This window comes from Lactuca virosa, chromosome 2 (genome assembly GCF_052849685.1).
Source record: "Lactuca virosa cultivar CGN04683 chromosome 2, Lactuca_virosa_CGN04683_v6, whole genome shotgun sequence".
Lineage (NCBI taxonomy): Eukaryota > Viridiplantae > Streptophyta > Magnoliopsida > Asterales > Asteraceae > Lactuca > Lactuca virosa.
The window spans coordinates 177,580,436-177,652,524 of NC_136427.1; the positions used below are offsets into that span (position 1 = coordinate 177,580,436).

Below are 72,089 nucleotides of genomic sequence, written 5' to 3' on the forward strand. Positions count from 1 at the left end.
ATGGTAACTATTGACATATAAGGATTTCGTTCGAAAGTCGTGTGGGGGCGACTGTGTGGGAGTCTTTTAAGCTCAGCGATCGGGCTGGAACCCAGTATTTCAGATGACTGACGAACAAATTGAGACCAGGGAGGTTTCTGTGGAATTTAGAGAGCAGCCAAGAGGCAGTATACTATTTCGAACAGTTTCCGTGTTTAGGGCAGTATTAGCGATTTGGGTTTTCGTGTGTATGAGAAGTATCTGAATTGCTTGGGTAATGCTAAGTCACTTATAATGAGATTGAAGAATCTCAGAGTAATTGATTTGAACCTGTTGCGCAACTCTCGTCTGAGTCTAACCGTTGCAGGGACGAGTTGTCACAACTGGCATTTTTGCCAGGAAATTCTGTGATCATGTAAACGTCATCTATGATAATACTTGTAACTTTAACTTGATATCATACACTATGTTCATTATGTGGCCACAAACTTAATAAAGATTTACAAGTGAAGTTCAAAACTCTACACAGAGTATCCAAAAGGTCAATTGGGGAATTGAAAACCCTAGAGACCCTGGTTCAAGTTCATTATGGACTAGGATTTCCTTATTGGGCCTAATGGACCAATAAGCATTCAATTCAACTACATTGGGCTTAGAAACCCTATTTGGATTCTAAATGGACCCAATTCATAAATCTATAACATTTTGGACCATGTGGGTCTAGAATGATTCATTCTAACCCTAATGGGCCTTATTGGGCCATAAGTGTCACACCCCCAAACCAGAACGGCGGAAACGTTCGGGGGCGGATGACGTCATGCTCAGTATCATAACCATAGTGAAGAAAGTAAAACACAACCATCATAGATATAATTTAAAAGGTTACATTGTTTCAAAATAATACATGTTTTCCAAATAAATTACATATGATGATAAAATGTAGCAAAAGAATCCACGCCTTAGCGTCTTGACTTCAGAAATCTTGTAGTTACCTGTATTACTGATTACCTGAGAATACAAGTTGTTTTGAAAGAGTATCAGCATAAAGCTGGTGAGTTCATAAGTATTTTATGAAAAATGAATATTGTTTCCTTAACGTTTGTTACAAGTTTGTTTCCAGAAAATCCAATATTTTCTAAAAGATTTGTTGTAGACTAAATTGAAACAAGGCTTAGTATGTGTAAGTAAATCGTCATACTTAGGTGTGTGTTTTATATTTAAATAAAACTCCTTTGTACAAAGCCTTAGAATTTTCCGTGAATTGTATGTTTTGTTAATATTCCATGCGAGATGTTATAATCATACTAAAGACTAGATGGCCTTGAATGCGACGTTCTTCAGGCGTCAGAAAGTTATGACACTTGTCACCCCAGACCTGCCGGTCTAGCTGTTGCAAGCAGCTTAGGTGCGGGTTTGTCAGACCCAATATAGATCTATACACAACTATCACGTTCTCCCTCCCGGAGATTTTGATTATAACTACAGGACTTTTCTGTGGTACTTAGGAGTACCCCGAAGGAGAATGTCTCGCGAGTTTAATTAATACAAGATCACGTAGTGTGCAAGGAAATATTTGTTTTGTAAGTCGATTGAGTTACTGTTTCTTTGTCAAACGAAGTGCTCAAACTATACCTGTTATAGTTTATCAAAAAGTGTTGTGTGTGTTTGGATGAAATCTTTTATGCAAGTCATTGTATTTCCATAAATCGACATTTGAAATGATAAGTGTAAACCGTATACACACCTTGCTCAGCATGTTACAAGGTGTAGGAAAACTCTTAAACATGTATTAGATAGTTTTGGTATTTTGAACTTGTATCCCCCCCTAAAAACTAAAGAAAACGTAAAAATGTAGGGGTATGAACTCACCGGGAAAGTGCGTGATTTGAAGAAAACAAGATTTTCTCGGGCGGCACCTCGACCGGAAAGTGGTGAATTTTTCGGAATTCTCGGAGCTTCATACCTTTTTCGGGACTTGGGTATGAAACCAGGAAGTCGGGATCATTTCGGGAGGGTAGAAATATGAGGTTTGGGAGAGAGTATGGTAAATGAGCAATCAAAATCCGTAACTCTCGCACCCTTTATATAGGGGCTGGTCTTGGTGCGAACGCGGGGCGTTGCTGCTGGGTACGCAGGTCGTTCCCCCTACGCAGGGCGTTCCACTGAACGCAGCGTGCTCCGAAGCTAGATTACATCATTGCTTACGAACCTCGGATGGGATGGCAGTCTGCGAGCACGAACGCGGCGCGTTCCCTCGGAACGCAGGGCGTTCCCTTCGGATAAGCCTCGATGTGTGTGCCAAAGACTTCAAAAATGCGTAACTTTCGCATACAAGCTCCGTTTTTGACGTTCTTTATATCCACGCGTAGGTGAGAATATACCCTACAACTTTCATTTGGACTCCGTCGGCTAATTTTGATTTATTTTTAATTATATTTTATTTAATAGGTCGGGACAGGATAATTCCGATAAAAATCCATAACTTCTTCATCTGGCGTCTGTTTTGGTCTGTCTTTTCACCGTTGCACTACTATTGTCGAGACCTTCAATTTCCGTTTAGGTTGCGTCGGCTAAAAATCGCTCGATCTTTATTTCGAGTTTTTAGCTGTCTACTGCTGTTCCGAAACTTAGAAAAATCATAACTTCCTCATACGAAGTCAGATTTGGGAGTTCTTTTTATGTATGCTCACGGTTTATCATAATCTACGACTTTCGTTTAGATACCTAAGGTTAAAAAGTATTTTATTGAAGTTTCACTTTTCACGCTTAACAGCGTTTTACCGGTTTTGTCACGAATCTTTGATTGGTCATAACTTCTTCGTTATAACTCGGATTTGAGTGTTCTCTATATTTTGAAAACCTTGATACAATATCTATCACTTTTTGTACTCCAATTGAGACTTTAGAACACTTCGTTTTTGACGCTAATTTTCATTGATTCAGAATAGTTTATAATATTTGACTTTTCGAACATTACATTGACTCGAAATATCGGGTTGTCACAATAAGATAATTAATTAGCTCTAATGGACCATAGACTCATTCCTTTGTATCATATTGGGTCGTGAACCATCTAAAGAGCCCAATGCGCAGAAAAATTATATTGGGCCTATAAAAGTCGATCAAGCCAAGAGTTTGGGCTCAACACCATTTTCTTCATCCCACAAGCCCATTCTCGGCACAAGGAGTAAAACAAAAAAAGGGAAATTAGAGGATTAATGAGAGTTAGCCACCTCCTTATTGCATGGTGGATCTCCATGCACATCACCTCACTCCCTCTCTCCTTTCTCTTATTCTTCTCGGCCGAAACACCTCACACCACCCTCACTCTCTCAAAAATCTTTCAAGCTAATTCTCTCAAACACTCAGGAACATCCTCCTTCATTCCATCCAAATTTTCGAGATTTCTAAGTGTTTCAAGAAGATCTTCACCAAAAATCATCTTTCCTTGGTAAGTCCTTACATATCCAAGTTGTATAACTTCATTCTTATGTTAAGATCACTCTTTCTAAGCATTTTTTTGAACATACTCTTAGAAAACCCCCATAAGCTCGAGATCTATCCAATGGGACTAAAACACTCTGAATAAAGTGCATACATTAAAACAATAACATTAAAAGTCTCTAGAGGAAATGGAACGTTGTGATTAAACCCGGGCAGTTATGTGGTTATATTGGAGGTAAATATAGCTTGATCAACTATATTTATTCAAAATATGACCGACATGTGTTTGGGGGTAATTATGGCAGGAAATTGACCTAGAAACTTACCTCATATCCAAAACTTTGCGGGAATTCAAAATAATTAAAATACTATAGGAGTATTTCGGAAATACTATATGCATACGTGATTAGAAATTTTTACAACGTCTTACACCCCTTTTCACCTTTCTCACTCCCAACTTCTCGCATAGCTGCCATGGATGGAGTGCATCAGGGCATTCAATTCTACCAGAACCTGGTGGCTCAGGGAGAAATTGAAGAAGACCCCGTGGTAGGACCCGAGGCAGCCTCTGACCATGAGGAAGAGGAGTATACAGACATGGAGTACGAATTTGATGAGACCAAGGATGACGACGAGAACGATAAGGACACCGATGAAGTGCTCGACGAGCCCCCTACCACAGAAGTGCATCAGGACCACCCTATGCCGCCAAGGGCCCCCATTAATGAAGCCCGCTCTTCGGAAGAAGAAATCGCCGTACTTCGACAACAGCTACTGGCAATGGAGACGCGAGGTGTGCAAGCGGAACAGGAAAGAGATGAGGTCATTAGAGAAATGACTGAGATGGCTACCTTAGTAGCACAACATTTTGGAATATGATATCGCTATTGTTGTTAGACGCATCTCGTCATCATTAGGATTCACTCCCTCACTCACTAGTATCGTTTCATTTTATATGTATGCCACTTTATGTACTATCGACCTTATGTTTAAGTGATCACACTACTCATAGGGTCGTTATGTTGCCAGATTTTATATTCTCCATGTACTGTATGCCATCTGGCAAATTTTCGTGTATTAAAACAGTTAGTATTAATGAAAATGCTTTATGTTTTTATCATGATGTTGTTATCTGCTATGTGTTTTATTTCCTTGTTTTATGTTAATGCATGGAATTACTTAAATACACACTCGATACACTGGGTCTATGAATTTTAAACTCGGAATACAATTATGCACTCAACATCTTTCCGTTCTTTGACAGAAAGATGCCACAAAGACCCAACCGTGGAAACAACGCAACACCAACCCCGCCGGGGATAAACTCGGTTGCATTCCAAGCAGCAGTGTCCGCTGCGGTCACTGTAGCACTTGTGCAGATTCGCAATGGAAACAACGGAGAAAGCAACGGGCAGGGAGCCGGGAGCACGAATCAATGGACAAACCACGGAACCACACGAACCTGCACCTACAAGGATTTCACCAACGCCAAACCTCGAACCTTTAATGGAACAGGAGGCATAATATCCCTGAAGCGATGGATTGAGAAAGTGGAATCCGTATTTGAAATCTGCGGGTGCCCAGATGGATGCAAGGTCAAGTTTGCGGCCTGCACATTCACTGATCAAGCTCTCTCCTGATGGAATGGCCACATAGAGGCCATGACACTCCCGGTGGCGAACGCGTTGCCATGGGAAGAGCTCAAAGAAACGATGATGGCTGAATACTGTCCAAGAGGCGAAATTCAGAAGATGGAACAAGAATTGTGGAACCTCACGGTTCAAAACTCCGATATCGATGCATACATAACCAAGTTTAGTGAACTATCTCTCTTGTGTCCCGGAATGATCACCTCAGAAGGGAAAAAGATTGAGAGATTTATCTGGGGATTGACTGCACCTATCCAAGGAAATGTCATTGCGGCAAACCCTGAGACGTTCGACAGTGCCAAGAGGTTGGCTAAGAAATTGTATGATCATGGCAACAAAAAGGGTGCCAAAACAGTAGAAGCGGAGGTTAAGAAGGAAGGTGAGAACAAGAAAGGGAAAAACAACAAGCGAAAGGGGAAGCAAAACTCGGAATCATCTAAGAAACAACAAACGGTGACTGTTCATGCTGCAACTCAAGCTACCACCACACCACATGCTCCAACCTCATCCACGCCTAATGCTCCAAAGCAGTACTCAAGAAATCTCCCCAAATGTAACAAATGCAACTTCCACCATCAAGGGGAATGCAGAGAGATGATTTGCACAAGGTGCAACCGGAAAGGCCATACAACAAAGTATTGTAGGGCTCAGCTTCAACAAAACCAGATGCCAAACAACCACAACCACAACAAAAATAACAACAACACCAATGCTGGGGCCAGTCATACCTGTTACAGATGTGGGAGAACCGGGCATTTTAGGTGAAATTGCCCCAACGCAAACAATCAAGGGGCAGGAGTAGCAGGGAGAGTGCTAACAATGGGTTAGGGTGAAGCAGTGCAGGACCCAGCCGTTGTCACTGGTACGTTCCTACTTAACAACACATATGCATGCATCTTATTTGATAGTGGGACGGAGTGAAGTTTCGTTAGTAATAAATTCAAATACTTGCTAAATCAACAACACCAGAAGCTCAACGAAGCCTTCACGGTGGAAATGGCTAATGGGAAAACTGAAACAACTAAAGATATCTATATAGGATGTACATTAACACTAAACAACCACTCCTTCCAAATAAATTTGATGCCTGTAAATATTTGGAGTTTTTATGTGATAATTGGCATGGATTGGTTAAGCCCCCATCATGCCGATATTATGTGTCACGAGAAGTCCGTTCGCCTTCATCTTCCTAAACACGAAACCCTAATAATCTACGGAGATAAACCCGACACAAACCTTCGCCTTGTCTCGTGTATCAAGGCACAAAAGTGTCTACATAAAAAGAACTACACATTCCTTGCTCATGTGGTGGATAAGACCAAAGAGGAAGTGAACATTCAAAACATTCCAGTGACATGTGACTTCCCGGATGTGTTTCCAGAAGATCTTCCGGGAATACCCCCAGAAAGACAAGTCGAATTCTGAATCGACCTAGTGCCTGGAACCACTCCGATCGCCAAATCATCCTATAGGTTGGCTCCTGCCGAAATGCAAGAATTATCAAGCCAACTAAGTGAACTCCTGGATAAAGGATTCATAAGACCAAGCTTCTCTCCATGGGGAGTTCTGGTTCTTTTCGTTAAAAAGAAAGACGGATCCTTCCGGATGTGCATTGACTATAGGGAATTAAATAAGCTCACCATCAAAAACCGGTATCCACTTCCACGAATCGATGATCTATTTGACCAGCTTCAAGGGGCTAGTTACTTTTCAAAGATAGATCTGAGATCCGATTATCATCAACTCAAAGTCCGAGGTGAGGACATTCCTAAGACTGCTTTCCGAACTCGCTACGGACATTACGCATTCGTCGTGATGCCCTTCGATCTAACAAATGCCCCCGCTGCATTTATGGACCTCATGAATCGAGTCTGCCGCCCACTCCTTGACAATTTCGTGATCGTTTTCATCGATGATATTCTCGTATACTCTCGAAGCAAGGAAGAGCATAGCCAACAACTCCGACAGATCTTAGAGACCCTTCGGGCTGAAAAGTTGTATGCGAAACTCTCCAAGTGTGAGTTTTGGCTTCGCAGTGTAAATTTCTTGGGACATGTTGTCAGCAAGGAAGAAATCCATGTAGATCCCTCCAAGGTCAAGGCCATCGAAGGCTGGGCAATTCCGACAACACCAACATAAATTCGCCAATTCTAGGGTCTTGCAGGCTACTACCGAAGTTTCATTCAAAACTTCTCCAAGATAGCCAAACCCCTCACATTATTGACACAAAAGGGCATACCTTTCAACTAGACCGAGAAGCAAAAAAATTGCCTTCCAAACCTTGAAGCAAGCCCTCTGTAGTGCTCTAGTGCTATCCTTACCCGAGGGAACCGAATACTTCGTAGTCTATTGTGATGCTTCGAATCAAGGTTTAGGTTGTGTCCTTATGCAACGCGGGAAGGTAATTGCATATGCATCCAGACAACTGAAAACACATGAAGTAAATTATACCACGCATGATCTCTAACTGGGGGCGGTGGTCTTCGCCTTGAAAATTTGGAGGCACTACCTATATGGTACCAAGTGCACCATCTTTACAGACCACAAAAGCCTCCAGCACATTCTAAATCAAAAGGAACTGAACATGAGGCAACGGAGATGGGTTGAACTGTTAAATGATTATGAGTGTGAGATCAAATACCATCCAGGAAAGGCTAACGTGGTAGCTGATGCACTGAGCCTAAAGGAGTATTCAAATCGCCGCGTGAAGACTCTATCAATCACCATCTAATCTCATCTAGCCTCACAGATCAAGGAAGCCCAATTGGACGCATTGAAGCCGGAGAATGTTGTTAGTGAATCACTGCGTGGAATGGATAAGGAACTTGAAGTTAAAGAAGACGAAACTCACTACTTCATGAATAGAATCTGGGTTCCCAAGATTGGGGGATTCAGAGAAGTAGTCATGCATGAAGCCCACAAGACGCGATATTCTATTCATCCGGGGTCAGACAAAATGTTTTTGGATATCAAGCAACATTATTGGTGGCCTAATATGAAGGCAGAGATAGCCACTTTCGTGGGCAAGTGTCTTACTTACGCCAAAGTGAAAGTGGAATACCAAAAGCCCTCGGGATTATTGCAACAACAAGTGATACCCGAGTGGAAATGGGAAAAGATTACTATGGATTTCGTGACCAAATTGCCAAAGACAGCAGACGGATTGGATGCTATCTGGGTAATCGTCGATAGATTAACAAAATCCGCTCATTTCCTGCCAATAAAAGAATCCTACAAGATGGAAAAGCTGACCCGAATCTACATCAAGGAGATCGTGAGACTCCATGGAGTGCCAATGTCTATTACCTCGGATCGAGATAGTAGGTTCACTTCAAGATTCTGCCGATCTCTTCAGAAGGCAATGGGAACACAGCTAGATATGAGCACTGCCTATCACCCACAGACGGATGGTCAGAGCGAGCGTACCATCCAGACACTCGAGGATATGCTACGAGCTTGCGTGATTGACTTTGGCAAATCATGGGATGCCCACTTGCCTCTGATCGAATTCTCCTATAACAACAGTTATCACACGAGCATCAAGGTTTCTCCTTTCGAGGCTCTCTATGGTCGTAAATGCAGATCGCCTCTATGCTGGGCCGAGGTGGGTAACACCCAGCTAGCAAAAGGGAAATCGCCATCCAGTGCTCTTATAGGACCCGAAATCATCCGTGAAACGACCGAAAAGATAATCCAAATCAAAGCTCGACTTCAAGCATCGCGAGACCGACAGAAGAGCTATGCTGACAAGCGGCGAAAGCCATTAGAATTTCAAGTCGGGGTCACGTGTTATTAAAGGTCTCTCCTTTGAAAGGAATGATTCGCTTTGCGAAACGGGGAAAACTGAACCCGCGATACATTGGACCGTTTTAGATTCTTGCCCGGATTGGTCCAGTGGCTTACAAGCTGCAGCTACCTGCCGAGCTCAGCAGCGTACACCCCGTGTTTCACATCTCAAATCTGAAAAAGTGCCTATCAGATGAAACTCTTGTCATTCCTATAGAAGAGATCGAGATCAACGAGAATCTCCTGTTCGTCGAAGAACCAGTTGAGATATTGGATAGGGAAGTAAAGCGTACAAAGCAAAGTCGCATTCCGATTGTAAAGGTTCAATGGAACGCCAAACGTGGACCAGAATTCACATGGGAACGCGAAGATCAAATGAAGCAGAAGTACCCTCACTTATTTTCTCTTTCATAATTCTAGTTTTCGAAAGAATTTCGGGACGAAATTCCCTCTAACGGGGGGATGATGTCACAACTGACATTTTTGCCAGGAAATTCTATGATCATGTAAACGTAATCTATGATAATACTTGTAACTTTAACTTGATATCATACACTATGTTCATTCTATGGCCACAAACTTAATCAAGATTTACAAGTGAAGTTTAAAACTCTACACAAAGTATCCAAAAGGTCAATTGGGGAATTGAAAACCCTAGAGACCCTGGTTCAAGTTCATTATGGACTAGGATTTCCTTATTGGGCCTAATGGACCAATAAGCATTCAATTCAACTACATTGGGCTTAGAAACCCTATTTAGATTCTAAATGGACCCATTTCATAAATCTATAACATTTTGGACCATTTGGGTCTAGAATGATTCATTCTAACCCTAATGGGCCTTATTGGGCCATAAGAGAATTAATTAGCCCTAATGGACCATAGACTCATTTCTTTGTATCATATTGGGCCGTGAACCATCTAATGAGCCCAATGGGCCGAAAAATTATATTGGGCCTATAAAAGTCGATCAAGCCAAGAGTTTGGGCTCAACACCATTTTCTTCATCCCACAAGCCCATTCTCGGCCCAAGGAGTAAAACAAAAAAAGGGAAATTAGAGGATTAATTAGAGTTAGCCACCTCCTTATTGCATGGTGGATCTCCATGCACATCACCTCACTCCCTCTCTCCTCTCTCTTCTTCTTCTCGGCCGAAACACCTCACACCACCCTCACTCTCTTAAAAATCTTTCAAGCAAATTCTCTCAAACACTCAGGAACATTCTCCTTCCTTCCATCCAAATTTTCGAGATTTCTAAGTGTTTCAAGAAGATCTTCACCAAATAACATCTTTCCTTGGTAAGTCCTTACATATCCAAGCTGTATAACTTCATTCTTATGTTAAGATCACTCTTTCTAAGCATTTTTGTGATCATACTCTTAGAAAACCCCCATAAGCTCGAGATCTATCCAAGGAAGGCTTGCTAGAGACGAAGCCTCTTCCATTTCTTCTTCAAAACCGAGAACAACAAGCAAAGGTGAGTTCATACCCCCTTGTTTTCGGTTTTCACTTGTTTTTGGGGGAGAATACAAGTATTTATGTGTAGATATATGTGTTTATGCATGTTATGTGTGATTTTCTTGGCTTTTGTTTGTGTTTGGGTGAAAAACTCGATGGATCTATAAAATTATAACAAAAATAAGTGTGAATCACAAACAAAAACACTCTAGACACTATACTACAAAGTTAAAAGTGTTAGAAATGCCTAAGTTGTGAAAAACCAAACAAAATCTTGTGTAGGGATCATTTTTGGCAAATAAACAAAAGTTTGGGGTAAAGAGTGACACCTACGGTTTCATAGGGACTAAAAGGGTATTATTAGCTTAAAAATGAGTTTTTATAACAACCATATCTTTCTAAGGGTCAAAAGTGTAAAATTTGGCATTTGGGCCTTAATGTGGGCCTTACGGCCTATTGGGCCCAAATTGCGAAAAACATCAATCTTTGGGGATTAAAATGTTATTTAATCAAAACTTGAGCCAAAAATGAGAATAAACGATATTAGGGGCTGAAAATGACACTATCTTAAGATTTGGACCAAAAATATTAATTTTATAAAAATTGGGCCGAAATTGTCATTTTATGCAAATAAGGGCTGAAATTGTAATTTTCTGCAAAAATGGACTAAAAATGTCATTATATGCATTTTTGGGCCAAACCCGTCAATCACTAAACATTTGGGGCGAAAATATAGATTTTTATAAATTTATGGACTAAAATGTTATTTTTAATTTAAAATAGACCAAAATGACATTTTATGTAAAATAAGCCCTTAAATGTTCAAATTAGTTCTCAAGGGACCTAAAGTGTAATTTTTAATAAATACGGGTTCAAATTATAGAAGTTTGATGTATCAAACTAAAAATATCATTATAACAAAACATTGGACTTTTTATAACGTTACAGATAAATAATTCGATCAAACGGAATACAACAATGGTGCGATTATTGGGCCTAGTATTTGCTATACATGTTTATTGGGCCTTCGTGATCCAATTACATGTTTATTGGGCCCAATGTATTCATCACATGTCTGTTGGGCCTCAGTGACCCAATTACATGCTAAATGGGCCTAATTTAGCATTTACATGTTATTGGGCCTTAGAGGCCCATTTACATGCTAATTTAGCCTGGAAATAACTTACATGTCTAATGGGCCATGGTTGCCTTTTCTTCATGTTTGTTGGGCCTTATCTTGTCATTTCATACATTCTCTAGCGTTCAAACTTCTAAATACATATAACATTATACAAATTCATGTGGAGACAAATGGGATCTAGTGAGACGTGTCGGTTGACACCACTGAGTGTATGGTCGTAGCTTGTAGTTATAATCAGAGTCTCCTGGAGGGAGAGCGAGAGTTTGTGTATAGATTTATACGGGGGTGACTCCCCCACACCTGAGCTGTTCGCTACAGTTAGACTAGGCCAGTCTAGGGTGACAAAACCTTGAACGAAAATCCGGCATTTGGAAAAATGCCAAGACAGGCAAACCAGTCACTATCATGTATGGTTATAACGACTCATATAGAGATCCATTCCCATTAAGACATTACGGAAAAATTAAAAACTCGTAAGTCATAATGATACAAAACATTTCTACAGTGCAAAGATCGTGACATTTTTATAAATCGGAAAATATCGGATTTTCTGGGGAAATACTATTATTCAATTACCACTTACAACAGAAAGAATACAAATAAATTTAAACTGCATTCCTATATATGTTACTACTATGAAATTCACACATGCATTTATACTCGATTTTCACATCATTTTTCAGACTCTTTATAGAAAATATCGGATTTTCTGGGTTTTACAAAAGATACAAAGACTTTTATTCAAACATGCTTATGAACTCACAAACATTATATATGTTGACCGTTTTCAAAATAACTTGTATTATCAGGTAATCGTTAAGCAGGAGGATTTTCAAGTGTGTATGGATTTATTTTGTGTAACATCACTCATCGTACTATTAATACTTTGGATTTATGTAACCTATGACAATGTACTTGATGTGAACAATACCAGCTGTAATATGTAATGTTTGGTGATGAATGTGTTATGTTTCATGTATATTCATTGTGATGATATTTCAATTTATAGTCACACGAGCCCTCAGACGTTTCCGCCGTCTGGTTCGGGGGTGTGACACGAGTCTCTTACTCGAAGGATTATCTGAGCCTACTGTCAAGTGTAAAGGTTCTGTAGGGATTCAACAATAATGATTCTATATGGGTGGTCTGTCTGGGAGTCGGACCATATCGAGACTTCGGATTTCAAATTGAGTAAATGTGATCATGATGCAAGGATTTCGTTCATCTTCGGGTTTTAGAACCCTGTGAAGGTTGGTTTCAGTCGTGTTGTGAAGGCTGCGGTATGCTTGAGGTTATGGTCTTGTTTCTTAGGTTGTTGGATTGCTGGGAATGGTAAGGAATGATTTCGAGGACGAAATCTAATTTAAGTGGGGGAGAATTGTAACATCCCGTTTATTAAATAAATAAATATATAAATTAATAAATGAATAGTAGCCCTAAATTCGGAATAATTTAGCAAGACGTTGGTTTGGGGGGGGGGGGTTAAATGATTTAATTTGGACGTTGGGGGTTAAAAGCAATTTCCAGACTAGTTTGTAAAGAATTTTGAAGGGTGAGGGCTGTTTGGTAAATTATGGATTGAATTTGAAAAGGATTTTAGAAGTCAGGGTATGATTGGTAATTGTTGGACTTATTATGAACGAAATTATGGGAGCAGGGGTATAATGGGTAAATATTGGAGCTAATTCGAAAATATTTCAGAACGGAGGACCAATTGTGCCATTATGGGATGAAGTTTCATGGAGTCGGGGTATATAACCCGTCACCCTCCCGGTAACCCTAACCCTAACATTAAGAGTCAGCCACCACCTTCTTTCTCTACCTCCAACCACCACTATCAGCTCCGACCACCAAGCACCATCGAACGACTCTTGTCACCGGGAACAACGAAGACCGACAGGAAACGGGAGTGAAGCAGCACCAGTTGGAGATCGGAGAAGCAGTGACGTCATTGGGAGCCGCCATCCAGCCCCGTCGCTACTCCCTTTACCGATAATGACGAGGACCGTCGGCGGACGTCCCTACCTCTGTTGCTGCTGCTATAGCCCGCAGTCGCCACCTCCTTTCTCTGTTCTTTGCTTGTTGTGCCTCAGCCAGGAACACCGCCGCTGTTCTCGGTTGAAGACACGCCTCCTTCCTCTTCTGTCCTGCCGATAATCGCACCACCGGTACTGCCACGTGTGTACGTCGTCGTCATCGCCGCTAGCGTTGCTGTTCCGCCGTCCTCCGATCGCTGCGTGCCGCAAGGTGGGTGGTGGCGTCCGTTCTTAGCGTATGTGTGACAACTGGAAAATTTGGAGTCGATCAAAGTCTAAAAGTGTATTATGTATAAGTAAAACCACATATTAACCTTGTTGCAATAAATCATTTATAGCCAAAAGGCATCGTTTGTGTAAAAAATATATATACTTTGAAAAACCATGTTCGTATTGAACCTTTCAAAATCAACAAGTTAAACACAGGTCAAAATAAGACAAACAAGACATTTCAAGTCAACAAAAGTCAAAATATTAAAGTCCAAAACCCTTGGGATTTCGGTTGGCACTAGGACCGAAATCACATGTGATTTCGGTTAAGCCATGACTGAAATCACCAAGGTGATCTCGGTTTGAGTTAAGATCGAAATCACATGTGATTTCGGTTGGTGCTTGGCCGAAATCACTTTTGTTTGTGGTTGATACTTGGCCGAAATTCTCTAATATCTAGATATTTATGCCACTTGATTGGTGGATTATTTTCCCAAGAAATAATTATACACACCAAGGCAAACATCACTTCACCTTACCCTCATATTCACCTATATAACCACGATTTAGGACATCTTCAAAACACTTCTCAGTTAAACATCTTTCACCACAATTCTATCAAAGAAGCATCTTCAACATTCATATATTAATCCCCAGTACCACTATCAACCATTTCCAGGGAAGCTTACTTCAATTTATTCTTAGGAATCTAGGTAAGTATTCCTTATGTTTAATCTAGTGTTTAAAAAAATTTCATGTTAGTTCAACTAGTTTACACACAATGTCATGTGTTAAATACTCGTAGCATACGAACACCTTCACGTATTTTAACCTGAAGATCATCACCCTCACTTCGTTATCAAACCACAACCGTACATAAGGTGAGTTCATACCCCTACATTTTTCAAGACTTTTTCCATGTTTTAGGGGGGATACAAGTAAACACAAGAAAACTAACGTTAAAACACAAGTGTTTAAATACATTTTCTTACCTTTTGTGAAAAAGTACTAAATACATGAAATGGCTTTACTACCAAACTCGTGAACTTTTACCACCTTTTTAATCCGTTGAGCAAAGGGTATAATTATATAAAAATACATATATAATAATTTTACGCCATCTTATTTTCCTGGAAATAAGGATAATTACATATACAAACGTTTTCATTACAAAAACACGTAAACTCGTTGAATAAATTTGTGACACGTTGTCTTCATCGTACCTATCGAGGTATACACGAAAGTCTTGTTTTATAACCAGAGTCTCCTGTTAGGAGAGCATGATACTTGTGTATAGATCTATACGGGACTGATGATCCCACACCCTAACTGTTAGCTACAGTTAGATCGACAGGTTATGGGTGACAAACGTCATAAACATTTTGACGCCTGAAGAACGACACGACATGCAACTTCATCTTTAGCACCGTTATGAAAACTCACATGGGGAAACGGCTATACGTTTATTTTACACGAAAACACATTTCTACAAACAGTTTTACACACGAATAAAACCACATATTACTATTTTAAGTATGGAAAACACTAGTACATTTCGGTCTTGGAACATTTAAGACTACAACTCATTTTTGTGGAAAATATCGGATTTTCTGGAAACAAACACGATTACTTTACACGAAAAGGTTTATAGTTATTCATACAAACTCGTATGAACTCACCAACTTAATTATTGACACTTTTTCAAACAACTTGTATTCTCAGGGAATCAGTAAAACATGTAACTACCAGCTTTTGAGGATGGGACGTTATGGTGCCACACAATCTTTTTATCATTATAATGTAATTGATTTTATATACATGTAACACTTACAAATGATGTAAATTTATCAATTATATTTATGATGGTTGTGTTTGCTTTGATCATTTATATTCAATTGTTATGATATTGTACATGAAAGTCATCCACCCCCGGACGTTTCCGCCATGCTGGTTTGGGGGTGTGACAGATTGGTATCAGAGCATTGTTTATAGTGAACTAAGTATATCAAACCACATAAGATATACAAACTATAAATACAATGGGACTAAAACTATCTGACATAACATTTTCGTACAAGTATACTTTAAAATGTTAAAATATTTTTATAAAAGTATAAGTACATTCATACTTACTAGTTCAGTGTCATAATAATAACAAAACAAAAAGTATTAAGATAAGTTGAACACTACGAGTAGGCCTCGGGGTATGTATCCACATATGAGATGAATATAGCATGATCAACTATATTTATCCAGGATGTGACTAACGTACACTGAGGAATGCTCGTGGTGAACGACAAGTCTAAAATTTACCAACAAACCATACAAAGAATTTCAAAATTTAAAATACTATAGGAGTATTTTATGATACTATAAAACCACACACTTAGATTCTTTATGTACCTTTTACCCCTATTCTCGAATAGACTCTATGGCAGGATTCCACCTACCCGAAGATCCCTACTTCCCTAACCAGGTAAACGGCGACTGGATAGAGGAAGATCCAGAGGAGGATCCTGAAGAGAATTTAGAAGAAGAAGAGGACGAAGAAGAATTCGAGGAAGACACCGAATCAGAACCCAAAGTTTACAATCCACCACACGTCGTCCAAAATCCCAGACGGAACTTCCAGGCCCCGGCACCCCGATGGGCAGTAGATTTGAAGAGATGGAGCCAAGAGCAGGGCCAACACCCACCCTATGGTATGGAACGAGGTTTCTACAACCTCAATAGAGGGGGTTCAGCAGACAGGGCTCTCCCTGTCTTGGTCCGTCGCATCGCCCGCCATGGTGAACAAGCAAGGGCATCCACCAACCAGATCATGGAGATTGGTGCTACCACCGAAGTTACTGCAATTTGTCTTCGTCGTCTGGACGGAGATCATGATCAATAACGGGATCATACCGAGGCCCTTCAGAAGGAAGTTACCGTGACTCGAGCTGAGATGAGATAATTTCAGGAACGTTAGGCCATAATGGAGAGGCGAGCTATTGAGGCTGAGCACCGAGTGAAGGAGATGTAGACCTTCATGACTTCATTCCAGGGCTCACAGGATACCATGCACCACGAGTAGTTCCTATACTACTCATGTTTTGTTATAGATTAGGTGTTTTCGAGTAAGCGTCAGTGCTACTCCTTCCTGTATGTAGGTTTGACCCTATGAATAAGTGATTACACTATTCAAGGAGGTCGATATGTTGTCAAAATTTTCCCTTACATTGATGTATTGTAGGCCTGCTTAAAAAGGTCAAATTTTCCCAACATTATGTACTAAAATATATCAGTGAAATTGGCATGCATTTTATTTCATTGGAGTGTCGCTGTTAAATTCATAAAATTGATTGTAATTATTTAATTAACTATGGTAGACTTCCATCATGAATCGCTTACAAAATACACTAAAATCGGAACATAAAATGCATATTTCTAAAATAATCTAGTCCGATAACACCGACTTGTAACCGCTATTGAAAACTCATCATCGTTTCATCTTTAAACTTGATGGCAGAAAAAAATGCCACCGCACAAATCTAACAGGCGCTATAACAACACACCAACGACACCACCACCACCACCACCACCACCCCCACCACCCCCACCGATGGATACTGCCGTCTTTCAAGCTGCTATAATAGCCGTTGTAACCCCTGCCATAGCACAGATTAGCTCCAGCGGTACCAATGGGGATGAAATTGGTACTAATAGTTCTAACCAAGGTGACAACCATGGTCGATCAAGAGGATGCTCCTATAAGGACTTCTCGAACTGCACACCCAAAACATTCTATGGCGACGGAGGCGTCATCTCCCTGACAAGGTGGTTCGAGAAGACCGAGTTAATGTTTGAAATATGTGCCTGTCCGGAAGAGAGTAAGGTCAAATTCGCGGCCTGCACATTTATCGACGGGGCCCTCTCCTGGTGGAATGGCCATGTCAAATCATTAACATTCCCCGTGTCCAACACTTTGAGCTGGGAGGACCTAAAGTTCATGATGCTAGCAGAGTATTGCCCAAAGGGCGAAGTCCAAAAACTGGAGCAAGAACTTTGGAACCTCTAAATGGAGGGTTCTGATATAACAACATATACCACTAGATTCAGTGACTTAGTGGTGCTTTGTCCTGGGATGGTCACCCCGGAAAGTGTCACACCCCCAAACCGGAACGGCGGAAACGTTCGGGGCGGAGGACGTCATGCACAGTATCACAACAATTGTATAATAGTAATCAAAGCAACCACAACCATTTCATTGATAACATATAGTTTATATTGTAATTGATTTACATAGGTTTAACTTCCAAAAGTAAACATCAAACTAAGACTTGGTGCTATGATGCTCTGTCTTCTCGCAAACTGAATGCATACTTGACTTACTAACTTCCTGAGAATACAAGTAGTTTGAAAGAGTATCAGTATTAAAGCTGGTGAGTGCATAAACATTTTTGTTGTAAAATGGATATGTCCTTTTGTTCTTTGAAAATGGTATGTTGCCTTTGAGTCTTAAGACCAAAATATATCTGTGTTTCTCATGTTTTTAAAGAACGTTTCAAAATTCGAAAGACTAGTAAACAAAATATGTTCCAGGTGCGATTTCTTGGTGTGTACATGTTAGTAAAGTTTTTTTTTGATCGAACGGATCCACTACGTATTTACTAAGACACTATTTTCGTAATTAAATCTTCATACTTAAAATAGTATATGTAGTTTTGTATGTGCATAAAACCCCTTTTTGTGTAAACCTGATACTTTGTAATGTACCCCTTTTGTATAAACCCGGTACTTTGTATTCGTACCCCGTTTATATGAAAACCCGGTACTTTGTGATGTACCCCTTTTGTATAAACCCGGTACTTTGTATTCGTACCCCGTTTATATGAAAACCCGGTACTTTGTGATGTAACCCTTTTGTATAAACCCGGTACTTTGTATTCATACCCCGTTTATATGAAAACCCGGTACTTTGTGATGTACCCCTTATATGAAAACCCGGTACTTTGTGATGTACCCCTTTTGTATAAACCCGGTACTTTGTATTCGTACCCCTTTTATATGAAAACCCGGTACTTTGTGATGTACCCCTTTTTGTATGAAAAAGTATGTGTTTTCCTTTTTGTGTAGGTGAATGTGACTAACAAACTATACCTATTATAGTTTAACATTAATGTTTTGTAATGATGTAAAACCTTTATAATTATGATTTTTATTCTTTAGAGAAATAAAATGGCATAAAAATACTAAGTATACTTAACCCTAGTATTACGTACATTGCTCGACATGTTACAAAGTGTGAATAACTCTTAAACTTGTTTTTTGTAATTTTACTCTCTATTACCCCTATTTTAGAATATTTATAGAAAAATCATCGTAAGTCGAAAACTAAATCCGCAAACTCTGAGAGTTTGGAAAAAGAGTCTATTATGGTCATAAATATTCTTATAATTTTTGGTGGTCTCAAACCAGTGTGAAAACGTTCATTTTCAAAGACTGGTCCGAATACGTTGCTGCAGTGACAGGCAGTTTTGTAAAAATCACTATAAATTGTAGCAAAATCGTATAAACGCGTACGAGTAGTCCTTAGAAAGGTACAAACCTGAACTACTTGCATATTGTACAGTTTTGAAAAATATTAAGTTAAAGTTGGGTAAAACAGTTCGTGAACAGGTCACAACTTTTCTGTTGTAAGCTGTCAAGTTAAGTTTTAAATATGTTTTGGTGTTTTAACATGTATTCCCCCCCTGAAAACTAAAGAAAACTGGAAAATGTGGGGGTATGAACTCACCTTGAGTGATTTCTTGAAGAGTGGAAGGTCGAAGACGAGGAGTATTAAGTCAAGAACACTTGATGAACACGTGAAAGCTTAGATGATCCTAAGAACGATTTTTGGTGTTAAGATGTGTGTCGATGATCCAAGAGTGTTATGAAAATATGGAATAACACTTGAGTTTAGATGGAATACTTACCAAAAAGTGAAGTAGTAGCTCAATAACACCTTCACAAAGTGGTGGGAAGTAGAGAGAAAAAAGGCTTTCTTGAGGGGCTAAGAAGTGTGTAAGTTTGGAATGATCAAGGTAAACCAAGAAATCCTCCAGGGATTTCTTTATATAGTGAAGGTTGCTGGAGCAATTTGCAAGTTGAAATGATGTTTAACTTGGTTTGTGTGATGTGGATAAGATTGGGCTAATGAGGAGATGACACATGGAGGCAAGTGAGCACACTTGACCCACTTGTGGTGTAGAATACTCTCCTTAATGTAAAATAATGATTTTTAATTAATAAATCCTTGAAAAATGAATAAAATATAAGTTTAGGGAGTTTAAAATGATAAAAATATGAATTTGGTGAAAAATCCCCGTCAAAAACGGGCTTAAGAAGCGAAAGTGGTCGAAAACCGGGAATTAGGAGCGAACCTGCGAGGTTCGGTCCTTAGGAGGTGAGGACCGAGAGAAGGGAGAATGAGGAACCGAAGGGGAGGCTCGGGTCCGAAGGGAGGGTCTCGGGTCCGAAGGTGCGAGAGGAGCGAAATGGACCGAAGGCTCGGTTCATTTCGGGTGCAAGAGGTTCGGTCCTGACAGCTTCGGTTCGGTCATCAGGAGCTTCGGTTGTAAGAGGCTTCGGTTCGGTCATCAGGAGCTTCGGTCCTTAAGGAGGGTTTCGGCTCTAAGAGGTTCCCTCTAAGAGGGTTCGGTTCCTAAGAAGGGTTTCGGCCCTAATTAGCTGTTTTTCAATATAACTCCCCGATTCAAGCGGTTTTTGGCCAAGTTAAGGGTCGGGATGACCCGGATGACTATAAAAAGTTGAGAGAGATTTTGAGAGAGATTTGGGAGAGATTTGGGAGTGAATTGGGAGAGATTCATTTTTAGTCAATATTATTGTATAATCTCGTAATGCAAGGTTCGTGAATCCCGTTATGCTCCGTTTATGATTGATTTAAGTCCCCAAAAGGGTCCATAGTCGTGTTTTGATGCATTTTAACTCCCTTTTTAGGGTTTTACATTGCTAAACACATAAAATATCTGAAACACTTGAATTCTTGGCATACTAATGCACATTTTTATAGAGTATCTTTTGAGCATAGAAGTACTAGTTAAGTTTGACCGGTTTGACTTGTTGACTTTGACTTTGAATTGAATTTGACGGTTGTCACAGAAAGCAAAAAGGTGGGGCGTTACATCTGGGGACTATCCCCCCAGATTCAAGGAAACATGGTATCTTCAAACCCCTCCACCTTTGATAGTGCCAAACGCTTGGCACGAACGCTTGTGGATCATGGAGTCCCCCAGGGCTTTATGATGGCCATTCCCGAACAAGAAAAAGGGAGTGACAACAAAAGAAGACCCTGGAACAAGAGAAAGGGAAAATCAACGCAAGAGCCCGCCTAGAGACAAAAAATAGTGGCATCCCACACTGTCACTGTCAAGGCCACCCCAACACCAACAAAACAATATGCTGGAACCCTACCCAAATGCACCAAGTGCAACAGGCCGTCCCAACCACAAATACCGGAGCAATCCGAACATGCTACGGGTGTAGGGAAACGGGGCATTTCAGGAGGGAATGCCCAAAAGCCAACAACAGGAATGTTGGGGGTACAGGAAGGATTCTGACATTAGGGCACGAGGAAGCCCTGAAGGACCCCACGGTGGTTACCGGTACATTCCTTCTCAATAACTCATATGCATGCATACTTTCGATAGTGGGGTGGAGAAGTTTCGTGAGCCACAAGTTTAAACACATACTCAACCAAAAACCACAATCACTCAACGAAATATTCACAATAGAAACGACAAATGGTAAAACTGAAAGCACTAAAGACGTGTACATAGGGTGCACTATAACTCTAAACAACCATTCCTTTCAAATCGATTTAAGTCCTCACCACGTCGATATTTTATGTTACGAAAAAGCCGTCCGACTCAACTTACCACATAACGAAACCCTCGTCATTTACGGTGACAAACCTAGCACAAGTCTCAAAGTCATCTCTTGCATCACGACTTAGACCTACCTGCGCAAGAAGTACCACACATTCCTAGCGCACGTTTTTGACAAAAAGAAGGAAGTAAAGGATATCAAGGATATTCCCAAAGTCTTTAACTTTCCCGATGTATTCCCAGAAGACCTTCCGGGAATACCACCGGTGCGACAAGTTGAGTTCAGAATCGACTTAATTCCTGGAGCCACCCCCATAGCCAAGTCCCCATATCGATTGGGTTCGGCTGAAATGCAAGAACTGTCCAGTCAACTAAACGAAGTGTTGAGAAAAGGATTCATTAGACCAAGCTTCTCACCTTGGGGAAAACCTGTTCTGTTCGTTAAGAAGAAAGATGGATCTTTTCGCATATGCATTGACTATCGTGAGTTGAAAAAACTCACCATCAAAAATCGATATCCTCTACCCCGAATCGATGACCTATTCAACCAACTTTAGGGAGCATGCTACTTCTCAAAAATCGATCTGAGGTCGGGTTACCACCAACTACGATTCCATGAGGAAGATGTTTCCAAAACGGCGTTTCGGACTCGCTACGGTCATTACGAGTTTGTGGTGATGCCTTTCAGATTGACAAATGCACCCGTGGTGTTCATAGACCTGATGAATCGTGTATGCCGACCTTACTTAGATAAATTTGTGATAGTGTTCATCGACAACATATTGGTCTATTCACAAAGTAAGGTAGAGCATAGTCAACACCTACGACAGGTCCTGGAGACGTTGAGGACGGAAAAACTATATGCAAAATTTTCCAAATGAAAATTTTGGATTCGAGAGGTGGACTTCTTAGGTCATGTGGTCAGCAAAGAGGGGATACATGTGGACCCCTCCAAAATCAAGGCAATTGAGAACTGGAAAGCACCAAGAACACAGACAAATATCTGCCAGTTCTTAGGCCTTGCTGGCTACTACAGGAGATTCATACAGAAATTCTCCAAGATCACTAAGCCACTCACTACCTTTGACTCAGAAAGGAGTGACCTTCAACTAGGAAGATAAGCAAGAGGTTGCCTTCCACACACTAAAGTAAGCCCTATGCGGCGCCCCGATCTTGTCTCTCCCAGAAGGAACGGAAGACTTTGTGGTCTACTGCGATGCATCAAAGCAGGGTCTTGGGTGTGTGCTCATGCAACGAGGAAAGGTCATTGCCTATGCCTCGAGACAACTTAAGACTCACGAAGTTAACTACACCACGCATGACCTTGAATTAGGAGCAGTGGTGTTTGCTTTGAAAATATGGGGACACTATCTTTATGGTACGAAGTGCACAATTTTCACGGACCATAAAAGTCTCCAGCACATCTTCAACCAAAAGGAGCTCAACATGAGGCAACGATGATGGGTAGAGCTACTAAATGACTACGATTGCGAGATTCGTTATCATCCAGGAAAGGTCAACATAGTAGCAGATGCCCTCAGTCGAAAAGTGTCACAACTAGGAATCTTGGTGCCTTGTAACTACAACACTTATAACAACTATGAACCAATAACATGAAAGCATGCATGATGCTTATTCTATAGCAACAAAACTTCATCAAATACTTCATTCTAGCACTACAAATGGTCAACAAAGGATTGGAAACCTTTGAAATTCCGGCTTAAGTCCATTTAGGCCTAGGATTTCCTTATTGGGCCTAATGGACCAATGAGCTTCCAATTTATCTATTTTGAACCTAGAACTCTCTAATGGGCCCTAATTGGACCCATATACATGAAACATAATATTTTGGGCCTCATTGGGTCACAACCAATTTAATTTAGCCCTAATGAATCATAAAAATTATACCTTGATTTATTTTGGACCAAAAATCATCTAATAAGTCATGATATGGGCTTAAGCATACAAGGCCCAAATTTTTTTTTCTCTTCCCCTCACCATTCTCGGCCCAAGCCCACAAAAGAAAGGAAGAGTTGACTTTTGGTAGCCACCTCACCATTATCTCTTGGATATCCATGCATACTCCCATATTTCCATGCAACTATCCCATCCAAGGTCTCTTCTCTCCTCTCTTTTCTTCTCTCGGCCGAACACACCACAAACACACACACAAAATCACTCAAACTCTCTCAAGGAAACTCTCTCCACTCTTCACCAAGTTTTCTAGAATTAGGAAGCTTTCAAGGAGATTTTTCCCACAAACACATCATCTAAGGTAAGTTGATGTTAAATCCATGATCTAGCTACTTCATTTCATCAAAAATCTCTTCTAAATCTATTCAAACTTGTGATCTTGCACCTTAGAAGCCTCTAACTTCGAGATCTTCCAAGGAGACTTACTAGGATCGAAATTTCTTCATCTCTTCCTTCAAAAACCGAAAACACAACTCAAGGTGAGCTTCATACCCCTCTCTTTTCGGTTTTCATATGTTTTATGGGGGAGAATACAAGAAAATGTGTAGATCTATGTGTATGTGTATGCTATGTGTGATTTTATGCATGTATGTGTGTGATTTTATGTGTTTTTATGATGAAGATGTAACCAAAAGGGGTGTTAACTCGAGATCTATGACATGAGAAAGGAAACAAACATAATCTAAGTTATTCTACAATAAACAAGTCAAGAATAATAACTTATAAGATTTTGATGAACATATTTCAACATAAAAACCCATTTTGCGCTTAAGATGTCAAATATGCAAAACTAGGGTCAAACATGGTCAAGTCACGGCTTCTTGAGGGTCAAAAGGGTCAAAACAGTTTCTATAATCATCTTTCTGAATAGTAGAATTTTCAAAGGACTTGAAATGCAAATTTTTAGCTTAATGGGCTAAATTTGGGCTTTTTGGCACAATAAGCCCATAATTGCGAAAATGATGTTTTGAAGGGGCTGAAATGAAACTTTCTGCAGAACAGGGGACAAAAAGTGTAATAAAACTATTTCAAAGGTCAAAAATACCTTTCAATTCCAAAAAGGATAAAAAATGTAAAGTTTTTGGATTTTGGGCCAAAACTGTAAAAGTTGCGAAAATGGGGTTTTAACCGAGAAATACTATTTTGAAAGGGCTGAATCTGTTAACAAAATAAATTTTGGATTAAAACTATCATTTCAACAAATTTATGATGCAAAAAGTGTCAAGAAATTGTTTTAAGGACTAAAAATGAAGTTCTTTTATTTAAAGGACTTAAATTATTATTTTTATAAAAGAAAGCAAATGAAAAGGTCAAACTTCTATTTAGACCAACTATTTCATTAAGTCAAAATACAAAACTACGACTACCGACAATTCGAAAGATGAATACACGTTTGACTCCAAATATCGTGATACACGAATCGATTCGGTCTCGAATCGATACAATATAACCAACGTTTAAATCAAACACTCCAACGATACGTGATACCTACGATGAGTAAACTTACAAACTTTGGGCTTATGAGTTTCAAATCATGCATGTTGGGCCTTGCAAGCCCATCAGTATGATCTTTGGGCCCAAAGGGATAACGCTTATATGTTATTGGGCCTTCAATGACCCAATATTTTATAAAAGGACTTTCAATAGCTTTTATGTGCTAGTGGGCCAAAGTGTCCCATTAGAAAAGCTAGTAAGTTCACAGTAATCAAATGCGAGTTGGACCATCGTGTCTTTCGCATCCACGACAGCCTAAGGTACTTACGATAGTAGCAGGACATAGTGTTCCTCTTCTCTTCGTTCGCTAAGGCTTATGAGTATTCAAAGTAGACGAAACTAGGACGATATTCATTCGATATGACGATACAAGAACTAGTAACTACGTACATCTTTCGACATCGGAAAACGTCGAGTTTTCCGGGGAAATCAATACTACTCGCTCGAAAATTCTATAACTAAAATACAAAACACCTTTCATATATATATGTTTTGAAATCATTCATGCATCAACTATGGATCTTCACACTTTGATAAACAAATGTCTTTTCAGAAAATATCGGATTTTCTGGGTTTTACAAACCATATAAATCATTTTATTTACAACTATGCTTATGAACTCACCAACATTCCATATGTTGACGTTTTCCAAAATAACTTGTATTCTCAGGTAACAGATAAGCGGAAGGGTAATGCCAAGTATGTTAGAATATTTTGTGTTAAAAACTTTGAAACAATTTGTGTTATGAAGTGTAATATTTGAAAACAATGTACTGGATGTAAACAATATCATTTGTAATATATTGATGCATGGTGATGTTTGTGTTATGATTCATGTATATTCATTGTGATGATATTCAATTTAAGTCACACGAGCCCCCAGACGTTTCCGCCGTCTGGTTTCGGGGGTGTGACAAAAAGAATACTCGGGCCGCCGAGTAAAATCATTAACCATGACCATCCATTCATACCTATCCACTCAGATCAAAGAGGCTCAACTGGAAGCCTTGAAACCTGAAAATGTCATAGGTGAATCCTTGATAGGAATGGATAAAAACCTGGAAGTCAAGGGTGACGGAGCTCGTTATCTCATAAATCGGATCTGGACACCGAAGTTCGGTGGGTACAGAGAAGTTGTTATGAACGAGGCTCACAAGACCAAATACTCCGTTCATCCTGGTTCAGACAAGATGTACATGGACCTCAAGAAAATTTATTGGTGGCCTAACATGAAGGAAGAAATCGCTACCTATGTGGGCAAGTTCCTGACTTGCGCAGGGTCAAGGTAGAATACCAAAAGCCCTTGGGTTTGCTACAGCGACCATAAATACCCGAGTGGAAGTGGGAGCGGATAACAGTGGACTTCATAACCAATCTGCCTAATACAACAGGTGGACTCGACACCATTTGGATGATAGTCGACAGGTTGACCAAATCCGCACACTTCCTACCAATAAAAGAGACCGACAAGATGGAAAAACTAACGAGGATGTACATCAAAGAGATTGTGCGACTGCATAGCTATCCATCATCTCTGACAAAGATAGCAGATGCACATCACGGTTCTGGAAGTCGCTACAAAAGTCCTTGGGAACCAAACTCGACATGAGTACAACGTACCATTCCCAGACTGACGGGCAAAGCGAAAGAACCATTCAGACGCTGGAAGACATGTTGAGAGCTTGTGTGATAGACTTTGGTAAAGCTTGGGATACCCATTTACCACTCATCGAATTCTCATACAATAACAGCTATCACACTAGCATCAAAGTCGCGCCATTTGAAGCTCTTTATGAACGCAAGTGCAGATCACCTTTGTGCTGGGCTGAGGTGGGTGACACACAGCTAGCAAATGGGAAAGTTCCTAACATCACTCTCATCGGCCCTAAGATCATAAGAGAGACAACAGAGAAGATCATCCAAATTCGAGAACGACTAAAAGCATCAAGGGATCGGTAAAAGAACTATGCAGACAAGCGACACAAACCCTTGGAATTCCAGGTTGGTGACCGCGTTCTGTTAAAGGTCTCACCCTGGAAGGGTATGATACATTTTAGAAACGTGCAAAACTAAATCCAAGGTACATTGGACCTTTCGAAATCCTTGCTAGAATCGGCCCGGTGGCTTATAAACTTCGACTACCACAGGAGCTTAGTAACGTACACCCCACCTTCCATGTGTCAAATCTGAAAATGTGTCTATCCGACGAGACTCTTATAATCCCACTCGATGAAATCAAGGTCAACGTGGTAGAAGAACCTGTGGAAATCATGGACAGAGAGATCAAGAGAACGTAACAAAGTCGTATACCAATAGTGAAGGTCTGATGGAACGCCAAGCGAGGGCCTGAATATACATGGGAACGAGAAGATCAAATGAAACAAAAGTACCCACACCTTTTCCCCAACTTTTGAAGTCCCACTCAAAATGCAAATTTCAGGACAAAATTCCCTCTAACGGGGGGATGATGTGACAACTGGAAAATTTGGAGTCGATCAAAGTCTAAAAGTGTATTATGTATAAGTAAAACCACATATTAACCTTGTTGCAATAAATCATTTATAGCCAAAAGGCATCGTTTGTGTAAAAAATATATATACTTTGAAAAACCATGTTCGTATTGAACCTTTCAAAATCAACAAGTTAAACACAGGTCAAAATAAGACAAACAAGACATTTCAAGTCAACAAAAGTCAAAATATTAAAGTCCAAAACCCTTGGGATTTCGGTTGGCACTAGGACCGAAATCACATGTGATTTCGGTTAAGCCATGACTGAAATCACCAAGGTGATCTCGGTTTGAGTTAAGATCGAAATCACATGTGATTTCGGTTGGTGCTTGGCCGAAATCACTTTTGTTTGTGGTTGATACTTGGCCGAAATTCTCTAATATCTAGATATTTATGCCACTTGATTGGTGGATTATTTTCCCAAGAAATAATTATACACACCAAGGCAAACATCACTTCACCTTACCCTCATATTCACCTATATAACCACGATTTAGGACATCTTCAAAACACTTCTCAGTTAAACATCTTTCACCACAATTCTATCAAAGAAGCATCTTCAACATTCATATATTAATCCCCAGTACCACTATCAACCATTTCCAGGGAAGCTTACTTCAATTTATTCTTAGGAATCTAGGTAAGTATTCCTTATGTTTAATCTAGTGTTTAAAACACTTTCATGTTCGTTCAACTAGTTTACACACAATGTCATGTGTTAAATACTCGTAGGATACGAACACCTTCACGTATTTTAACCCGAAGATCATCACCCTCACTTCGTTATTAAACCGCAACCGCATATAAGGTGAGTTTATACCCCTACATTTTTCAAGACTTTTTCCATGTTTTAGGAGGGGGGGGGTACAAGTAAACACAAGAAAACTTACGTTAAAACACAAGTGTTTAAATACATTTTCTTACCTTTTGTAAAAAAGTACTAAATACATGAAATGGCTTTACTACCAAACTCATGAACTTTTACCACCTTTGTAATCTGTTGAGCAAAAGGTATAATTATATAAAAATACATATATAATTAGTTTACGCCATTTTATTTTCCTGGAAAGAAGGATAATTACATATACAGACGTTTTCATTACAAAAACACATAAACTCGTTGAATAAATTTGTGAGACATTGTCTTCATCGTACCTACCGAGGTATACATGAAAGTCCTGTTTTATAACCAGAATCTCTTGTTAGGAGAGCGTGATACTTGTGTATAGATCTATACGTGACTGATGATCCCACACCCTAACTGTTAGCTACAGTTAGACCAGCAGGTTATGGGTGACAAATGTCATAAACATTTTGACGCATGAAGAACGACGCGGCAGACAACTTCATCTTTAGCACAGTTATGAAAACTCACATGCGGAAACGACTATACGTTTATTTTACACGAAAACACATTTCTTCAAACAGTTTTACACACGAATAAAACCACATATTACTAATTTAAGTATGGAAAACACTAGTACATTTCGGTCTTGGAACATTTAAGACTACAACTCATTTTTATGGAAAATATCGGATTTTCTGGAAACAAACATGATTACTTTACACGGAAAGGTTTATAATTATTCATACAAACTCTTATGAACTCACCAACTTAATTGTTGACGCTTTTTCAAACAACTTGTATTCTCAGAGAATCACTAAAACATGTAACTACCAACTTTTGAGGATAAGACGTTATGGCGTCACACAATCTATTTATCATTTTAAGGTAATTGATTTTTGAAACATATAACACTTACAACTGATGTAACTTTATCAATTATATTTATGATGGTTTTGTTTGCTTTGATCATTTATATTCAATTTTTATGATACTGTACATGAAAGTCATCCACCCCCGGACGTTTCCGCCATGCTGGTTTGGGGGTGTGACAGCATGAAGTCGAGTGTCGTTGCTGCCAATGGTGTGTGCGTATTTTCTATTGGCTGGAAGCTGTAAGGGAACCACCATGGCGGCCAACCATGGTGGCTGCCACCTTGTATCACCGCTGGCCGCCACAAGGATGGTTGTGCGTGTGTGTGTGTTACATTGTATACGTGTTTTATTTTGGATAAAATGTTGTATAATGCATTTGTATGGCCGGAAAATCCGAAGAAACCCACCACCACCACCGTGAGGTGGTGGCTGCCGCCACCGGTCGCCGTGTTGGGTGGCGGTGTGTATTGTGTGATTGGATTGTGAGTTTAGATGCTTGGACATATTTAGTCTAAAATTATAACCACCACCGCGAGGTGGTGGCCGCCTCTGTGAGCCGCCGTTGACCACTACTACCCGAGGTGGTAGTGGGTGGTGCCCGACTTAATTAACATTAATAAACCTAAAAACATAACCAATGGGCTAATTGGCACGCGATTGGGTTGGAAACCCTAATTAGGGTTTAAAAAACCCTAATTTTGGATATGCTAGTTTTGGAACTGTCGGGACCCGCATTTTGGACCATTGGATTGGAATTATGAATTAAGCCCAATCACATTGTATGTTTGGCCGAGTGGATTGATGGACTTAATGGATTAAGTCCTTAATGGGTTAAGTAAGAACACTTAACCGTAATCATCATTTTATGTGAAAAACCCTAATTAGGGTTGGATTCTTGATTGGCCATTTCTTGGACTAAGTTACTGTAGGTCTTCGTGGGCCAATTGGGAAAAAATTTATGGACTAAGGAAATTATTGGGCCTTAGGATAAGGCCCATTGGAAAGGCTTGAGTCCAATTTGGAAAATTGGGCCATAGGTGGGCCATATTTGGGCCTTGATGATTATGAGATATTGGACCATTGGAACACCAAGTGTTTGGACTAGAATAAATGTTTGGGCCTTAGGGTAAGACCATGTAAAGGTTTGGCCCTAATTTGGAAAATTGGGTCATATGTTGGGCTTTTGTTCATTGTTTGACTTTTGGGCCTTTGGATTGGGCCTTGAGCTTGAATCAAGCTAAGTTGGGGGTAAAGTAGTATTTTACCCCAAGCATGGACTTATGGTTATGTGTTGGAACCTAATTACTAATTGGGTGTTATTTTGATGTTGACAGTTCGAGAATATGTCATCCAACAACTAGAGTTTTGTCCGCGGGACTTCAGCAGTGTGAGGTGAGTTACCATCCCGGTAGAAGTGGGTCGAAGGCACCAATGTCGGCCCACTAGTACTTGTTTATAGGTAGATGATTGTCTGTATGATAATTGTCTGGTATGCCACTATCTATTATGCTTATGTGATAGTATGCTATGTCATGCTATGTATTTATGTGGTAGTGGTAGGGGTGAAATAGCCCCCGGTTACCGGTTGAAAGAGACCGAAGGGGTAGGCCATCACTCAAATATGTTAGGCAGTATGTTATTTATGTGTATATGCTAGGGTATTATGTGGTAGTGGTAGGGGTGAAATAGTCCCCAGTTACCGGTTGAAAAAGACTGAAGGGGTAGGCCAGCACCCAGATATGCTAGGCAGTTACCGGTTGAAAGAGACCGAAGGGATAGTCCAACACCCTGATATGCTAGGCAGTTACCGGTTGAAAGAGACCGAAGGGGTAGGCCAACACCCGGATATGCTAGACAATATGTTTATTGTATGGTATGTGGTATGATGGGGGAACTCACTAAGCTTCATGCTTACGGTTTTCAGTTTTGGTTTTAGGTAATTCTTCTTCAAAAGGAAAGGAGTCGGCATGATCGCAGCGCATCACACTATGTTTTCCGCACATGAGATCTTTGGGATTATACTATGATATTGTTTCATTATGACATGTTTTGATTATTGACATACTGGTTTTGATATGGGGTGACACTATTGATGTTTTTATACTATTGGTTTTATAATAACTTAATTAAAAATGAAATTTTTGGTCTTGAATTTTGGGATGTTACAACTCCTGTTTGGCTTCGACAGTCCAGCTAAGCTATCCACTATCAACATTGGGGCTCACCCTCGAATCAGGCAATAACAGACAGGCAAACCCTCAACCTGATCCCCCAACACCTTAGGGTCTAAGCACAAACACGCCCTACAAATTCCATCACAACCAAGACTAATACAAATCGAAGGGAAAGTCCAACAACTGACGATGAGCTTGCCGCGAAACCAGAAGATTTGACAGTTGCACAGAAATCTGGAACTTAGAGAAATCTGGCTGGAACCGAATATTGGCACAAAGTCTTCCTGCTAAGAGGTTTCACTCTCCCCCACTTGAAATATACTAGAAACTGAGGACTGCATAGTCCTTCGATACTCCGACTAACTCGAACTCTATTACTTGATCTCAACCACTGATATCCACACACATAGGAGAATCTGATTTCACACCACATTCATACATCCCAACTCGCATACAGTCGAGGCCAAAGATAATTAATCCATACATAACAAGAGATCAATTGAAGCTTATGAGTTTTACATATAAACTATACAAATGCTTGTACAAGGTTTCTAGAGTAAAGTTAGTTATTTTATGTTTTTCACAAGATGCGATATGACTTTATTTTATATAAATTGACACTCAAAATCCTTATATAAAAATATTTTGGTCATGGGAACCGTATAATTTTGATATAAGTTTGAATTACTTATGTGTATTTTTCCAATTTTTGTACTTTTGGATTTGAACAAATGATATTTATGAATGAGCCCAAATATATTTTTATAACTCAATTATTTTATACTTTTGATAGAAAAAGTGCGTATTTATAAAAGCTGGTCAACCAGATAAATTTTATAAAACACTTTTTGTTATAAAAATACTTTGTGTCAAAACTTGTGGAGCTTACCAACAATTTTGTTGACGAATTTTAATGCATGCATTCTAAGGTTATTTAGCAGGTCGGAAATGTTCGCTCAGAAGACTCTCCGTTATTTTTACTCTATCATTGTAAAGTCGATTTGTTAGGTGTGTGTAATGATTTATCAATAGTCATTGTCAATATAATTTCTATTTCGGTAATAATAGAAGATTATATTTGTATTTTTCAATGTATGTTCAATAACTGTGATTACTGATTTACGTCGCACACCTCGGCGTTTCCGCCGGCGGCCGGGGTGTGACACTTATCAGGCCTAAAAATGTTTGAAAGTAGAGTATGATTTCGTGAAAATAGAGTATGGTGTAACTCACTAAACCTGTGGTATGATGTTGTAGATTTTCATGTTTTGCAGGTTCAAGTAGTAGCAGTTGTATGTAGGAGATAGGAGCATAAGGACTTGGACTAGAATTATTTTTTATACTTGATATTTCCTTGTTGCTTTAAATTATGGTTAGGATCTATTGTAAACCCGATTATAACTTGGGATTTGAAGTGTTTTTGAGATTTAAAATTTCACATTTTTATAGAAAACTCTAATAATCCCTAGAATATTTATTGAGAAAAGTTGGGTTGTTACATTGATGGTCAATGGACAGCTCGGTTCTGTAGGCTGATCATGGAGACAATTTGTGTTACTTTGATATGAGTTTTGTGGACGTATCAGAACGCGTTTGTTTTTGGCAACGTCAAGTAGAAGAAAGAGCTCGTGTTTGATTTAGTTGTCTCTGTTTCATTAAATTGGTTTTGTAATAGCAATCATAAAGCTAGAAAAAAAATGGAATGAGTGGATGCAAAATCCTTGATGAACTACCTATTTCATCTTGCTAACTTTTTCCAAGCCTTTTAATACATGTAGACTTTAAAAAAAATCATACATATATGAAAATGTAACCATAGATAACATCTACATTATTATAATAAGGTAATATACCATTAATTATACACTATAAACAAACCTATTAATGTATTACCTTTAATTTTTTTACATAACCAATTAATAAATTTTAGAAAAAGTCTAACGAAACACATACTAATTATTATCCTTCTTTGAGATTAAATCAAGAAAAATCGGTCCCATGCTACGTTCACACAAGTGTCTACAAAAAACACATACGGAATCGAACTGCAAAAAACAACTAAATCTCCTTTAATAACCTATAACATTTATAACATAAAAGAAAAACATACATCAACTATTCGACACCAACTCAACATATTTTCCACATATTTCACTGGCGGGGCATGACAACTTTTTTCATGGGCATTCTTCACACCTAAGTTATCTTATTTACACCCAACACCTAAAAATTCATTAATGAATGTAACATAAACGGCAACCATATTCCTATTACAATTACAAGATAATTTATTTATACACACTAGGAATATCAGTTTCAATGACATGTGGAAAATCAATGGTTGCCATTAAACGACCAAATATAATATATAACAACAACCAACCGAAGAGCGTCTCCTAATTGAACCACACGTCAGAAACAAAGGCTTCCCAAAGGATGTTGTTCTTAAATAAAGAACCATTAGGCGTACCATGCGGCCTAGAAAAACATTTCTTTTTGACAAATTAACAAAAATCATCTCAAGTTATATATGATATAAACTAGATGTGAAACCTATGTACTACACGAATTTATTAAAAATAAAAGTTTAATACAAAGTTAGAATGACAGAATCAATTGGATGTCTATGCATGATATCAATGATTTAAGCTTTAATTCTAAAAGATTTGAAACACAAAGGAAATAAACAACTATGGAACATTTATTCAAAAATTTAATATAATTATATACCTTACATATATAAACTTTTAGTAAAATGTGGATTTTAAATTTAAGAAAACGAAAAACACAAGAAAAATGACAAGTGAAAAAAATAATTCAAAAATCTTGTAAAATGACTTTGTTAAATTTAATTAAAAAATGATAATTAAATTGTTAGTTACTAATATATTGGACCCTACAAGGTCATAGCCCGTGTTGGAAAGGTGGCTTACCGTTTAGAGCTGTCTGACGAGCTTAGTCTAATTCACAATACGTTTCACGTGTCTCAGTTACGAAAATGCGTTGTTGATGAGACCGCTGTAATACCACTGGAGGACATACAGATTGACGAGCGTCTCAATTATGTTGAGAAACCAATCGCTATTTTAGAACGAAAGACGAAAGCTCTCCGCAACAAGACTATAAACCTGGTTAAGGTACAGTGGCAACATAGGAAGGGTTCGGAATGGACTTGGGAACCGGAAGGCGAGATGAGGGCTCATTATCCGGATCTGTTTTTAGGCGTTGACTTCGACGACGAAGTCCGTTCTTAGTGGGGGAGAGTTGTAACGCCCCATATTTTCTCAGTACGTTTAGTTATTATCCTTGTAACCTTGGGTTAATTTATTTAACCAAGGTCTGATTTTCTTATGTTATTAGACTCTTTTGATCATCTTGTAAACTCTTTTTATTGAAGTCCATGAGCTATGAGCCTATTTGCAAAATCCATCTAGTTAATAGTACTTAATGTGTTAATTGAGTCATTTGGAACACACACAAGAAAAACACTCTAAACCCTACCCTCTCTCTCCCTCACGCCAGAAAGTGAGGTGAATAATTTTTTTTAGGTGCTTTGGTCCATCCCATATCGATTGGTGTAAGAAACTGGGAAAGGTGAAGGTGGCTATAAAATACAAGGAGCTACATGGCAAGCAAATGTCTTGGAGAGGTCTGCCAATTTAAGTCTGAGCTCCTTTAAGGCATGGCCTCCTCAAGACACAGGGCTTGACCTTTATTGAGTATTAGTCTTTTTTTTTTTTTTTTCAAGATCATCTCTAATCAATTCGACCTGTTACAACTTACTGAATCATTCTCAATCGAGCATACAATTTCACATGTAATACATAGAATGTTGTCAGACTCAAATGCATCAACATTTTCTCTTAATACAATTGTATTTAAATAATACCAAATAGAATCTACTCATAAAATTGATTTTGTTATAGCTTACACGCCAATATATTATGTTATTACAACATAATAGATTTGACAAATAAATTAACCTTGAACACATACCAAATGGGATATTTTATATGTTAGATAGAAGAACATCAATCAAACCCCCAAGAGCTTTAAAAGAGGAACCGTTTTCTATCAAAGCTTTATTGCTCTTCTCACTCATTTCCTTGACCTTTTTCCTCAACTCACCATCACCACCGTCCATCAACTCCCTCACACCTCGCTCCACATCCTCCGCCAACACCAGATCACCACCCTTATCTCTACTATCCAACCTTATCTCAACACCCAATCCCAGCTCTCGTACCATTTCAAAAGCATTCAACTGTTGCTCTCCATATAAAGGCCACGTGGCAATCGGTACACCATACCATATACCTTCCAAGATCGAGTTCCAGCCACAATGGGACACAAACCCACCAATCGATTTGTGTGCCAGCACACTCACCTGTGGGACCCACCCACACACCAATCCTATCTCAGCAGTTCGATCAATGAACCCATCTGGAAACAAAGACTCGTCAAGATGTTCATAATCGTTTGGAAGCTTTAGCTTCGCTTTCGCCGGTTCACGTAATGCCCATAAGAACCGGTACCCGGCTCGCTCCAAACCATTAGCTATTTCTCTCACCTGAACCGGGGTTAAACACCCCATGCTACCAAAACACAGGAAAACAACTGATGATTCAGGCTGCCGGTCGAGCCATTCGATGGTCTTTTCATGCCCAGACCGGTTTGAATGCCACTTAGCCGGTCCAACGTGATCGATAATCGGTCCAACCGGGTATATTGGTGGCAAATCCAGGTAGCTGGAAGACAAAGAGTCAAGCGCGTAGGGTTCGAGCTCCTGGAACGTATTTACAATAATACCCTTGGTCTCTTTGTATCTAAGGGTGTGACGTACAAACGTCGAGTAACCAAATTCGTCTTTTTTGATACAGAACGATGGAAGGATGTTCGACGGAATCGCATTGGCGTAACTAGGTACTGTTAACTCGGTGGCGAAAGACTCGGTGGCAGGCAAGGTTGTGAGGTGGAGCATAAAGCCAAGATACGCCGCCGGAGACGCGAAGAAAAGGTAACACGGAATGTTGAGATCGTTGGCGACGTCAATCATGGAAGTGCAAAACATATCGACGAACAATCCGACAAGTGGCACAGGTTCCAAGTCGGAAACAGTAGTTCGGAGGTGGTTGAGAGTTTGTTTGATTATGGGTTTGTGATTTTCTATATAAAGAGAAATAAACTCGATGCCGGAGCTGTACTGATCTGGCGGCGGCGAGTCAACATGGTGGAGCTGGATGAATCGGATTTGTTGGTTGGAGATGCGTGATTGGATGTAGTCGTCGAGGATTGGCCGTTGCGGCATGGAGATGGCGAGAATTACGACGGAGATACGACTGCGATGGTGGTTGATGAGGTGGGTTGCAAACTCCACGGCCGGTATAAGGTTGCCCATGGACGGTGTTGCGATGATCGCTACCTCTGCTCGCCTCATTTCTTGAACTTGGGGTTCTTCTCCGGCGACTGTCGGAAACTTCATCAATTGTAATACATACTCTGGAATTTAGATCGATGTTATTTATTATCTTATATTGGTACATGCAAATATGTGTGGACTGAATCACTTACGTGTTACGTGCTTTTGTTGTTTTGCGTTACAAAACTTTTAATTTGCATTGCGTATTATAATTGATAATTAATAATATATAATGCAAATATGTAAACTAATTTATTATTAAAGATATTAAAATAAATAATATTTGTTCATTTGTAATTAAACCATTTAAAACAAAAGTTTTTCAACGTAATGTTTTTGATCATTATGTGTTGGATAAAAATAAAAAAATAAAAAAATAAAAAAATAAAATTGTACTAAAACCCATATAAAAAACATGTTTTGACGTTGGTGTTGAAAATGGCTCTATAGGATATCCTAAAGCTATACGGTATGAGGGTATTAATGATAAGATCAATTCTCTAAAGAATATTTCAAAATTTTGTTCACCATGTAAATAATTTATTTCCTTACAAATCATTTTTGTTCTTCAATTATACAAGAAGTTCATAAAAATTGTTGTATTTTTTATTCCATAAGCAAGCAGATTATGTCATTGTTTATGTCCTTGGGTACTTGTTTCAAGACTTCATGTTTGGTCATAGCGTTTCAATGATGTGTGTTAAGCAAAAAAGACACCCAAAAACACATGTAAAAAGAGGTTCAAAGTCAATAGAACCCTTTCAAAGTGTTTGCTAAGAAGTTTTCCTTCCCACTTTATTAAGTATTTCATTTTTTGGGTGATTATAATACAAATGTGAGAAGGGAGAAATGGACATCGACAAGGGTTCAAGGTCCCCCAGACCATACTACTGATAGAAAAATGTTGCTCAAATCATGTGCAATGTACAAGACTACAATCATTAATGAATGAGTACAAGTCATAGTAGCATGCATTATTATCTTTCTTATCTTGTTGCATAAAAAAATTACATACCAGAAAGCTCTATATGATCATAATCTCTTTACGCATTTCATTGAACACTTGATTTGCATATATAAACTGGCCACATAACATTAATAAGCAAGAACAACACAAAAATGAAAGCACAAAAAAGATTCAGTCGACAGTAATACATCCATGTAACCATGCAAAAATCATACCATAAAATAAAACTCTCATAATCTTCTTGACGCATTTAATCGAACACTTGCTTTGCATTATTACACAGGCACCAAAAAGATATATAGTTGTCAGTCAGAAAATAATGCAGCCATGCCAAGACCCATCAGATGAGTTGGCAACGATCATCTACTGAGCCATAGCAGAGACCATGAAGCTCTCTGTTAATCAGAGCTCTGGTTACATGGACATGGTTTCTGTCTTCTTAGGAATCAAGAGGTTCGAGCCTATAGTACACATCATGTTCAAGTAATTAAGGTCGTGCTTGTTGTTCTCTCAAACCCTCAAATATAGCCGATTTATTTGCACTTGGGAGGCGATGTGGGATGTCAACTATAGATTCTTGGGTCTCATTGAGTAACTGTAAAGGGACAGGTAAAAGATTTAATCTATTTATCTTTCGCTTTTACATATAATCATATATAGTTTGATTATTTCAATTTTTGTTACTTATTACCAACCAACTTTAACCCAATCTTTTATTAGAAAAAATATTTATACCAATTTTATTGTTTTTAAGATTATAAAAAAATCAAACACCTTTTTAATTTTAAAGTAAACTACAATTTTGTATAAATATAATGGTGGCAATTCATAGCTCCAAACGACAAGAGATGGAATTGGAGTTTGAGTTCATGTTCATGTCATTTTTATGTCAAATGTAAAAAACATGACCTCATATCGTGTTGAAGATTCTACACGAAATTAACAAGATAGTAACATGTGTTTCTCATGTTTTTGTGTTTATCGTGTTTTGTTAGATTAATTTTGAATTAAATGAACTTAAAGTTTATTGTATGTATCTTTTTTGTGTTTGTCATTTTAATCTTGTTTTAATTGATTCGTTTTCAAATTAGTTAACAAAACACGACATCATATCGTGTTGCCGTGTTTGTGTTATATAAAAATTGTTGTGTTAGGAAAAAAAACACGGCAAAACTGTTTGATTTGTCACCCTTAATAATATGTATGAGAAGTCCAACGAAAAAAATTATCCACTTGCAAGGTAAAAACCTCATCAACCCATGTGACACCTGGCATATGAATTGGACTCGAGCACGACTCATCATCCGTACATAAACAATTACCATCATCTTTTACCAAATTGCCCCACCCATCACCACATTTTGATATGCTCTTTTGTCTAGGGGTGACAATTTATGACACGACACGACAAAAATACACGGCACAAAATGAAATTGGGACGAAACTGAAATTTGAATTCGTGTTCGTGTTAACTGTAAAAAACACGATGTCGTGTCGTGTTCAAAATTCGACACGAAATTGACACGATTTAGCAGTTCTTTATCGTGTTTTTCGTGTTATATTTGATAAAGTATTCATTAAATAAACTAGTTTTTAGTATATGATATATTTTTCGTGTCGTGTCGCGTTTGTTGTTTTTTAATTCATTCGTTTTGTTGTTAGTTAAAAAAAACACGACATCGTGTCGTGTCGTGTTACATAAATCATGCCGTGTCGTGTCGTGTCAGACAGAAACACGAAACGATAGCACGATTTGCCACCCCTACTTGTTGATTGGTTTCATTTATTGTCTTTGAATTACATGAAATGGTGGTAAATAAAGTGAGGTCGTTTGGACATGTGAATTTGTTGTCCACAATTTCAACATTCTTCCTCCTTGCAATCGCTAAATTCGGGGAAAAATGTCCTTTATTGGTTTTAGATTTTCTCTTGTATAAAAATAAGAAATTTCCATCCAATCTCTACTCTTTAGTGGTACAAATTTGCTTCCCATCTAACATGGTAACTAAGTCGCCAGGAAATACATAACCATACAAAGCAGAAACATCCAAAACCGTAAAATGTTTTTCCATAAGTCATAAAATAAGACTATAGAGTATAGATCCATTCTCTACAGAATTCAAAATTTTATTATCAACACCCACAAAGATCACAAACTTCCAAGCTTCAATCCAGAAGAGTTGGCATATATTGAAAAGTTGGGGTGCTTATTTAAAGCATTACTTTCCTTACAAATCATTTCTGTTCTTCAAGTATACAGAAAGTTCATAAAAATCTGTCATATTTTCTATTCCTTAAGCAAACAGATTATGACATTCTTTATTTGATTAAAATATCCTGTGTTTGTTTACTTATGAGACATGCGATTTCCTTGGGTGTTTGTTATAAGATTTCATGTTGGTCATGGGATTTCAAAGATTCGCCAAAATACATGTACAAAGAGGTTGAAAGTCAATGAAAGGAACCCTTTGACAGAGTTTGCCAAGAAGTTATCATGGTAGCCTTTCTACACACTTGATTAAGTACTACATTTTTTAGGTGCTCAAATCATTATTTATTAGCAATGTAAAAATCATACCAAAAAGCTCAGCATTTGATCGAACACTTGCTATGCATTGCATTTACACAGGCACCAAAAAAGATTTAGTTGTCTGTCAGACAACCATGTAGCCATGCCAGGATCCATCAAGATGGATTGGCAACGATCATCTACTGAGCCATAGCCGAGACCATGGATTGGCAACGCGCTGGCAACATGGTCGTGGTTCATCAACCACGACATGGGTTTCTGTCTTCTTAGGAATCAAGAATACAGAGGTACAATCAAGAATACAGAGGTACGAGCCTATATAACAGATCCTGTTCAAGTAAGGTCGTGCTTATCAATCTCTCTGACTCTCAAATATCGCCGATTTATTTGCACTTCGGCGGCGATGTGGGATGTCGCTTCTAGATTCTTGGGTTACCTTGTGACCTTGTGTATAAACTGGTAAGAAATTAAGTGGAACTAAATTCACAGACGATTTAATCTTTGCTTACTTTTTAACTGTCTATATTTTTGGACTTTTCTCCCTTACTAAATTAAAAATATTATAATTATAATTATAATTATTAATAAATCTATCTCAAGTTAATATTTTATTAATAGATATTATCTATTTATCTTTCTTTTTTACGTATAATCATATATAGTTTGAGTATTTCAATTTCTGTTACTTATTAGTTATTACATTAGTTATTACAAATTTACAAAAAAATTAAATATTTTTTATTTTAAAATAAACTAAAATTTCATAAAAATGGCTGATCAATATAAAGACAGTATTAGGGACCTTTGGAACATGGGGGAGTTGAGGGAGGCAAAGTGAACAAGTGCACATGGCATAATTTTTTTCATTATATATTTTTGTTTAAAAAGATAATGATCATTTTTTTCTTGTTTATCCTGTGTCTTTGAGAATATTTAACTTTTTAAGATTGGTCCTATTTTAGAATTTAGGTGTTTAAAATTATATTTGATAGAATAACTAAAAAAATTAGCTAGTAGCTGAAAATTTAATTGGTAGTTATAAGTTAGTTGATAAAAAAATAATATTTATAAAAAATAGCTTATAAGTTAACTTGAAAATGTCAAATGACATATAAGAGCATAAAATCCGGGTTTTGGCGTTTCCCTAATATCGATGATGAAGTGATAGACTCGGCAGTACTTGAAGACTCTCGCCCTAGGTATAGAAAACCAACGGACCGGCCCTGGTGGCACTGCAAACATAGTTTAAGACTCTAATGCTCCGATGGTAGTTTTGAAATATCATATTTCCTTCTAAGAAGAGCAGACAAGGGATCGAAACAATATATCATTGGTGAGTAGGGAAAAAGTCATTGCACTTTGTTTTTGCCTTTAGACGATCATTTTTTCAAAAAATATATATATAAAGTGCTCATGTGTATACCATAAAAAAATCTCAGTCTTACATATTAAACAACTTCCTACTAACAATTGATCTTAAACCATCAATATTCATTCACGAAATAACAATAAACAAAATCCTCGAAATCAAAAGACAACAAATAAGTGTTCCTCCTGCTAAACACGATCGAACAACCAATTCACGTATCCGGGGTGTCAGTGAACTAAAGCAACAAAGAGCCACCTCTAAAATCGATTCTCCATCAAGATAGTACACCTACACAATAACAACAATACACAAAAATCTTATTAATTTATACACATTATATAATGTTATGCGTAGGTACTTTTCTTGTTAGTTCTGTACCTGCTTTGGTGTTATTTGACTCGGGTGCGAGTCGGTCTTTTGTGTCGTTAGCGTTTAGTCAGCACATCAGTATCCAGCGGGAGGCGTTGAGTCGACCTCTACGAGTTTCCATAGCTGACGAGCGAGCGGTATATGCTACGGATGTGATTCGGGGATGTGTACTCGAGATCTTCGGTGTTGAGTTTCCGATTGATCTGGTCCCGATTGTGATGGGGGACGTGTGTGTTATAGTGGGTATGGATTGGTTGAGCCGTTTTGGGGCAGTTATAGACTGCGAGCGACAGTTGGTGACGATACGAGACCCTAGTGGGGGAGTTCTTACGGTGTACGTGTTGGGTTTTGAGCATTCTAACACTCCTATGGTGTACATGCAACCCTATAAACCTTGGATCTATGTTTTCTCTATTATACATGTAAATATTAACTATTCCAAGGTTTCATCCTAACTAGCATATTATGAAGCACCTATACTACAAAATTCTAGTTAGATGACATACCTTTTGATGTAGCTTGATGTCTTCAAGCTTTAAGAGCTTAGCCCCAATAGTGTGGAAGCCTCAAATGGAATCACAAATCACCAAAACACCTTGGAAGAACTTGAGAGAATATGTATGCACACTAAAATCGGCCCACTCTTATTTTCACACACTTGTGCTAATTTTGTGAGCCAAAGACCCCTTTATATATTATGGAGGATTAGGGTTACATCCATGTAAACCCTAATACCCATGACCTTTCATTTACATAGGATTCATGGGTTAAAAGCTCCATGGACCATCCATGAAAGCTTAGCCCAACTTAAATGAACTTGGCCCATTCCATATATATAAGAGTCCATATTTAATTAGTTATTTTTGATCACTTAATTAATTCTAAATTAATTCTTGATCAATACTAATTAAATAATATGATTCCATATTAATATATTAGAACTTATAATATATTAATATAAATCATAAATATACTATTCTCAAAAGACTATCCATATGAATTGTGCCGGTGAAGTGCAACCCAAATGGACCATGCCGGGTCGGGTCAAGTACATACCAAATATAGTTATGGACTTAGACATTAATCCAACAAGGTATTGATTTATTGTTATGAATTTTCATGATTTCAAGGTCTCCCTTAATTATAGCAAAACAACTTTTTCAATCCCTGCAGCCTCACGAATTGAAACTTTTGTTTTCTATAATTAACATTGCTAACTTGCAACACTAACAATAATTATCATGCTCCCACTAACATGATGATTATTAGCATAACACTTATGCTCCCACTAGCTTTGACATGTACTCAGAAATCAGTTGGACTTCTAGAAATCAATACTTTATTGACTTTCTTACCAAAGTTCAGATTTCTGATACGAGATGCTTTGATAAAACTTTATCAAAATCATACACCTTTCCTTAGATAGCATGCATGTGTGTCTAAACAATTTCAGAACAATGAAAAGGGATGCCGTAATCATAGTCTCAATTGTTTAGAACTTTTACCATCTGCTTCAAATCTACTTGGTGGAAGTGTTTCCTCACCATCATTTTCATGAATCGGAGAGAAACCTTATGACCCTTAGATTTTATGGTGTATGTGTTCTTATCCATGTGAATCGTCAAAACCATAGTCACAAGACAAGGATAATGACAAATCCAAACGCATATGGACTGAACTTATGCAATCTTAATTTCTTGCCACATGGCAGTACATGGCCTGCCATTGCTTCCAAGTTGTTATGCAACCAATTGAGAACTTTCAGAACTCCTATGCAAAGCCAACTTTAACTGGAATGGGCACAGAATATGTCAACACGATAGGTTATAAACCTCAAGTCGTGTGCTAGTGAAGAACCTCAGGTTTTATTCTTGATTAGTTCTTGAAATTCTTTTTAGGATCTTTAAGACTCCCACTATCCTCTTGACATATAAGACTATCTTGCCAAATATTCAAGAGATAGTGCGGATTCTTTATCAAGACAAACACTTCACACAATTGGCCTTAGTTGGTCTTTGTTTTATCCAAAACATCACAACTTACCAATTTCAAATGTACAAGAGTAGGACACTTTTACTCTTACATTTGACAAGTGTTTTAAACCTTTCTTTAAGATATGTCACTCAAGTTACAATCTTGGAGTATGACTCTAAGAATTGTTTTGGAACGAAGTATGACTCATCTTCCTGATTTAACCATTTCAACAATTCATGACTCCTCTTCTTAGTCATAATAATGCACTAAGATGACCTTTAGAGGACTAATTGTGATATGATTTCTAAATCATTAAGATGATCACAAACATGATACTAAAGTACTCTCCCATCTTTTCAGATTTGAGAAACTTTTATCTTTCTGCCTAATTTGATTCTTCCCATTCGTTCTGCCATACATTGAGACTTTTCCAATGTTTCAGAATTATACTTAAACTTGTAAGTATAACCATATTTACTAAACTTTAGTAAATCAAATAGTCTTAACGAGCTTTGTGGTGGACATGACCAGTGCACAAGAATGTGTACTCGATCCCTTTAGTCCTTCACTTGACTCACACATCCATGTGAACAAGTAATTAGTCTTGATTTTCCAATGCTTGAAAGTTCTCATTCATCATACTATTCAACTTGCATGATTCCAAGTTTCGGTCCAATTGAAACTTGGGTGATGAGGAACTTTCCTGATTTGGTAAATTTAGACACTACCACAAATGAAAGAATCAAATCCATTTTCCAATATTGCTGTCAGTGGAATCATATAAGCAACAATTTTCCACAAATGCCATTGTAAGGATACTTCAAATAAATAAAATTAAACAATTTTCTTTTATTTTAAAACTTTGCGGAAAAACTTATCCTTACAATCCACATGGAAAATTGTTGTTATCTATTCCTTAGCAATATATCATAACTTCTTAAGCAACTGCTCAAAATTCTGATGCGATCGAAATCCACCTTCGCGATCAGAATCAGCATATACTTCCTTTAAGATTTCTCTCTATTCTTTGATTCTTAAAACATCAACATGTGACCCAGTCACATCATGTAATGAGGATCTCATAATAGAACTTAGTAGAGTTAGATAATGGGCTCTACCTGATGTAGAGTCAAACTTATTGACTTTAACATCCTTAGGTAAATTTGGCAGCTTTGCAATCAACGCCCCTTCCTTTGGCAAAATAAACATATGGACCCTTTGGTAATGGGACTATCTCAGACTTAGCCTTTCTCTTTACCATTTGGTCAACCGGGTTGCCTATGGCCAATCCCTTTCCATTGGGAAGAGAATGCTTTTTCTGGATTTCCAGTGTCACCATTGTCACTGTCCATAAAGTTTTTGGGAAGTTGATCTTCTAATAAAATTTGCTTCACTATCGTTCCAAATCATTGCTGATTCAGCAGCACCAAGCAAATAGATATGATCATTAAGGTTCATGTCATAGTCTGTTTCATAGTAGTCCCAAAGGAACTCACTATGTGACTTAGAAAGTGATTGGACATCCAACTTTCTCAAGTCTTTGAAACCCAACTCTCCCTGCTTGTCAATATGTGACTTCATCTCTAAGATGTGATCACACATAGACCTTGCTTGCCATTAGGGCTTGAGTGACCTTGAACTTGTGGGTTAGGGAGAATAATTGGAGGAGGTGGAGGAAGTAAAGTTCCAAGAGATTTGGGAAGATCATAGATGCCTGAACTCGACATCTTTTGGGAGATATTCAAGATAGTTGATCTAAAGTCCTTAATATAACACCCAATATGAAATATTAAGGCTAGGATCCAACAACCTATTTATAACTGGAAGAGGGATGTCGTAATCCGAGTTATAAAATAGTTGAAGGTAGGTAAATGACGATTTACTAATTTCCACCATGAAAAACGAAATAATTTAATTAGGTTTTCTTACTTGGATTTGAAACTCCTAGATCTTTTGAGATTCATTGAACTTTTCAATGGCATGTTTCAATCTCGAGTGTGCCCTTCAGGTTTTGTGACTGGGATGCCGAGGATCACAAAACAAGGTGTGAAGTAACCATGCAAATATACTTGGTACCCTTAATATTTACCCCTCAATCGATGTGTCGGTTAACCACACGAGCTCCACTAACGGTTTAAACAACGTGCAAAGTGTAATTTCATGGATTAGCACCTTATTCACATTTTCCTAAGTAACTAAGATTGGGAATTAATAAAAGGTTTAGTTACTTAGTATTTATCATTAATAATTTTAATGAAGGGAGAATTATAGTCCTTGTCCTACCTGTTCGGCTAACGACCCTCCACCAGTCAAGGAAGCGGTGTGTGAGAGTGGACACCCATTAAGCTGCCATTTTATAGGCAACAACCTTATACCCCCTTATAGACCGGCTTCGTGAATGAGGCCTACTAATGGTAAGACGACTTGCTCTTATACATATAATATATTAAACTTTTAATATTATAATAGTATAAGGGTGTATTTTAGACATTTAAAATACTTGATGGTTTAATCTATTAATTAAACTAGACTTTTAATTTAATTAAACTCAAACCATATATTTATGGATTTAATAAATCTCTTTTAATTAAACGCTTTAATTAACTATTAATAAAGTCCATAAGAGTTAATTTGAACTATTCAACAAAACATCATAATTCCAATTATTAAACTCAAAATTAAAACCATTTAATTAATTGTTTAAGTTATGAACCCAAGAGTTTTAGAATTCAATTCTTTTTTTCATAAAAAACTTTTCTCAAATTCCAAAACTTGAGGGCAAATTTTGTAATTCTTGAAAACCTTTGGATTCCATAACTTATGGAATTAATGGTGTTTTATGATGAAACTTTCCATGTTCCATAACTTAAGAACAAGTTATGGAATTCTTTAAAACATTAACACCAAATTTTGTAACTCCATAAAAACTTTGAATCAAATTTTTTTTTTAAAAAAAAAAAACTTTCATATCCATAACTTATGGAAGTTTCAAAAACCCTTAAGATCACAACTTTAAAAAAAACTTTTGAGCTCCAAAATTTTATGACAAAATTTGTAACTCCTTAAAACATTTAGATCAAACTTTTAAAACTAATAAAATAATCATATCATTTTATCTTTTACTAAATTTGACCTAATTCAACTCATATAACAAATTATCCAAATTTTACAAATAATTCGTTTTTCACAAAACAAGTAATTATCTTAAAATTTGACAAACGTCATGTTTTTTTCCTTTTTTTCCAACTTGAAAATAAAACATTTGCATCAATATAACAGAAAACAACCCATGGCTCTGATACCACTGTTGGGTTTTGAGCATTCTAACACTCCTATGGTGTACATGCAACCCTATAAACCTTGGATCTATGTTTTCTCTATTATACATGCAAATATTAACTATTCCAAGGTTTCATCCTAACTAGCATATTATGAAGCACCTATACTACAAAGTTCTAGTTAGATGACATACCTTTTGATGTAGCTTGATGTCTTCAAGCTTTAAGAGCTTAGCCCCAATAGTGTGGAAGCCTCAAATGGAATCACAAATCACCAAAACACCTTGGAAGAACTTGAGAGAATATGTATGCACACTAAAATCGGCCCACTCTTATTTTCACACACTTGTGTTAATTTTGTGAGCCAAGGACCCCTTTATATATTATGGAGGATTAGGGTTACATCCATGTAAACCCTAATACCCATGACCTTTCATTTACATAGGATCCATGGGTTAAAAGCTCCATGGACCATCCATGAAAGCTTAGCCCAACCTAAATGAACTTGGCCCATTCCATATATATAAGAGGCCATATTTAATTAGTTCTTTTTGATCACTTAATTAATTCTAAATTAATTCTTGATCAATACTAATTAAATAATATGATTCCATATTAATATATTAGAACTTATAATATATTAATATAAATCATAAATATACTATTCTCAAAAGACTATCCATATAAATTGTGCCGGTGAAGTGCAACCCAAATGGACCATGTCGGGTCGGGTCAAGTACATACCAAATATAGTTATGGACTTAGACATTAATCCAACAGTACGGCGAGGGTACCCGTTCAGGGCCAACATTCTGTTCGGCTGCTAGAGCGAGGCAGAGTCTACAGCAGGGCTGTAGTGGGTTTGTGGCCTATGTGATGGACATACGAGTAGCAGCGGAGAGATCTAGTTCTGTTGATGATGTGCCGATAGTGCGTGAGTTCCCGGACGTTTTCCCCGAGGAGTTGTCGGGTGTGCCTCCCGAGAGGCAGGTGGAGTTTCGTATCGATTTGGTTCCGGGAGCGGCGCCTATCGCCAAGACGCCCTATCGCCTTGCGCCACCAGAGATGCAGGAGTTATCCTCACAACTGCAGGAGCTGGTGGGGAAGGGGTTTATTCGACCGAGTAGCTCACCGTGGGGAGCGCCGATCCTTTTTGTCAAGAAAAAGGATGATTCACACCGGATGTGCATTGATTACCGGGAGTTGAACAAGTTAACGGTCAAGAACCGTTACCCACTGCCGAGGATTGATGATCTGTTTGATCAGTTACAGGGAGCGTCTTGGTTCTCCAAGATTGATCTGAGGTCTGGATATCATCAGATGAGCGTGCGTGATGAGGATATCCAGAAGACGGCGTTCAGGACTCGTTATGGGCATTACGAGTTCGTGGTGATGCCTTTCGGGCTCACCAATGCACCAGCAGCGTTCATGGATCTCATGAACAGGGTGTGTAGACCGATGTTGGATTGTTCGGTGATCGTGTTCATCGACGATATACTGGTATATTCGAGATCTAGAGAGCAGCACGAGGAGCATATGAGAGAGATTCTCGGGGTACTGAGGACGGAGAGGCTTTATGCCAAATTCTCCAAGTGCGAGTTCTGGTTACGGGAGGTCCAGTTCTTGGGGCATCTCGTCAACCAGGATGGGATTTTGGTCGATCCGGCCAAGATTGAGGCGGTTATGAGGTGGGAGGTGCCAAGATCACCCACCAAGATCAGGAGTTTTCTGGGATTGGCTGGCTACTATCGGAGATTTATCAGAGATTTCTCCAAGATCGTCGTGCGTCTCACCAGGTTGACCCGGAAGGGTGTTGCTTTTTCATGGGGTCCGGAGCAGCAGACCTCGTTTGAGACACTTCGCCAGAAGTTATGCGAAGCCCCAGTGTTAGCCCTCCCGGAAGGGATGGAGGATTTTGTGGTGTATTGTGACACATCGATATCGGGGTTGGGTGCAGTGCTTATGCAGAGGGGGCATGTGATAGCGTATGCATCGAGGCCGCTGAAGCCTCATGAGACGAGGTATCTCACCCACGATCTGGAGTTGGGGGCAGTGGTGTTCGCCCTCAAGATCTGGCGTCACTATTTGTATGGGGTTCGGTGTACCATATACACGGACCACAAGAGTTTGAAGTATCTGATGGATCAGCCCAACCTGAACATGCGCCAGAGGAGATGGTTGGATGTGGTAAAGGATTACGATTGTGAGATCCTGTACCACCCGGGCAAAGCTAATGTTGTAGCTGATGCGCTGAGTCGTAGGGCGGAGAGTGCCCCGATTCGAGACACTTGTATGCGATTGACAGTGATGACTCTGGTGTTGGACACCATTCGGGAGGCCCAGGCAGAGGCCGTGAGACCGGAGAACCGCAAGAGGGAGCGGGTGATTGGACAGGTACCTGAGTTTGTTACCGATAGTCGTGAGCTTATGACCTTTCAGGGTCGGATTTGGGTGTCGTATACAGGCGGGACGCACACCATTCTGATGGAGGAGGCTCATAGATCGAGGTTCTCGATCCATCCCGGGGCCACTAAGATGTATTTGGACCTGAAGAAAGCTTATTGGTGGCCCTGTATGAAAAGGGATGCCGCGTGGTTTGTCGAGAGGTGCTTGACCTGTCGCAAGATTAAGGCCGAGCACCAGCGTCCGCATGGCAAGTTGCAGCTGCTTGAGGTTCCCCAGTGGAAGTGGGAACAAATTTCCATGGATTTCATCACCAAATTGCTGAGGACCGCGAGGGGTATCGATGCAATTTGGGTGATCGTCGGCCGGCTGACGAAGAGCGCGCATTTTCTTGCTATCAGCGAGAGCTCTTCTGCTGAGAGGTTGGCAGAGTTGTATGTGAGGGAGGTGGTATCGCGTCATGGAGTACCGATCTCGATTGTGTCAGATCGAGATTTACGTTTCACTTCCAGGTTCTGGAAGAAATTCCATGAGAAGTTGGGTACGAGGCTGCATTTCAGCACCGCATACCACCCACAGACGGACGGACAGAGTGAGCGGACGATTCAGTCGCTCGAGGACATGCTTCGAGCATGTGTGTTGGACTTCGGAGGGAGCTGGGACACATACCTACCATTGGCTGAGTTTTCCTATAACAACAGCCACCATTCGAGCATTGGTATGCCTCCCTTCGAGTTGTTGTATGGGAGGAGGTGTCAGACTCCCATTTGTTGGGGAGAGGTAGGGCAGCGTGTGATGGGTAGTACGGAGATAGTGCTCCAGACGACTGAGCAGATTCAGCAGGTCAGGCAGAGGTTGCTGACGGCTCAGAGTCGCCAGAAGACCTACGCGGATAGGCGTCGCTCAGAGCTCGAGTTTCAGGTTGGTGATTTCGTTCTCCTGAAGGTATCACCTTGGAAAGGTGTGATTCGATTCAGGAAGAGAGGCAAGTTGGGGCCTCGATATATCGGTCCATTCAGGGTGACAGCTAGGGTGGGCAGGGTAGCGTATCGTTTGGAGCTACCTGTCGAGCTGAGTCAGATTCATGATACCTTCCACGTGTCTCAGTTGAGGAATTGTATTGTCGATGAGTCAGCAGTAGTTCCATTAGAGGACATTTAGGTGGATGCGAGCCTGAACTATGTTGAAAGGCCGATCGCGATCCGAGATAGGAGGATCAAGGTTCTGAGGAACAAGGAGGTGTCCCTGGTGCAGGTCCAGTGGCAACATCGGAAGGGGTCCGAGCTGACTTGAGAGCCGGAGTTAGAGATGCGGGAGCAGTATCCAGAGTTGTTTGCAGAACGAGACTTCGGGGGCGAAGTCTGATTCTAGTGGGGGAGAATTGTAACGCTCGGTTTCTCAGGTACATTAATTAATATTGTAATTTTATTTGTGTTGAGGTGACTCGAGGAGTTGGTGCTTAGACTCGTCGAGTTAGGTCGCGAATGGGTGACGTGGAAAATGATTAGACTCGACGAGTCAGGGGAGTGCACTCGCCGAGTCAGAACTGATGAAAGAAACCCTAATTTCTCGGGTTTGGGACCTATTTAAGGACTCTTATAGCCACCATTTGCGGCTACCAGACCCTTGAGAGAAACCCTAAGAGTGCTTGAGCGTTGTGAGAGGGAAGAAGCCATTATTTGATCTTTGTGGGTTGGTTTTTCAAGAAGAAGATGGTTCCAACTTAGAGGAGGCCAAGGAGGTTGCATATCTGTGGATCTCAAGCAAAGAACATCATCCTTGAGGTAGCATATCGATCTTTTTCTGTTTTGTTGAAGAATCCATGGATCTAGGGTTTTCTATACCCTTTATTGGGATGATTTGTTGGAAATATGGTCCCTTATCATGTTTAGGCTTCGGATCTGGACCCATAGTGGTCCAGAGAGCCTTATCCATCTTGCTTTATGATGAGTTATGGAAGAAATGGACTTAGGATGTTGTATTTGGGGCTAATTCTTCAAGTAGAGTTATTTGGACGTTGTATGAGTATCAAGTTTGAACCTTTACGTGTTTAATGAGCTTAGGAAGGTCAGATCTATAGATTAGAGGAACAGATCTGACCTCAGAAGGCCATTTGAGTTCGAGCATGGAATGAACTCGCCGAGTCCATGAGCAGACTCGACGAGTCGGACCGGGTTGTCCCGTGACTCACAGTTGGTGACTCGCTGAGTAGGGGGAGTGACTCGGTGTGTCAGTTGGGATTTAGAGGACTTGAGTTCACATCTGAACTCGCCGAGTCAGTGCCTGACTCGACGAGTTGGGTCAAAGGGGTGGCCATTGGCCAACATTGACCAGAGTTGACTTGTGTTGACTTTAGGGCATTAGTCAATCTAAGTCAGGGAGGTGTTAATTAGAGATGTCTTTATGCTATAGGAGGAAGCTAGGTCGGAAGATTGAGCACGAGTGATTATCCGACATCTTCGAGGTGAGTCTTCTCACTATACATTACCTAGAGTGGTATTTATGTGTAGACCAGAGGGTCTTGTATGCTATGTGTATATATATGAGTTATGTGCATTGTGTTATATGTATGATATGTGTGGAACAGACCGGGCTGGAGGGCCCAACGATATAGACCGGACCGAAGGGTCCAACGACACAGACTGGACCGAAGGGTCCGACGAGCTATGACCGGACCAGAGGGTCCAACGAGCTACGGGACTGGAGGGTCCCGCTGAGACACATCGACCGGAGGGTCGTATTGTAGCCTCGAGTGACGTATGTGTTGCATGTGGTATTTTGGGGAACTCACTAAGCATTTATGCTTACAGTTGTTGTGTCATGTGTTTCAGGTACTAGCGAGGATCGCGGGAAGGCGCCGGCATGATCCGTACACACTGAGAGGATTTATGTATTTGAGGATCTTGGGATTTGTTTATTGTGATAACATGTGATACATTGGATTACTATGATATTTTATGAATGAAAGATTGTTTTTAAAATGAAAAATTGTTTTGGAAATTCACGTTGTTACACATGCGAGGGTTCACGATTGCGAAGGGAGTTCACGTTCGTGAATCGTTTGCAGCCCGAAGTGCGTGTGCGGTCCGAGGCATGTTTGCGGTCCGAAGGAAAGAAAGAAGAAAAAGATGCGAGGATTCTCGGTTCTAGAAGTTTTCCTTCTTACACACACAAATCCTTTGAATTAAAGGATTTTAAGCCAAATTTTTAGATATAAATCTACTTAATATAAGATAGATTAAAATGAGAAGTTTGACTTTTACAAAAATAGAAATTTCGGGTTGTCACACTTTTTACCTTCTGGAGCTTCTAGGGCACAAAACATCTTCAGATCTACAAGCTTGTTCTCCTTCTCCAATTTCTTGATGCAACACCTTCTTCTGCAACTACTCAAAACACACTCTATAAGCTCACACACTCAAGGAAAGGATTAGGGTTTGGGGAAAACGACTCTAAACTGTGGAGGCTGAGGTAAGGGAGGGTTATGAGCTCATAAGGATGTTTATATAGCACTCAAACCCTAAATATTAGGGTTTCCTCCTGACGTGAGTACGCTTAGCGTACACAAGTGTACGCCCAGCGTACTAAGGCGCACCTAGTACGCTTAGCGTACTAGCCTTGTTCTCAAAGTTGCAACTTTAGCCCTTAGGCTTCTCATGGGTCGACTCTTCTAACCCCAGGGACTACAAATGACAAAATAATAATAGAAGAGAGAATTCAGAAATACCTGCAAAATCTCGGGATGTTACATTAACACACATATATATATATATATATATATATATATATATATATATATATATGTATAAAAATAACCAAATCTTGAAAATATAATAGCAACCTACTTACCAAACTAACCAAAACATGGACGGTAACAACAATTATAGTGATCAAGGCATATATATTGATAACTTAACAATCATACCATGTCGTTTACAAAGCTTCCCAAATATCAATTTTAGTTAACAGCCCAAAAAGGGGTATGTACTTTACAAAGCTTCCTACAAACCACTACCATACCATGTAACCTAATTAGAACCAAACTTCCAATTCTACCAAACATTATGGACATGAATTAGAAGCTTGTTACCAAAAGTCAAGTGTACCAAAAGTAGATGTTTACAAAAAGGGCAACCTATTTACTAATGCCCATTCTACCAATTCAACCTGTGACACCAATCAAATTTAGGTCAAAAATAAATTGATCAATAATCGTAATTGGGATGAACCAAGTGGTAGAGATTGTAACAAGGTTTCCAAAAATATAAAGAACACTGAAATCCGAGTTATAACGAAGAAGTTGTGACCAATCGAAAATCCGCGACAAAACCGGCAAAACACTGTTCAGTGTAAAAAGTGAATTTTCGATAAAGTACTTTTTAGCCTTAACAATCTAAATGAAAGTTGTAGAATATGTTAAACCGAGAACGTTCATAAAAAGAACGTAAAAATCTGACTTCGTATGAGGAAGTTATGATTTTTCTAAGTTTTGGTTTAGCAGTAGACAACTAAAAATTCGAAATATAAATCGATCGATATTTAGCCGACACAACTTAAACGAGAATCGAAGGTATCGTCAAAAGTAGTACAACGGTAAAAAGACAGACGAAAATGGACGTCGGATGAAGAAGTTATGAATTTTTAACGGATTTCCTGTTCCGGTCTGTTAAAAATAAAAATATTAAAAATAAAGTCAAAATTAGCCGACTAAGTCTAAACGAAAGTCGTAGAGTATAATTTTACCTACGCGTGCATATAAAGAACGCCAAAAAGGAAGCTCGTATGCGAAAGTTATGAATTTCGCAAGTTTTTGGCACAAAAATCAAGAAAATGTTGAAAACCGGGAAATTTCGCATGGACCCTCTTCGGCCACGTCACCCTCGCATGCGAGGCTTGCAGGTGGCTGCTATGTGGCGTCTTCTGATTGGACCGCAGTCTCGCATGGCGCCTTCTAATTCGACCAAAGTCGCGGTCCACTTACCTTCGGACACCCTCGCAGGAGACACCCCTCGGACCCTCGTGGCACCTCCCCATTGGACCGAAGTTCGGTCCACTCAGAAGCCAACACGCGCCTCTCACCGGGTCCGAGCTTTGCAAACCGCCTTAGACTTCGGCCTCGTGGCCTTCGCAAGCTGATAACGCATGGCTGCTGACTCCTCCTTCCCTTCGCCGCCTGTCTGAGACTTCGGACTATAAATAGGAAGTGCGAGACCCTCTGGTTCTTAACCCCTTTTTACACCATTTTTGCTCCCTTTTCACCTCTTTCACTTCCATAACTTCACAAACAACCCCCAAGGCCCCGGTATCGTGTCTAAAACCCGAAGCAAGCCCCAGAGCCCCAGAATTCTCGAGAAGATAACCTCTTTCCAGTCGAAATGCTGCCAGCATAAAGCCCGATTTTTACTCAAAAACTCGCGGTTTCTTCGAGAAAGATCATCTATAGAAACGAAACGCTGCCCGAATCACTGCTTATCAAAGTGAGTTCATACCCCTATAATTTACCTTTTAAATGCTTTTTTTTTGGGGGGGGGGGGGGAATACAAGTTGAACACAATTTAAAATTCTGTTAATAATTGTATGTGATAATAATCACACAAAGGATTTCTTTATACTTTTAAGGATTACCAAATATTTCCAAAATGACTTAAAGCCATGTTAAATCTTTAAAGTCATGTAAACTCCGTTAAATTCTTTGAAAAATGTTTTATAAACTATTTCAAATTATAATTGCCAAAATCATGTTTATATATGTATAAATATATAAATAAGATTTGAAGGGCTTAGGACTAATGAATTATCTTATTTCCTTTTCCTTGTTTGGATGTGGAATTAAGGTGGGGTTATTTGTCCGAAGGTCGTTTCCTTCTTAATTATATATATATATATATATATATATATATATATATATATATATATATATATATATATATATATATATATTATACATATATGAATATAAAAGGTTACTCCATTCGGTATCATTACCTTTGTATCATGCTGAGCAAAAGTGTTCATCCATGAGAAATCATGCTAATCAGATAGAACATATAAATTATAATAGGTATAATTTATGATTCAAAACTAAATATACAAGTATGATTCACGATTGTATACTTTCCAAGGAAATTACCAAAATTCATTTAACTATACCAGGATATGTATAATACCTTTAATATATGAACAACATATTAAAGAAGTAATAATACATCATACCGGGTTTGCATTAACAAAGGTACAATACAGAGTACCAGGGTTAGCAATCACGGGGTAATAATACATCATACCGGGTTTGCATTAACAAGGGTACAATACAGAGTAACAGGGTTAGCAATTACGGGGTAATAATACATCATACCGAGTTTGCATTAACAAAGGTACTATATAGAGTACCAGGGTTAGCAATCACGGGGTAATAATACATCGTAAATCTCGTTGAAACAATAAATTTGTGAGACTCTTCATGGTGTACTTATCTAAGTACGACCTTAAGTCCTGACTTATTAACCAGAATCTCCTGTAGGGAGGGCGTGAATTTGTGTATAGATCTATATGGGACTGACAATCCCGCACCTTTACTGTTCGCTACAGTTTGGCCGGCAGGCCTAGGGTGTCAAATATCATATCGTTTCCGACGCCTGAAGAACGTCGCAGCAGGCATATCAGTCATATTAGTATGGTTAATAGAACTCACATGGATAAAACAACGAGTGAATTACTAAGTAATATACTTCTCTTAAAACAGTAAGAAAAGATAATTACATCCTGACCAAATATACCTTCTGTTAGTTTTTACTTACAGTAAAAACTAAGTATCATGAAATCAAGTATGGTAAATATACTTGTACTTCTGGTTTTGGAACATTTAAAACCACAATGCAATATTATGGATAATATAATATTTTCCAGGATTAATACTAAGGTTTTTACTGTAGAACGGATATAACTAAGAATACTTTTACAAATGAAACGGTTTATGGGATTAAACCACTTTTACAAATGAAACAATTTATGGAATTAAACTACTCTTACAAAGGAAACGGTTTATGGGATTAAACCACTTTTACAAAGGAAACAGTTTATGGGATTAAACCACTTTTACAAATGAAACGATTTATGGGATTAAACCACTTTTACAAATGGGAACTTAGTCATTCACTTTCTGTAAACTAGTATAACATAAAGGACCTTTAGTGGTTAATTCTGTAATTCCTTAGTTTTTACATCAGAGTTATACATAAGTTATATCCGATTAACAGTGAAATGTGTGACTTCCGCCTTACTTCATGTTCCTTGTTTGGTATGGGCTTAGGGCAGATACACCCATTTAACTGTCTATTCGATATTGGGTTATATATAATTAGTATAAACTAAGTAATTACAGAGGGAAACTATTGATGTTATCAATCTATCACCTCAGGAAATATAGGATTTTCTGGAGGAACCAGTGAACTTTTCCAAAGAACTTAGAGTATACTTAACAGAACTAAAATACTTATGAACTCACCAGATTAAATGATGATATACTCTTTCCAAATAACTTGTATTCTCAGGAATCCAGTAGACAGGTACACTCCCGAAGCTTTTGAGAAGACTACCTAGTACCGTACCGCGACTCTTGTCTTCTACTGTACCTACTTTGGTGTTTGAATATGTAATGTTTAAACACTTATGTAAAACTTATACTTCTTAATGCAATGGTTGTTTGTACTTTGATTACTATATTGCATGTGTTGTGATACTTACCTGAAGTCCTCCGCCCCCGAACGTTTACGCTGTTCTGGTTTGGGGGTGTGACAGATTGGTATCAGAGCAGTGTTTATAGTGAACTCAGTATATCAGTCATAAAAGATATACAACTATAAACCCATTGGGATAAAAACACTCTGACCAAGAGTTATACTTTAAAAATATAACAATATTTTATAAAAGTATAAGTACATGCAGAATATATATACTAGAATGAGTATCACAAGAAGAACAAAACAAAAGTATTTGGATGTTGGACATTACAGTTAAACCTAGACAGTGACGTTATCATATCTGGGATCAATATAGCCTGATCAACTATATTCATTTGAGTTATGACCAACATGTGTTTGGGGAGTGATTGTAGTGTTGCAACAGGTCTAAAACTTACCTAAGTACCAGAAGAATTCTAGAACCAAACATAAAGATTAAAATACTATGGGAGTATTTTAGGATGCTATAACAAGAAAACTGAAAACTTATTAAGTTCTTATATCTAGAAGTCCAAGAATCAAACTTATAATTAAAATCCCATGGAGGTATTTTAGATATCATAAATCACTTTGGGGAAATGTTAAAAATATATTTTCTGATAAGTCTATAATTACTAAGTGGATACGTTAAGGTTATATATAGTTTAGATTTTATAGACTTAGAATATGTGATTTTCACTCTACTTCCTTTTCCTTGTTTGGATGTGGTTTTAGAGTAGGATTACTTATTCGAAGGTCTATTTGATCTGGATTATATATAATCGGTACACACCATGTGATTATAGAAGGACCAGAAAGGATCACCTTCGTAAAAATTTAAATTTTCTCATAGATCCTTTAGACATTCCCATTCTCGTGTAAACCCCTTAGATAGATGTCGTTACTTCAGCAATCAATAGGAGAGTCAAGGAAGATCCAACCGAATTTCATTAGGATAATTCTGAGAAAGAAACAGATGATCAGTAAATAAACTATAGAAATCATTTAATGCCCTTACCCTATTAAGGACACCAATGAGAGATTCGCATGAACTTCCAAGATTCAAAATCTTCATTACGAAGTAATGGGGATCGGTGCCAGAATCGGAAGTAAGACAACTCAGGAATTCAATATACTTACGGAGGAGAAGGACACCCTATAGATACCAGGAGAGAACAAATCGTTACCACCCAGAATAGAACAGAGAACAAAAGAAAACCACGCGTGATTCATGTGAAGTGTTTGAGCGCCTTTTCATTTAAGTAATAACTAATGATACAACCTAGTGAGTTAGTATTTATACCACTCACATTAGGTTTTGAGCTTATCCTCTTTTCCTGTCACGGCTAATAACAATAAATCAGATCATGAAATCTTAATTGATAGTGATTATGTGACATCCCCATTTTTCAAGGCCAGAAAAGACCGATTTTGTTTATGCTTTATAAAAATCAGAGTACTTCTTTTAACAAAAATGTTGCGGAATTTGTTCCCAGTAAAACATGATAAATAAGTTATCAAAGCATTTCCGAAGAAATGTATTTTTATTCATTTTAAAACATTTGGGATGTCATCGTCAATACAGAAACATAAGCATAAACAGAACTTACATTCATTATCACTAGTGATTTACATCTCCTTAATCTTTCAGTGTAATGTAACTTCATATCGACACCTGTGATATAAATAAATTGAGTGGGTCAGGTTGGGAAACCTGGTGAGTACATAGGGTTTTCAACCCACAATAATATAATAATTATGTTTAAACAATCAAAAAATCAACCCAATTCCCCATCCCCATTATCTTCTTTACTCTTAAGGATCTACCCTAAGAGTCATCTATCCTGCATTCGTTCATTCCGTAGTCCCTTGCTTCCAGGGTTATAGGACTGGCATTAAATCCATAGCTGCCAATGCTCGTTCGTAAAGCACTAATTCCATAACTGTTATAGTTTATTCATCGGGTACTAAATCCATAGCTACCGGTGTTTATCTAATAGGTACTAAGTCCATAGCGACCAATTCCTAACAGGTACTAAGTCCATAGCTACCCGTGTTTATCTAATAGGTACTAAGTCCATAGCTACCAGTGTCTAACAGACACTAAGTCCATAGCTACGAGTGTTTGTCCAATAGGCACTAAGTCTATAGCTGCCAATGTTTACTTACATCATCTTTTATCTCTCATCATTCATCTACCCTTGCCATACCCAACATATTTGTAGATATAAAATACATATACAATTTAAATCGTTTAAAACCTGTATAAAAACGTTCATCCAGCATAGACAGCAAGTATTCAGATAATATGCACACATAGCATGTTGTTTATATAAAATACTTCATATCTATGTGTAAGATGAAAGTAACTATGCACTCACTTGATTAGGTGGTGATTCCGAACTCAGACATCGCTTCCTTATCTCAAAACAATTTTCCTCGACAAAACCTAGTATCAATACCACTAGGGTTTAGTTTTTAACGTTAACCGCGACTAATTAATAGTCTAGCTATTATTACTATTATATAAGCGTTAAATAACACTCAATATAACTCATAATAATAGCACAAATAATTATTTTAAGGTCCTAATAATGTTACTATAATTAAATAAAAGCTATATTGAATATAGTATAGGCGTAGCTCACTTACAGCGGGTTTTTATTAAAAACCGGGCTTCGCTGGAGCGACGTTTCCGAGCCGAAAGCTTTTCTTCTCGGAGCCGTCGGGCACTCCGGGGCTTTCTTCTCGTGCTAGGGAGGTTCCCTAGACTTGGGAGGGGTTTAGGGAGGTTAGAGAGAAGTTAGAGAGAGAAAGAAAGGCTTATGGTGTGAAGAAATTATGAAGAGTTCATCTCTTATTTATAGGAATTTTATAGTAAAGTAGCCTCCAAGCTTCGTCCGTATCTTTCGCGTACGAGCTCCGTTTTCTACGTTCTTTATATCCACGCATTGGTATTTACGAGCACTACAACTTTCATTTAGACCCCGTCGGCTAATTCTCCTTCTATCTCAGATTTACAAAAACTGTATCGAATTCGCGGCGCTCGAAAAGTAGAGACTAAGCTTCGTCCATAACTTTCGCATACGAGCTCCGTTTTTGACGTTATTTATATCCACGCGTTGGTATTTACGAGTACTACAACTTTCATTTAGACCTCGTTGGCTAATTCTCATTCTATCTCGGATTTACAAAACTGTATTGAATTCGCCGCGCTCGAAAAGTAGAGACTAAGCTTCGTCCATAACTTTCGCATACGAGTTCCGTTTTTGACGTTATTTATATCCACGCGTAGGTAAAAATAAAATCTACAACTTTCTTTTTTACTCCGTCGGCTAATTCTCGACCGATCTTAAATTTAACAGTAGGAGGTGATTACACTGTTAAATGTCCGCGTAAAATTCATAACTTTTACATACGGACTCCATTTTCGTCTGTATTTTTGTCATTGAGTTCCTTTTAATGAGATCTTCAACTCTCATTTAGGTCGCATAAGCCAAAAACCGCTCGAACTAAAATTCGAGTTTCGGGCCGTGCACTGCTATGCCAAATCTTAGAAAAATCATAACTTCCTCATACGAAGTCAGATTTGGGCGTTCTTTTTATGGACGCTCTTGGTTTAACGTTTTCTATGACTTTTGTTTAGATCGCTAAGGCTAAAACTCGCTCTATCGTAAATTCACTATTTACGCTTCCCGGTGTCGTGCCGGTTTTGCCGTAAAACTTCGACGGGTCATAACTTCTTCGTTATAACTCGGATTTCGGCGTTCTTTATATGTACGGAAACCTTGAGACATATTCTACAACTTGGGTAAGATTATTTATTCTAAATAATCTTTTGTCGAAAAGTCGTTTTCGACCCCTATTATCTCTAAATTGACTAGCCCGGATCTACGGGCGTTACAATTATCTCCCCCTTAGGATGATTACGTCCCGGAATCATCAACGAAACAAGGCTCACATGATGACTCCATACGTTATCTCTTTATCCTAAGTCATAACTTCGATGTTTCTTCAAACGCGTATCTAACTCTTAGACTCCTTGACTACAGGCGGTGCTCGATCTTGCATCCGCTCTCTATCTCATGTTAGACTTCCAATCATGATCTTCATGTCACGATCTTGATATTTATTGGAGACTCCTTATTTAACAAACTTGAGATAAGTTTCTTCCTTCGATTATCATAATAGACCGATGGGTCATGTTCTAATGACCTCTCATCGTATGATGCAACGTTTAGACTCAGGTCTCTTAGAGTCAAATTCCAGAACAGACTATACCTTCCTTCATGTTCTTATGTGATTTAATCACGTCGTAGTACTTCTAACTACAAGTTTCTTACTTTAACAACGATCACAATCGCTTCGACTATCTTCAATCTTCTGGCTTAAGTCGGATGCTACATCAAACTTGGTTCTCTGAACCACATAACATACTCAGCGTAGTCGGACTCAATTTGATATGACCACTAGGGTCGAAATAACAATCATTTTCTTAGTCATTACCGAAACGATGGTAACGACGTATTTGAATAAAACGAAATGAATTACTAGCTCCTTGGTAACCTTGTGACTTTCCCTGATCCAAGCGTGAGTCCTGTGCTTCCGGTAGTATATGCATCTACTACCTTTCACACCTACTCATACTCGTCCCAAGTATTGTCTCGTAGTCCCCAAGTCACCATACAAAAATCACATAACAGTTTAACACACTAGATAACAAAACGAAGGCTTTATTATTTCTTGAAACTATTACATAGGTGTTCGAGTTCACCCTATACTATGCCTCTAACAGGTTACATCATACGATACTATGGCTACTGCATAACTCAATCTTCATATATGAAGTCCTCATCCTTGATTCCTCGCGTTGTTTTCTGCTTCGTCGAGGATCATGTGGAATGCCCTTGGCCTTGGTGGTGCTTCTGGCCTTGCTGCTTCGTTTTTCTTTGGGCAATTTTTAGACATGTGCCCCTTGCCTCCACATCCGAAGCATACCTTATCATTTTGTGTACAATCCTTGGAATAGTGGCCGATCCTTCCACATTTGTAACAAGTTACCTCTTCGTTGCATCTTCCAAGGTGTTTCTTCTTGCACTTTTCACACCACTTGGCTCCATACCTTTGGTCATATAGGTTAGACTTTGAGAACTTTCCCTTATTATCAGGTCTTGAGGATCCTTCAAGCTTCATTTTCTCTCCAACTTCAGCTTTCTCCAGACCCTTTTCCCTTCTTTGGGTCTCAACATTCTTGGCTGCCCAGATGGCGGCTTTCAAAGTGGTTGCTTGTTTGACCATTGGAGCAAAGTCCGCTGGTAATCCATTGGCAAACTTGTTGACCTTGGAAAGTTCCGTTGGAACTAGGTAGGGGACAAGCTTCATCTTTTCCGTAAAACTTGCAGCATACTCGGTGACACTCATCCTTCCCTTCTTCAGATTCTGGAACTCATTGTTGATCTCCAGAAGATCCTGCTCAGAGAAGTACTGCATTTTCAGTTGCACCAGGAAATCTTCCCAAGACATCTTGCTTGCTTCTCCCTTGGGCATTGTGTTAGCTAGTAGCTTCCACCAGCTTAGTACTCCAGACTTTAATTGTTTGACTGCAAAGACGGTTTTCTGCCTGTCGCTACAGTCACAACTTTCAAACGCCATCTCCATTTCGGAGATCCAGTCCATAATCTCAACCGGCTTCGGGCTTCCAGAAAGACTTGGTGGCTTGGCACCCAAGAAATTCTTATATATCCGCCCATCCTGGTCATTTCCCCTCTCCGGGCCATTCCTCCTTGCCCCTTCGGTTTCAACTTGACTTACAGTGCGACTATAATTTCCCTCCTCCGATTGTTCAGGTTGCACAATGGGCACAGTAGGTTCATCCCTATTTTCGTGCAACATCTGCCTCATCTCTTCTCTCTGCTCAGCCAACATAGTCCGAATCATAGCTTGTACTCCAGCCATGGTGATTGGCTCGGGTGCGGCTGCTACTCCTGGCGCACGCTCAATCACTTGTGGCTTAAGCTGCGGGTTACGACTTCCCGATCCGTTTCGAGTTCTCACCATGTCGATCTATACACAGATTCGGACGTTCGATGTCCAGTGACGAGAATTTAGATAGGAAAGATTTTATTTACGATCGACGTGTAAATCTCCCTATTACTCCGAAAAGTTACATGCCAGTTCTAATACCGTAATTAAACGTTTAGAAATCTGAACACATAAAGTTTCCAGATCCGGTCGGCAACAGACCATAGATCCGATCATACATTTAGCATCATAAAGCATCATAAATCATTTAGCACATAAAAGCATGTTAGGCATTTTCCCTAAATAAGCTAGTGCTTGTGTCTATTCAGGTGTATTACCTAAGACACACTCCTCACAATCATTGCTTAGCATTCTAAGTTTAAGTCTAGAAATAAATCCATATTCCTAGTTCTCTTAAACTAATGCTCTGATACCAACTGTGACATCCCCATTTTTCACGGCCAGAAAAGACCGATTTTGTTTATGCTTTATAAAAATCAGAGTACTTCTTTTAACAAAAATGTTGCGGAATTTGTTCCCAGTAAAACATGATAAATAAGTTATCAAAGCATTTCCGAAGAAATGTATTTTTATTCATTTTAAAACATTTGGGATGTCATCGTCAATACAGAAACATAAGCATAAACAGAACTTACATTCATTATCACTAGTGATTTACATCTCCTTAATCTTTCAGTGTAATGTAACTTCATATCGACACCTGTGATATAAATAAATTGAGTGGGTCAGGTTGGGAAACCTGGTGAGTACATAGGGTTTTCAACCCACAATAATATAATAATTATGTTTAAACAATCAAAAAATCAACCCAATTCCCCATCCCCATTATCTTCTTTACTCTTAAGGATCTACCCTAAGAGTCATCTATCCTGCATTCGTTCATTCCGTAGTCCCTTGCTTCCAGGGTTATAGGACTGGCATTAAATCCATAGCTGCCAATGCTCGTTCGTAAAGCACTAATTCCATAACTGTTATAGTTTATTCATCGGGTACTAAATCCATAGCTACCGGTGTTTATCTAATAGGTACTAAGTCCATAGCGACCAATTCCTAACAGGTACTAAGTCCATAGCTACCCGTGTTTATCTAATAGGTACTAAGTCCATAGCTACCAGTGTCTAACAGACACTAAGTCCATAGCTACGAGTGTTTGTCCAATAGGCACTAAGTCTATAGCTGCCAATGTTTACTCACATCATCTTTTATCTCTCATCATTCATCTACCCATGCCATACCCAACATATTTGTAGATATAAAATACATATACAATTTAAATCGTTTAAAACCTGTATAAAAACGTTCATCCAGCATAGACAGCAAGTATTCAGATAATATGCACACATAGCATGTAGTTTATATAAAATACTTCATATCTATGTGTAAGATGAAAGTAACTATGCACTCACTTGATTAGGTGGTGATTCCGAACTCAGACATCGCTTCGTTATCTCAAAACAATTTTCCTCGACAAAACCTAGTATCAATACCACTAGGGTTTAGTTTTTAACGTTAACCGCGACTAATTAATAGTCTAGCTATTATTACTATTATATAAGCGTTAAATAACACTCAATATAACTCATAATAATAGCCCAAATAATTATTTTAAGGTCCTAATAATGTTACTATAATTAAATAAAAGCTATATTAAATATAGTATAGGCGTAGCTCACTTACAGCGGGTTTTTATTAAAAACCGGGCTTCGCTGGAGCGACGTTTCCGAGCCGAAAGCTTTTCTTCTCGGAGCCGTCGGGCGCTCCGGGGCTTTCTTCTCGTGCTAAGGAGGTTCCCTAGACTTGGGAGGGGTTTAGGGAGGTTAGAGAGAAGTTAGAGAGAGAAAGAAAGGCTTATGGTGTGAAGAAATTATGAAGAGTTCATCTCTTATTTATAGGAATTTTATAGTAAAGTAGCCTCCAAGCTTCGTCCGTATCTTTCGCGTACGAGCTCCGTTTTCTACGTTCTTTATATCCACGCATTGGTATTTACGAGCACTACAACTTTCATTTAGACCCCGTCGGCTAATTCTCCTTCTATCTCAGATTTACAAAAACTGTATCGAATTCGCGGCGCTCGAAAAGTAGAGACTAAACTCCGTTTTTGAAGTTATTTATATCCATGCGTTGGTATTTACGAGTACTACAACTTTCATTTAGACCTCGTTGGCTAATTCTCATTCTATCTCGGATTTACAAAATTGTATCGAATTCGCCGCGCTCGAAAAGTAGAGACTAAGCTTCGTCCATAACTTTCGCATATGAGTTCCGTTTTTAACGTTATTTATATCCACGCGTAGGTAAAAATAAAATCTACAACTTTCCTTTTTACTCCGTCGGCTAATTCTTGACCGATCTTAAATTTAACAGTAGGAGGTGATTACACTGTTAAATGTCCGCGTAAAATTCATAACTTTTACATACAGACTCCGTTTTCGTCTGTCTTTTTGTCGTTGAGTTCCTATTAATGAGATCTTCAACTCTCATTTAGGTCGCGTAAGCCAAAAACCGCTCGAACTAAAATTCGAGTTTCGGGTCGTGCACTGCTATGCCAAATCTTAGAAAAATCATAACTTCCTCATACGAAGTCAGATTTGGGCGTTCTTTTTATGGACGCTCTTGGTTTAACGTTTTCTACGACTATTGTTTAGATCGCTAAGGCTAAAACTCGCTCTATCGTAAATTCACTATTTACGCTTCCCGGTGCCGTGTCGGTTTTGCCGTAAAACTTCGACGGGTCATAACTTCTTCGTTATAACTCGGATTTCGGCGTTCTTTATATGTACGGAAACCTTGAGACATATTCTACAACTTGGGTAAGATTATTTATTCTAAATAATCTTTTGTCGAAAAGTCATTTTCGACCCCTATTATCTCTAAATTGACTAGCCCGGATCTACGGGAGTTACAGATTACTTCTCAAATTCATAAGTCTATTTTATGTAGATACTGTTATGAATTGTTTTCGAATATTTTTGAAAGTTGGAAAACGATATCCACCAATCGAAGGTAACTTAGTTCGGATGATACTCAGTTCATAACCATTCTATAAACTTATTTCTGTTCCTTACCAGGACTGCATCATAGGGATGCAGGTCGAATCATTGAGAACAATATAACAAAATGAAAGATTTATACATAGATACAAATGGTTAGAATACATATAGAGACAACGATAGTAGCTCACAAGCTCATTTTCTTATCATGAAACAGAATCATGCCTCCGAAGGAATGTAACCAACCCACCAGCAAAACACCAATCCTTCAAATAGATGCGGCTACGTTTCAAGCTGCGGTCACAGTAGCTGTCGCAGCTGTCATGGCACACCTTAATGCTAACAATGCAAATGTTAGTAGTAATGCTATCGGTAACCCTGATCGTGGTGATGGCCAAGTACAACAACGAGCACCTACTTCTAAGGACACTTTGAACCTTAAGCCTAATATCCTGAAACGAAAGTTCGAAAACAAGAAAGGGAGTTGTTCAACTCAAGAACCTAACAGAGGGCAACGAAATGGGGCAGTCAATACCCCCATCGGCCCTGTTATTCTAGCACCGACCACGTCGTACTTAGGAAACCTCCCACACTGCAGCAAGTGCAACTACCATCATCATGGATTTTGCCGAGAGCTGCATTGCAATAGATGCAACCTGAAGGGGCACACCGCCCGCATTTGTAAAACTTCGGTTAAGTTCATCACTTCAACTGCCAATGTTGGAACCATTACCATATGTCACCTTTGTGGTAAAATAGGACATTACAAGAGGGACTGTCCAACAGAGAAGAACGACGGGGGAGTAGGAGGAGTTTGACCCCAATACATGGGAAGGCATCAAAGAACCCTGCTATATTTTGGTACGCTTCCAAACCCCGATAATTATCTATAATTATGATTACTCTCCCGTTCAAATTAAATCACAACAATTATATAAAATTTGAAACCCTAACAGGTAAGCTATGATGACTTAGTGTATATATAAGGGTCATTTATAATTAAGATTTGTAAACTTAGAGTGAGTAATCCCGCCTCATTTCATGTTCCTTATTTGGTTGTGGATTTAGGACAGGATTGCTCAGTCAAAGGTCTTACCAATCTTAATTATACATGACTTGTATACACCAAGCGATTATAGAGAGACCTAGTAAGGATCGTTTCATGAAAGTTCATAAATTCAAATGATCAGAACCCTCGTATTGGTAGTACCCGCCAATTTCGAATCAAAAAGGGGTTCGTAGAGATAATAACATAATAAAACCAGAAGCGCTGAAAACTTAGGTACATAGGATATCATCCTAGTAATCATTCCTCCCAGAACGACTTAATATCTATTTCGCCGAGAAAATTCTGACATCCTCATTCGACATGGTTTGGCCTGGCCCTTACCATGTGAAAGTTCTTATGTTGTGTAAGAGAACTTTTCCTTAATCAGCAGTAAGATGAAATTCTTCCAATCCATAACGCAAACCCTTAGGTTGTCTCTCATTTCAAGACTTCTAAAGTACCCATGCGAAGGGTACCACGCCATTTTAGCCTACTCAGTAGACAGGAAACTTCAAACGAAAAGCACCGAAGTAGTTTTCGAAGTCAGTAACCACCGAAGTACCCCAATAGATCTCATAGGAAAATCATTGTACCGCAGGTCAAGTTCAAGAATAGAAACTAAGAACTCATTAGGTTAATCTATCGCTGCTAAGTGTATACACGAGAGTGGTATATAACTTAGACTTAACAAAATTAAGTATGTGTAATTCCGACCTATCTCCTGTTCCTTGTTTGGTTGTGGACCTGGGGCAGAGTCACCCATCCGAACGTTTTGCGAAATCTAAATTATATACGACTTGTATACACGAGGGGATGGTGGATGAGCCAAGTATGAGTCTTATCATGAACTTCGGAGCAAAAACCTTCATCATATATTCTACCAGGTGAAATTTAACGTGAGACCACGACAGTGGGTCGAGCTACTAAATGAATACGAATTCGAAATTCGTTATCATCCCGACAAAGCCAATATAGTAGTTGACACCCTAAGTCGGAAAGAGTACTTAGGTCATAGAGCCAATCATTGACTATGATAACCCATTCAAATCTGTCCACACAAAGTAAGGAGGCTCAACAAGAAGCCTTGAAACCTGAAAATGTGGCAAGTACAGAAGATAACTAGAACGTGTGAGTGTACAGTATTCCAATATCTGTTATCTCCGCCGAGATAATAGAATCATCTCCCAATTCAGGCAGTCACTCAAAAATCTCTGGGAACTAGAGTAGTCATGAGCCTATGTGATCGACTATGGTAAAGAATGGGATACCCATTTACCAATTAGTCGAGTCCTTTATCACGCTAGCATTCAAGTTGCTCCATTCAAAACCTTCTGCGGTCACAAGTGCAGATCCTATCTGCACTGGACTAAATTAGGTAATACGCAACTAGCTAGAGATCCAATTTCCACACGGCACCTTCGCTGATCTGGAATTCATCCGAGAAACTACCAAAAACAAAATACGAATCAGGAAGCGACATAAAGCTTCCAGAGTTAATCAGAGAAGCTACGGCTTCGATAAAAGAAAACCCTTGGAATTCCAGGTTGATGACCTTGTCATATGAAGGTCTCACCCTGGAAGGACAAGATACGCTTGAGAAAGCGTGGAATACTAAATTCAAGGTACATAGGACCATTTGATATTCTTACCAGAATTGGTCTTGTACTTATAAACTTAGACTACCACAAAAACTTAATAACATTCATCCCACCTTTCACATATCTAATCTAAAGAAGTGTCTATCCGATGAAACACTTGTTATTTCACTCGATGAAATCAAGTTAAATAAAAGTCTACACTCTGTAAAAGAACCAATAAAAAAAACCATGGATAGGGAAATCAAAAGAACCAAACAAAGTCTTATCCCGTTAGTGAAGGTTCGCTGGATTACAAACCAGGGACCTGAATTCACTTGGGAAAGGGAAGATTAGACCTAGTCCATGAGTATCACTTTAGACTTAATTTCGGGACGAAATTCCCTCTAACGGGGGGATAATGTGACACTAGTCAAATTTAGGTCAAAAATAAATTGATCAATAATCGTAATTAGGATGAACCAAGTGGTAGAGATTGTAACAAGGTTTCCAAAAATATAAAGAACACTGAAATCCGAGTTATAACGAAGAAGTTATGACCAATCGAAAATCCGCGACAAAACCGGCAAAACACTGTTCAGTGTAAAAAGTGAATTTTCGATAAAAGGCTTTTTAGCCTTAACAATCTAAATGAAAGTTGTAGAATATGTTAAACCGAGAACGTTCATAAAAAGAACGTAAAAATCTGACTTCGTATGAGGAAGTTATGATTTTTCTAAGTTTCGGTTTAGCAGTAGACAGCTAAAAATTCGAAATATAAATCGATCGATATTTAGCCAACACAACTTAAACGATAATCGAAGGTCTCGTCAAAAGTAGTACAACGGTAAAAAGACAGATGAAAATGGACGTCGGATGAAGAAGTTATGAATTTTTAACGGATTTCCTGTTCCGGTCTGTTAAAAATAATAATATTAAAAATAAAGTCAAAATTAGCCAACGAAGTCTAAACAAAAGTCGTAGAGTATAATTTTACCTACGCGTGCATATAAAGAACGCCAAAAACGGAGCTCGTATGCAAAAGTTATGAATTTCGTAAGTTTTTGGCACAAAAATCAAGAAAATGTTGAAAACCGCGAAATTTCGCATGGACCCTCTTCGGCCACGTCACCCTCGCATGCGAGGCTTCCAGGTGGCTGCTACATGGCGTCTTCTGATTGGACCACAGTCTCGCGTGGCGCCTTCTGATTCGACCAAAGTCGCGGTCCACTTACCTTCGGACACCCTCGCAGGAGACACCCCTCGGACCCTCGTGACACCTCCCCATTGGACCGAAGTTCGATCCACTCAGAAGCCAACACGCGCCTCTCACTGGGTCCGAGCTTCGCAAACCGCCTTAGACTTCGGCCTCGTGGCCTTCGCAGCTGATGACGCGTGGCTGCTGACTCCTCTTTCCCTTCGCCACCTGTCCGAGACTTCGGACTATAAATAGGAAGTGTGAGACCCTCTGGTTCTTAACCCCTTTTTACACCATTTTTGCTCCTTTTTCACCTCTTTCACTTCCATAACTTCACAAACAACCCCCAAGGCCCCGGTATCGTGTCTAAAACCCGAAGCAAGCCCCAGAGCCCCGGAATTCTCGAGAAGATAACCTCTTTCCAGTCGAAGTGCTGCCCGCATAAAGCCCGATTTTTACTCAAAAACTCGCGGTTTCTTCGAGAAAGATCATCTATAGAAACGAAACGCTGCCCGAATCACCGCTTATCAAAGTGAGTTCATACCCCTATAATTTACCTTTTTAATGGTTTTTAAATGCTTTTTTTGGTGGGGGGGGGGGGGGAATACAAGTTGAACACAATTTAAAATTTTGTTAATAATTGTATGTGATAATAATCACACAAAGGATTTCTTTATACTTTTAAGGATTACCAAATATTTCCAAAATGACTTAAAGCCATGTTAAATCTTTAAAGTCATGTAAACTCCGTTAAATTCTTTGAAAAAGGTTTTATAAACTATTTCAAATTATAATTGCCAAAATCATGTTTATATATGTATAAATATATAAATAAGATTTGAAGGGCTTAGGACTAATGAATTATCTTATTTCCTTTTCCTTGTTTGGATGTGGAATTAAGGTGGGGTTATTTGTCCGAAGGTCGTTTCCTTCTTAATTATATATATGTATGTATATATATATATATATATATATATATATATATATATATATATATATATATATATATATATATATATGAATATAAAAGGTTACTCCATTCGGTATCATTACCTTTGTATCATGCTGAGCAAAGGTGTTCATCCATGAGAAATCATGCTAATCAGATAGAACATATAAATTATAATAGGTATAATTTATGATTCAAAACTAAATATACAAGTATGATTCACGATTGTATACTTTCCAAGGAAATTATCAAAATTCATTTAACTATACCAGGATATGTATAATACCTTTAATATATGAACAACATATTAAAGAAGTAATAATACATCATACCGGGTTTGCATTAACAAAGGTACAATACAGAGTACCAGGGTTAGCAATCACGGGGTAATAATACATCATATCGGGTTTGCATTAACAAGGGTACAATACAGAGTACCAGGGTTAGCAATTACGGGGTAATAATACATCATACCGAGTTTGCATTAACAAAGGTACTATATAGAGTACCAGGGTTAGCAATCACGGGGTAATAATACATCGTAAATCTCGTTGAAACAATAAATTTGTGAGACTTTTCATGGTGTACTTATCTAAGTACGACCTTAAGTCCTGACTTATTAACCAGAATCTCCTGTAGGGAGGGCGTGAATTTGTGTATAGATCTATATGGGACTGACAATCCCGCACCTTTACTGTTCGCTACAGTTTGGCCGACAGGCCTAGGGTGTCAAATATCATATCGTTTCCGACGCCTGAAGAACGTCGCAGCAGGCATATCAGTCATATTAGTATGTTTAATAGAACTCACATGGATA

At 38.8% G+C, this 72,089-nt stretch overlaps 1 protein-coding gene and 1 pseudogene across 1 annotated transcript; both read right to left on the bottom strand.

Moving 5' to 3' along the window:
- Positions 1–35,195: 35,195 nt before the first annotated feature.
- LOC145159780 (UDP-glycosyltransferase 43-like) lies at positions 35,196–36,967 on the bottom strand. The gene has a single exon (XM_079078814.1). The coding sequence runs from the start codon at positions 36,924–36,926 to the stop codon at positions 35,454–35,456; it is 1,473 nt and encodes a 490-aa protein (XP_078934940.1). The 5' UTR covers positions 36,927–36,967; the 3' UTR covers positions 35,196–35,453.
- Positions 36,968–40,478: 3,511 nt separating this feature from the next.
- Positions 40,479–40,707, bottom strand: LOC145161844 (small nucleolar RNA U3; annotated as a pseudogene).
- Positions 40,708–72,089: the final 31,382 nt, after the last annotated feature.

Bases quoted from the DNA above. Each gene is read 5' to 3' on its own strand.
- LOC145159780 (XM_079078814.1), bottom strand. From the start codon at position 36,926: ATGAAGTTTCCGACAGTCGCCGGAGAAGAACCCCAAGTTCAAGAAATG.